Source organism: Lactuca sativa, chromosome 8 (genome assembly GCF_002870075.4).
Source record: "Lactuca sativa cultivar Salinas chromosome 8, Lsat_Salinas_v11, whole genome shotgun sequence".
NCBI lineage: Eukaryota > Viridiplantae > Streptophyta > Magnoliopsida > Asterales > Asteraceae > Lactuca > Lactuca sativa.
In genome coordinates, this window is record NC_056630.2 from 288,443,897 (window position 1) to 288,513,324 (window position 69,428).

Here is a 69,428-nt window from a genome sequence, read left to right on the forward strand (position 1 = left end):
TACGCTTATGTTTCTGTATTAACGATGACATCCCAAACGTTTTAAAATAAATAAAATACGTTTCTTCGAAAATGTTTTGATAACATATTTATCGTGTTTTTCTAGGAACAAATTCCGTAACATATTTATGAAAAGAAGTACTCTGATTTTTACAAAGCATAAACAAAACCGATCTTTTCTGGCCGTGAAAAATGGGGATGTCACAGAAAGTAAGTATTTCTAATGGATACATGATGATAGAAGAGATACTCACGATTTGGGGAGTCTTTGGGTGTTCACGGCCACCAAGAACAAGTGTGTGTTCTTAGTGTTTTTGGTGAAATGGATGAAGATTTGAAGATCTATGTCAAAAGAGTTGGATTTATGGATGAAATCAAAGGGTTTCACTTTAATGTGAAATATATTAACTCAAAATGAAGGAAATACTTACAACTTTGAAGAACAATGGAAGTGTTCTTGATGATAGTTGAGAGAGAATTCGAGTTTCACCCTTGAAGATGTGAGGAATGAGGAAGAAATGAAGGAATTTGATACTTAAGAGGAGGGGTTCACGGCCAGCTTGGAGTTTACGGCCGTAAACCCGAGTTTGCGGCCGTGAACTCCTTGTGATGGAGTTTCCGGCATGATTTCAACTCGACGAACTTAAGTTAACACATCCCTACGCACACACACACGCACCTTGAATGCACTAGGTTTAGAACACTCAAACATACCCTTAACAACACCAAAGAATAGCAACAACGATTCTGACTTTTGATTAAATTGATTGACTTTACAAGATAGAAATTTTGGTTTGTCACACGTCACGTACGCCCAACGTACGTGCTAGCCCTCCGCGATCATCCATGCATGGTACGCTAAGCGTACCCAGGAAGTACGCCCATCGTACTTAAGGGACTTGCAAATGCAATAATTAAAATTTTAAGGGCTTCCACGGCAATACCTGGTTTAGAGTATTACAAGCAACATGTTGGATTAATGTATCTAAGTTCATAACTAAATTGGTATATTCTTTTAATTAGAAGCAAAGTCGTTTTTGAATTGCCCTCATAAATAGAACTTGATTAGAATGACATTTGTAGAGAGATGATGATTTATTAGATTATTATATTGATTAATAAACCAAGTGGAAATTATGAGGAATTGATTTGTTAATATATTATATGATTAATATATTAATTGGAAATAGATAGTTGATTTGTTAATTTATTATTTTATTAATAAATTAATATGAGATCAATTGTTAAAATAATTGATTTATTAATTTATATGATTAATAAATTAATGAGAAATGAATTAGAGTTAATTAATTATTAATCAGAATTAATTATGGATTAATTGAAATTAATTAAATGTACAATGGGTGAATTGTAATTGTTTAATAGTTGAACAAAAGAGACAATTCTAGAACCATCCAATGGTGGACGGTTTTGGGAGATCTTCAAGGGTTTCCAGAAACCTCCTGGATGCAGATAAGGAAAAGATTTGAATTGGCATTAAATCCATTATTTAATTAATTCAAATATGGCTTTGTCTGCAATTTACCTACATAACATCTGATAATGCACAATTTCCACTTAGATTCGACCAACAACAACAAATGTTTCAAGAAATAAACTCACCGCCCTGGATACAACGAAAGGAAAGAAAGTGGCATCGACATCATCAACGCCAATTGAAAATCGTTGATCTCGTCAACGAAATTATCGTCAACCACACTGTAAATAGAGCAGATGTGGAAGAGAGAAAACGGTATCGGGATGAAAAGTTGTGTCTTGTACAAGAAAATGAACAATGGAAAGTTCAATTGCTGGAGTTGGAGATACAGGAGAGAGATATTCAATTTTTTCTCAACCTACATGATCATGACAAAAGGGTTCTATGAACGGGACTTGAACGGAAATGACAAACTGCAGCAAAATATGGTTGAGTGATTTAAAATTATCATGTATGTTTTTATTATCGTGTAGTTTTTATTATTATTGTTTAGTTTTTATCAGTGTTGCAAATATCGGCATTGGTGGTTGATTGATCGGAGATTAATCATTTAGCAGTCTACAACCGATTACGATTAGAGGTGTTCGGTGGAAATTGGTCAATATCGGTTAAACTTGAGTTTGGCGGTCATTGACGCTCATTGGCGGCCCTTGGCACTCCTAGGCACGAAAAAAAAATTTAAAAAAAATCAATATTTCAAATTTTTAAATATTACATCAAAATTTACAAAATTTCAAAATTTCAAATTCTCAAATATTCAAATATTCAAATATTATACATTATATTTCATATTTTCCAATTTTCAAAAATTTTATATTTTCAAATACTTATTTTCTTAAAATATATCAAGTTTTTAAAGAGATTTATTAATAATTTAGGTTCTCCGAATAATCACCACCTAGACCGATTAATCTCTTAACTTCAGTCGACCGCCAAGGTACCGTCGAACGTTTTTTACAGCCTTGTTTTTGTTATTGACTTTTTTTCCGTTTCCTTTTTTCTAATTATCATGTATTTTTTTTTTATTTAAAATAGCTTTTTTTAATTACAAAAATGTTATGTTTTATTAAAATTTGCATTTTTTTAATTTAATTAAATTAAAAATAATGATGTGACAAGTGGATTGAGTAAGTTGGAAAATATATTACGTGTTGTGAGTTGGAAATATGGAAAATAGATGAAAAATAAAAGTTGATGTGACGGTGAGTTAGGAGGGTTCTACTCCCTCTATCCTAACACCATGTTCCCGAGTTTAAATTAGCAGGGAGAGGGGGGAAAGAAATTAAAAAAATTGAAATAAGAAGAAGGTAAAAGAAACTTCTCTACCTAAGTTTCAACAAAAAGAAAAAAAAAATAAACTTCCTCTCCTAACTTGCCTTCCGACGTGGAAGGATTTGGATTTGGTAAAAAAGAAACAAAATGATTAATTTTTCTTTCACTTCTTTTATACAAAATACAATTTTTTTCTTTCATTTCTTTTCTTTTGTCTCATTATTTTCTTTTCATTTCTTTATTTTTCTTTGTTAAAACTCGGAAAGTAGGCCTTAAGAGAAGAGCAGATTACAAAGTCACCATAGAAGCTTGAACATGTCAATTGTGGCTTGAATCAAAGTTGATGTTTCTTTTCTTTCCATCAAGCCAAAAAATATCAAGGTTTCTAAATTCTTAACATTAAGAGAAAAAAAAAACAATTCTAGTTTGTGCACCTCTACTCACATTAGTTCCAACACATATCAAACCCAATAGGATCGGCTAATATTATATAAAAACGAATTCACTTCGATAAAACTTTAAATACTTTACTTCTAGTAAACAAAAGAGTAAATTAAGCGATTCATCTCTCGCTCAAGTGTCAAATTGCATGTTTATTTTTTATTTTTCAAAATTAACTCGGACGGTCCATTATATTGTTAAAAATTGCACGCTTGGTCCCTTAAATCATTAACCATTCATAAAATGTGTATTTTACCCTTATTCATTTATTTTTGATTTATTCTTAGATTGTTATTATTATTAATTATAATTTTAAAAAATCATTAAATAATTAGGCCCCACCTGCATATATTCCTCTTCTTCCTCTTTTCTTTTTCTTTGAAGAACCGTCTTCGCATATTCTCAGTTTCTCACTTTCATGTTCCTCTTCATCATTTCCAGTGTGATCGTCGTTGGTGCTCCACCACCACCACTCCATCGTCGGTGCTTGGCACCTACTAAAGACACCCTCTAGCACCGTTTTCCTCTTCCTCACCCACACCTGACAACAACCCAAAACCCTAACTAGCTAATGTCGTCATAATCTTTCCTCTCCGGCATCCTTCACCTCTATCACCATTGAGCATCGACGACACCACCTCTGGGCTCCTTCCCCTCTATTACCACTGAACGTCGCCTCAGATATGCACCATTGCTAAAACGCCACCTCAGATATACAAGTAATCGTCACTTCCAAGCCTCTGTTGACTAGGGTTTCGTCATATTTATGCCGCCATCTCCGTCGGCTGGAGTTTCGATCTGTGCCTCCACCTCGGCCCATGTCTTCAATAAGCCACAACCATTGTCCACCACCTCTACGCCTTTATCTTCACCTGCAAAAAAATTTCCATTGCCACCAGATATGTTGGGTTACCACCGGATCTATTGGGTTACCACCGGATATATTGGGTGGATGTAACACCTGTAGATCCGGGCTAGTCAATTTAGAGGCAATAGGGATCGAAAACGAATTTTCGACAAAAGATTATTTAGAATAAATAATATTAACCAAGTTTTAGAATATGTCTCAAGGTTTCCGTACATATAAAGAACGTCGAAATCTGAGTTATAACGAAAAAGTTATGGCCCGTCGAAGTTTTTCGGCAAAACCGGCACGGCACCGGGAAGCATAAAAAGTGAATTTACGATAGAAGAATTTTTAGCCTTATTAGTCTAAACCAAAGTCATAGAATATGTTAAACCGATAAAATCAATAAAAAGAACGCCCAAATCTGACTTCATATGAAGAAGTTATGATTTTTCTAAGATTCGGCTTAGCAGTGCACGACCCGAAACTCGAATTTTAGTTCGAGCGGTTTTTGGATTACGCGACCTAAATGAGAGTTGAATATCTCATTAATAGGAACTCAACAGTAAAAATACATACCAAAACAGAGTCCGTATGAAGGAGTTACGAATTCTTCGCGGTCATTTAACAGTCTAAACGCCTCCTACTGTTAAATTTGAGATCGGTAGAGAATTATCCGACGGAGTCTAAATAAAAGTTGTATACCTTGATTTTACCTATGCGTTGAAAAAAAGTACGTCGAAAACGGAGCCCGTATGCGAGAGTTATGATTTTTCTAAGTCTGAAGGCTGATACGCGATAGGGGGTGACGTGGCACCACCAGAATTGGACACCTGGCACCACCAGAAGGCTGCCACATGCCCCAACTCGGCGAGTAGGTCCTCCTACTCGGCGAGTCCATCAGGATTTCACACTATAAATAGAGGTGTCGGGTTCCATTCATTCTCACACCTTTCCAAACCATTCTTTCTCTCTCTAGACTCTCTCTCTCTCTCTCTCTAGCCCCCTAACCCCCCCTAAAAGCCTAGGTAAACCCCCTAACACCCGAAGGAAACCTCGAGGCTCTCGGAGTCCCGAGAAAAGAGCCTTTCAGCTCGGGAACGCTGCTCCAGCGAAGCCCGGTTTTCGAGAAACCCCGCTCTATGTGTGCTACACCTAACCTATCTTTAGTATAGTTTATGTTTTAATATACTAATGTTATTAGGACCTTAAAATAAGTATTTGGGCTATTATTATGAGTTATATTGAGTGTTATTTAACGTTTATATAATAATAATAATAATAATAATAGTTGTACTATTAATTAGTCGCGGTTAACGTCAGACTAAACCCTAGTCATATTGATACTAGGTTTTGTCGAGGAAATTGTTTTAAGAGTAACGAAGTGTTGTCCGAGTGCTGAGTCACCACCTAATCAAGTGAGTGCATAGTTACTTTCATCTTACACATAGATATGAAGTATCTTTAAATAAATTACGTGCTATGTGTGCATACTATCTGTATACTTGCTATCTATGTTGGATGAACGATTTTATACAAGTTTTACATGATTTAAACTGAATATGTATTTTATATCTACAAAATGTGTTGGGTAGAACATGGGTAGATGTAATAGTTTCTGTGTGACCAAATAATATAACAAGAGGCCTCGATATAGATGTTTTGATGATCCAGTCATCTAGCGGAGTATAGATGACGACCACGGACTTTTCTAGACAGTCCAGTGGAACGCTAGCAGGCTCGCAACCTGTAAGTGTTTATTTGAACTGTGTGTTTATTTGATCTGTGTGAAGTACTCCATCCCCCACATGGTTGCCTTATTTGACATGAATTGCTAAGGAATCCCCGAAGCATGTGTTGTCACCCCGATGAAAGTCCTTAGACTAGGTCCCTTGTGTTAGATGTCTTAGGAACGTAAAGTGAGGATAATGGGAACGGGTAATCGGGTTTGTTTGGTTTGATCAAATTAATAAACTTATTTATTATGGGATGAAAACCCTTTGTACTCACCAGGTTTCCCAACCTGACCCACTCAGTTTATTTATATCACAGGTGTTGATATGAAGTCACATTATACTGAGAGATTAAAGAGATGTAGATCACTAGTGTAAATAAATGTAAATTCTGTTTATGCTTATGTTTCTGTATTGACGATGACATCCTAAGTGTTTTGAAATGAATAAAATACGTTTCTTCGAAAATGTTTTGATAACGTATTTATCGTGGTTTTCTGGGAACAAATTCCGCAACATTTTTATTAAAAGAAGTACTCTGATTTTTTAACAAAGCATAAACAAAATCGGTCTTTTCTGGCCGTAAAAATTGGGGATGTCACAGTGGAGAATGCGAAGCCACCTCCGAAAACCACCACCTAGAATGTAGATTTGTGAACAGGTGGCGATGACGGCTTCATCTCCATCTCTCTTCTTGTTTTGTATCACAAGAGCTGGGAAGATGGTGGTGGTTTAAGGATAACTAGGAAGAAGAACAAGGGAAGAATGGTCATCGACGGTGTTTCTAAGAGAAAAAGAGGTGGTGGTCGACAGTGGTGCGCGGTGGTCCAATGGTAGCAGATAAACCAAAGAGATAAATTGAGGAAGGCTGTGAGTGGGGTTAGGGTAGAGTAGGGATGAGCAGTTTGTCCCAAATTCTGATCCCGTACCGGTACCGTACCGAAACCGTTACCGAACCGTACCGAATTTAAAAATACGGGACGGTACTTGGTACTCCAAATACATGAAATTCAGGAATCGATATCGCGGGTACCGGTACTAGTACCGAGTACCGGTACCGGTGACGTTAATTCGGTTCGGTACTCGGGATTAACTTTCGATCAAATTCGGTATTCGGAAAATCGGGAACAGGACGGGTCGGTACCGGTTCCGTCTCACGCTCATCCCTAGGGTAGAGGATAAATGTTTGTGGTGGGGGCCCGTTTTTTGTTTTTATTTACTTTTTTATTTTTGTTTTAAATTGTTAATAACAAACAAATCAAAAAATATGTAAAAAAGAAACAAAAAAAGATAAAATAGTCATTTTATGTTCGTCAGGAACTATCCGAGTGAGAAAAAAAAAAACATTATAGGGACTGTCCGAGTTAATTTTAGAAAATAAAGATTATACGTGCAATTTAGGACTTGAGGGACGAATTATGTAATTTACTCTAAACAAAATTTATAGATTCCTAATAAGTGAGTACTATTTAATATTAGGCTGTTAAATATTAGGCTGATTTTATACCCTCCAAAATGGCAAACGGAATCAAGTTAGAAACGCACCCTTCTTACCAACATAAACCTTTGCAAACTCATTAAAATCTGTCAAGAACGAGTTACGTAATTACCTTTCTACCCTCTAAGAAAACCATCTTTCCATTAATACCCATAAATTTGTATATAGTAAAGATTCACCTCTAAATGATCATATACTATGTGATCTATAAGAAGTAAGCATATCAATGATCACTAAACCACTACTGAATTCTATCGGGTGTCACCCAATTTGCATCATGATCCGTGGATCCAATACCAACTGAGTTGTAATAGTCTCTTTCTGCCTTGGCTACACGATCTTGAAACATCTTCCACTCATTCTTACACCTCTCTCTCACCTACCACCAAAAAAAAAAAAGTCAACACCAAAAAGTCAAACATGTTCCAAAAACATTGTCAACATGCATATGTGATAGAGCAAGATTCGTTGCATACCCCTTCCCATGGTGCTTTTCCGTTCTCTTCTTTTCCCTACAACCAGAAGAGAAGGGTAAAATTGTCATTTCAAGTTGAGAAAATTTTAATTTAGACAGAAGGGTAAAATTGACATTACTTTCCTTCATATTGTTCATTTAGTCCAAAAAAGAAACAGTCTTTGTTCATACAACAATTTGGAGGATGATGGTACTCCCCCTAGCCCTCTCACAAGCTAACAAGGGCAATTTCGGAAATTTGCTTCTTACCTGATTTCCAAGTGAAGGCACGCCTTGATGAGTAATCCATTGGGCATCTACAACTCCAATCCTTTCGTATGCAGGCTATTTCATTAGACAAAAAATATGAATAATGCATTAAGGTTTCTTGAAAGACATGCAATGATATGATGTAATCAATATTACCTCAATACATTTTCTGAGAGCAAAGTCAAGACCCCATCCATGAACCAAATCATTCTACATTCATAAATGAAATAATAAAATTAATAATTATTTTATATTGATAATGGAAATAACTGAAGTTAACAAGAAAAAAGTTTTTAATGATAGTTTATGCCATAATATACCTGAATTAAATGCCACACACAACGCCAAGCTTCTCTAGAAAATACAGGAGCCATGATCTCTACAAACCTGTATCCACAACTAGTAAGGTCAGAAATTTTCAAGGTAAAATTACTAATTTGCCCTTGTTACAAAGAGTTTGTACATACGCTGCACATGGAGGCAAATGTGGATCACTACACCAGCCCGGTTTTTCCTCAGTTTCTCTACAAAAAGGTTTTATTTTTAACATAAAATTCAATTCAAATTCATACAAAAAGGTTTCATTTATGTAAAATATGTATTGCAGTATATATATATATATGGTCAAAGCATTGACTTACTTATGAACTTCAAGATCTTCTCTTCTCTTAGTCATCTGCCATGTCAAACCCTTACTACTAGGATCCAAACCAGGCTGTGATATCTCCAATTTATGCTTCTTCACAAGTTTAATATATCTAAAAACATAAAGATTCAAACAACCCATTAAAGTCAAACGTTGACTAATCAAATTCAAGACAACAATTTTTCCATCAACACTACTCACTCTTCAGCATCAAAATTCTCAACTCCAAGATCTTCATCCCAAATAAATATGAAGTCATATGGAGCAACAATGTCAGGATGCAGAAATCTTTTCGCATACCACCTTCAAAGTCAACAAAAAAAGTCAACTATACTCCTAAATATAAGTTATATAACTACCAAAATAATCATATATTGAAGTAATATTTGTTAGTTGTTACCATTTTGTTTGCTTTGGAACACTTATGTGAATAGCTCGTTTTGACCACTCGAATTCATTCCATTCGGTTGTCCGGCCATCATAATGGAAGAGAAGGACAGTAAAGTTGTCTGAGAACTGTACAAGCAACCACCATTAGGGCGGCGGGAGGTGGTGGAGGTAAGGAAAAAACAGAGAGAGTTTGACCTTTTTGACCGCTTGGTCAATGTTATCTTTCTGATTATAACCAACTGTGAAAGTCACAAGATACTTTGGTTTGAATGTTAAATCCTGCAAATAAAGATCTCATTAGAGATTACCAAAAATTCAATGAGTTTTTGAAAAAGAAAAGATGAAAAAGACGAATCTAACCTCACTTGGTGTGCCATATAATCTTCGGGGAAAGAAGTCTGATTCAGAAGCAAGTATTGCTGGAGGTAATCTTTCTGCACCTCGGGGATTAGATGAAACATAAATCTGCATAAATAATTTATGAAATTTTTATAAAAACATGAATAATCAAATATAATAGCCAATGAAAAGAATGCATACCAATGAAGGATCATCAATTTTTCTAGCATCAGTTGACACGTTGTCCCTTGTAACTGAAATCACATTTAAGATTGTTTGTGTAGAACGCCCCGAATTTTTGTCTCCAAGATACGTATCAATTGGAGGTATGAGTTTAAGCTATCAATTTTAAATCATTAAAGAGTCAAACTTTTGATTTTGGTAATTGAAATTACTAACTTCCAAATGCGTATTTTACACGGATTCTTTCCAAGTCTAATCTAGAACATAGTTCAATTCAAATACAAGTTGACAATTTTGTGTATAAGTGAATAACTCTTAACCGTTTTTTAAATCAAATATAACTCGTTTGACCCTTAAAAGTCAAACAACGACTAATTTGGAGGTAGAAGTATCAAGTATATTTACCTTTGGTGGTGAAAAAGCAGGAAATGATACTCCAATAAAGAACCCGAAAACAATACCAACTATTATTGTTACAATTCCCCTCATACACTCATTTGGTTTTCTGAAAATTGCATCATTCACAAACAAGTTAAACATGATAAATTTCATCAAAGAGTTTCTAAATATCAACTTTTTTTGGAAAATGACACAAACCTATGACCCCTTCTTTTATATTCTTCAGATTTCATAGTGACAAAGCAAATTAAACTCCAGAATTAGCTTGCATTCTGCGGTTAAACCAAAGAAGCCACTCAATAAATGACAAAAAAAGACAGCTTACATCAGCAAAACAATATTTTTTCATATGCCACAAGTCCACAACAACAATCAAGAAACCGTTTTGGATGCTACAAGAGTGTTAATCCACAATAAGTTAACAACAAAAAGACAATTGTTTGTAGCTTTGAGGGTTTAATTAGATTTAGAAAAGAGTTAATAGTTTTTTACCCTTCAAGAAGTCATGAACTACCAAAAAAAAAAAAGTAGATGATCAAAGCAAATCATGAACCCGAATTCAGTAACTTGAAATTTTGTTCATCTTTTAACCCAAATACTTATTTCTATGAAGAAGAGAAAGAATGATCATTAAAGATCCTTAAAAGAAATTATGGAACAATCCAAATTGACGAATTTTAAACAATTTACATAACAAGAACAAAGAATCCAAGAAAAACCTAAATGTAATCTTGGACTCAATTCTTTAACTAAATTTCACACAAAAACAAACCAAATAAGATTGCATACAAGACGCAATATATGATTTTCTCCTTCGGTTTCTCCGTAGACGCAACCAACTTTGACAAATTGACGAATTTTAAACAATTTACATATCAAAATTGAAATTTACCCAACACCCAGAATAGCAAACATCACAAATAAAAATAAAAATAAAAAAACAAAATGATTAGAGTAAAATAATGTACCACAAACTATAAAAGGATTCAGAAACCCTAGTTCTTGGGTATGGAGAATCAGAAGAAAACACCTCAATTTGCTTACATTTATATCACAGTATTAATTCCTTCAAACATAAAAAAACCTTTCCTGCAGTATATATCACCTGTTTCATTCACTCATATGGCTAAAAACATACGTATACACACATAAGCAAGCGACTTTTGCATAAAATAGTACCTGAAAACTGCTTTTGCGAAAGAAAAAAACAAAACCCCAGAAATATTTCGAGGAAACCAAATGTGGGTTTAACAACTCTTATCTTGAAGATTTCGTGAATCAAAAGTTTGTATGAGAAACGTGATTGTGGGAAAAGAGTGCTCCTCGTGAAGTTCTTCAGCACAAAAATGTGGGATTCAATGATTGTTACTGAAGAACTTAGGCGCTTCCGTCGTGTTTGAGTTTTTGGAAAAATACTTATTGAGTTTTGAAGGATCCTCGCTAATGAATAATGATAAAGACAAATCAAATTGGTTTGAATTATCAAAGGTAAAATCATTAATATAAAATGCGTAAAAGGAATTTTCTTAATTAAATAGTTTATTTCCCCACCATTATTAGGATATAATTTAGACGACTAAGTTTTTTAATTTTTTTAATGATCTTTCTTTCTGATTATTCTTAAAAGGATACAGTGTCTTTTGTATTGGATTATCCTACGTACTCTTTTGAATAATATTTTAGTAATTCTATTAGTAGTTATTAGAGAACACGAAGAACGTTAATCGTGGTTAAGGAAGTTCCCTAATAATAAATAAATTAGTGTGACATGATATAAAATCATTTGTTATGTAGTTTATAGTTAGTTGATTTCGATGATAGTAAACATGAATTGTTTGAAATAATAATTAAGTATTTAAGTTATCTACTTCGTTTCGTTGGAAGTTGGAAGAGACTATTATCTCGTATCAATATTTGAAATATCCTAAATATATCGAAATTTTGACATTCTATTATTTGTTATTTATATTTGAATTTAGTTATATAAAAAAATTCAGAAGTTCCATAAGATTTTGAAGCATTAAAAAAAACACCTTATACCATTTTGATAAATACAAAAAAACAAATTTTTTTATAATTTTTAAAATAAAGTTATTGTTACTGTAGCTCAACTAACTTATCATTTCAAATCCTATTGACTTTTTTTTCCCTAAAGGTATAATCTTGACTTTTATGGTTTTAAAAGATCTCTTTTCCTAAAATGAAGGGATCTCGGTAAATCCATTCCTCAAACTTTCATATCATTTAATGAAATTGTCACAGTCACATATTAGTATGGGACACTAGATGACTATTTTTCTTCCTTTTCTTTATTTCTTATATCTTATCAAACTATACATTTTTATTTATCTCTCATAAACTCTCTCATTATCTATTCTCACAATCGATCATCGGGTTTTGTTAACAATGAAGTTCTACATGAAGGTTAATCTTCACTTCGAATGTAGTTTTACAATGTACCATATTATATCTGTTACAAGGTTGGTCATCACCCCCGCCTCATTAGCCACTGATTTCACTTGTTCATGACCAGAACAATTGACACAACAACAATCGCCACCGCACCCAAGAAAAATGGTATCACTTGAAACTTCCTTGGTAACCATGAACTTCATGATATAGATAGATGAATTAGGTCTTGGAAATGACAAAGTCTCGTCTACAACCCTCTTTCACATTTTGTATTTCAACATCTGTCCCCATCAGTTTTCCTTCCCAACCACAGTCACAGATAATGGAGTGGAGATCATTTACTGTAAGGCGTTTTCTCGAATTTATAAACTTTGGTGATAGTGGTGGAGCCTCCATTGTCGATTAATGCAATTCATGTTTTCAGTGGGTAATGTTTGGCTGAAAAAGGAAGAATAGTTTCAGAGTTATGTTTCTTTAATGTCCATATGAGTATGATTTTATACGAGGGAGGACCACTACTCACCTTGGGATCCAAGGTTCAATGAGTAGGCAGCCACGACAACTAATGGGTGGAAGAATAAGAAGCGCGTCATCAAGCTTCCTTCCTACCTGTCATGTCATGTCAGAGACAACCAATTAAAACGTGTAAAAATTTCAAGTTAACTAGTAAAAGTGTAGTTCATACTTCATACCTTATAATTTGCGTATTTGATCCCTAACTTATTTTTTTAATTCGGAAGATCCTTGTGTTTGTTTTTGTTAAGTGCATGGTTTCTATATTACCTAAAAAGACTATTTTGTCATTGATTTTTTAATTTATTTAAATAAACACACCCCCAACCCCACTCCCTCATCTTACCTTACCTATCTCACTATTTTTCTATATTTAAATAATAGTTTTTTTAGGTAAGACACTGACCAAATGTGTAACAAAAACAAACTGTAGAGACTTTCTGAGTTAAAAAGATAAATTAAAGACCAAACGCGCAAATTACCCCAAACTATAGGGACCACTCGTGTATTTTACTCTATGAAATATTTAATTTTAGCTTTATCTTAAAAAAATCTTTAGATTTCTGGGTATTAGAGCATCAAGATTGATAAGTTACTCTAAAAATAGCTAAAATATTATATTTCTATTAAATTAATTTAAACAAAATTATCATAAATTTTCCATTCATGGAGAATTTTTCAAAAATTCTTTTAAATTAAATAAACGATTATCAATTTTGTAATACATTTTTATAAAAATCTTTCATCTAATTTATGGCATACACTATATTTTTAAAAAATAAAACATTAATTAACAAAGACATTAATGAACTATATAAACAAATTACAATACGGAAATGAAAATGATAATTATATTAGGTTGTTGATGTTTTTGAGGTCCAAAGACATTTTATGGTAACATAATGCACAATGTTAGTATAGAATGTAGTATTTTCTTCGTCCTTGTTTTTCATTTGAATTGGTTGTAATTCTTACATGCTTTTTGTAAATAACATTTTAACAAGAACCTTTAATTAGACTCGACTTTTCCTTCAATTTTGGTAAAAATGTAACAATTCTTAGGACATTTCTTGTTGAGGTCAGTAAAGTCTATACACATGTGTAAAAACTCGTCAACGTTCTTGACCGTATTGGATTTGCAATCCCGACAACAAACAGTGATTTATTTAAGATAAACATCTTCAGAAGTTTGTTGACTTCAAAATTAATTATCTCACTTTGGTTTCCGACTTGACTTATTTTCTTTTGTTTGATCGTGCTATAAGGTCTTGTGGTATACATACCACGAATGGAATCGTGGTCTAGTTGGCCACGATAACGGATCGCGCACACCACCCCGACGTTCCGTGGTCGGGCGTGGTCGTGCTTCTTCGTGCTCCCGACGACGGATTCAAACGAACAATGTGATTGGTTGTTGGGTTTTTTGGCCGTTGAACGGCTATTTTGGTCGTTTCCTTTTTTTTTCAAACTCAATTCACTAAATATAAATAAACCTTCTATTATAGCAAAATTTACACCTCATTCTATTCTCTAAAACCACAAAACACATACACATGGATTTCACAATACATATGGAATTTTTAAAAAGTTTTGACTCGGATGATGACGTAGAATTCGTCAAGACATTCTTCAACGTTGTGCAATACATTCACGACGAAGAAAGTTCGAATGCAGCTCGTACAAGGGCGGTCGTCAATCTTGATCGCCAAGCCGCACACGACTTATTGGTACGTGATTATTTTGTCAATAATTGTCTTTATAATGACGACTCGTTCGAACGTCGTTTCCGTCTGAATAAGACTATATTTTTACGTATTAATAATGCTTTAGAATCTCGTTATGATTTTTTCAAACAAAAATCCGACGCTAGAGGAAGAATGAGTTTCAGTAGTATAAAAATGTGCGGCTGCTCTTAGGTATTTAGGATACGGTATAGCATTTGATGCATCTGACGAATACTTGAAAGTATCCGAGAGGACCACAGTTGAATGTGTAGATTGGTTTCTGCATGTGTTTATGAGGTTTTTCACGAAGAATATTTGCGCAAACCTACTCAACGTGATATTGAGAGATTATATTTGGCTCATGAAGAGAGGCATGGATTTCTGGGTATGCTTGGCAGTCTAGATTGTACGCATGTGGCTTGGGAAAAATTTCCAACTGCATGGCGTGGTCAGTTCACTCGAGGAGATATAGGTGAACCAACTATCATCCTAGAAGCTGTTGCATCTCAAGATTTGTGGATATGACATGCCTTTTTTTGGAGTAGCGGGGTCTAACAATGACCTTAATGTTCTTGACCAGTCTCCACTTTTCAACGATATTTGGACCGACAAAACACCTGATATGACGTTCACGGTGAACGGGCACACGTACAAATACAGTTACTACATTGGCGATGGGATATACCCGGATTATTCTACATTGATGAAGGCATACTCAGTTCCTCGAAGTGAAAAGGAAATTTTTTTTACAAAAAAACACGAATCGATGAGAAAGGATATCGAGAGGGCATTTGGAGTTCTTAAGCAGACATGGCATGTAGTGAAATATGCTACACGACTCTGGGATAAAGAAAGAATTAAACGAATGGTCCTAGCATGTATTATAATGCATAATATGATTATTAAAGATGAAGGTCGAGCGATTTGCACGTATGATCTGAACGACGTTATCGTTCCAATTTAGGAGTTCGTACCCGGAACGAATGCTTTTTTAGAGCGAGTTGTTAAAATTCATAACAGTGAAACGTGTTTCAATATTCGAGAAGATGTCGCGGAACATTTGTATCAACGTTGAACGACAATTAGGATTTTTATATGTATGTTTGTTTTTTTAATTAATGTAATGTTTTTTTTCTAGATTAAGTAAGTAATGTAGTTTGAAGTTGTTATTTTATTTTTATAATTAATGAAAAAATAGTTTAAAAAAATGAATGTTTTTTAATTATAAAAAATGTAATTTTATTGTATTTTTGAATTAAAAAAAGATAAAAATAATGATGTGGAGTGGTGTATTAGTGGTAGGTATCAAATGTTAGTGGTAATAGAATGTGGTGTTGATGTGGCACCCACCATATATATGGTATGTGGTGGGTATAACGGATCATCTAAGATATGTTGTTGAGATTATGTTTGATAATACCCCGTGAGATTCGCACAATATTAAATAGTTCCCGTGCACAAACATCTTAGATATGTTCGTAGGGATTTTTCCAACTTGTATCACGCATCGGGTGGAAAATTTTGTTAATCCAAATAGCAAGAAGGTCCTCGTATATAAATCATTTATAATTTATAATTTCTTCATGACACTACTCTTCCAACCGGGTTAATTTAAAGATGTGCATCATATAAATTATTTATGATTTCTCCCTCAACCTAATCTTCCAACCTGGTTCATTTATTGTTACTCGTGATTACGTCTTAGCGTCATAATCTACATTGTAGCTATTTTTATGGTGCACTAACCACTATGTAATTCCTTTCGGTATATCACAATATTTGAATTTATTTAAGAGTTTTGTTAATCCATTATTTGTCATATATATTTGATTTTTTTAAAGAAGAAAAACAAAACAGAAGCCTGATAAGATTTTGAAGCTTAAAAATACAAACATACATGCTTGTGGCCTGCTTACAAAACTTATAACATGTATTCCATTTTCGAAAAATACAAAAATAATATTCTTTAGTTTTATTTTAAAATATTTTTGATTTTTGGTTATTAGTAGTGTTTTAAAAACTGGTTTCAATCGGTCGGGTCACAAACAGGACGAGAATTGTTTAACAAAGACCGGTTGCATGCCAATTTCTAGACTGGATTGAACCGAACGTTTTTTCTTCAAAAAAATCGGGTTTAACGATGAGATAGAACTATTATAAAATTGTTTGAATCGATTTATTATACTTGGAAAGTTGATTTCATTTAGCTCGTTAACAAAATAACTCATTTCCAAAGCAAATTGAACAACTTGATCAATCAGTTTAATCGAAGTGTACACAACTCGAGAGCGACACTCACTACCAATCACCCATCACCACAACCTACAACCCATTACCACCACCCACATCACCATCACCACCAACCACCACTCGCCACCACCTACCCATCACCATGACCCGCTTCCACCACCTATCACCCACCACTACCACCCCTATCACCAATCACTAATACTCACCACCACCACCCACCACCCTGTCTCCACCACCTATCATCACCATTTGTCACCACCACCCATCACCACCACATACCTCCACCACCCACATTCACCACCTATCACCGCTACCATCCCACCTATCACCCACCAAAACCACTATCTATATCCATCACTCATCACCACCACTCGTCACCACTACCCCACCTATCACCCACCAAAACCACCACAACCACTTGCCACCATTATCCCTGTGACAACCGTCAAAATTCGAGTCGGTTCTAGATTTGATTAAACTTAGTTGCACATATAGGCACGACACATACTAGACTTTGTAACTAGGAGCTATGTTATAACCTACTAGAAACTTGGAAACAAGTAGAATTGAACGGTGGCGAATCTAGAACCAAAAATCATATGGTTCCTTATGTAATGAAATTAAAAAAAAAAAAAAAAAAAAAAAAAAGGTAAAAAAATTACTAATGGTATCGAGTCGGGCCGTATGCCTTTAAATAGTTAAACATAACTTCAATATTTATAATAAAGTTTTACGTTTAAACTCTACTAGGTTTTATACCTTGAAATATATTCATAATTATATCGTTATCGATATTTTCTAAAACACTTTTTTTCAATATACAAACTTAAATTATCATTCAAAAATTGAAATATATAAAATATGGGCACGAGTCGGTGACGCCTAGTGGAGGGGAGACGGTGGCCGGTGGCCTGGCCGAACGGTGGACAATGGAATCGATTGATCGATCAGGCAAGCGAGAACGTGATGAAACGTCAAACGTTAGGAGATGTCGATCGGTGATCACGTTTCGTGAGTTTTTAAAAAAAATAAAATAAATGAATTGGGTTATTGGCTAATGAATAAATTTTAAATGGATTGAAAGTGAGCTATTTTAAGTGGATTAGAATATATAAAATTTAAATTGATATATATATATATATATATATATATATATATATATATATATATATATATATATATATATATATATCTTACACTAAATATTAATATTAAAAAAATAGGTAGGTCCTAGGACCTACCAACCTTCAACTTAGCTACGCCCCTGGAATTGAAGGATATTGTACTTCGATTTCACATTGATACATAACATCTATAGTTACTTTAACTATAACACATATTCAAATTCGGGTCATTCCTTGACTTGAGCATCTTTTCATGAATCATATACACACATCATGCATTTGACCTAGTAGTAGAAATTAGGTCCGAGTCTCGTAGGAACTTAAGTCAAAGTTGAAAACTAGGACTAATATACATGATTCTTCAATTTCGCTTGAATCTCAAAACCACTACATAGAATGCCAATGAAGTGATAAAAATAAATTACAAACATTATTTCTAAATTGAATAAGAGTTAGGAAACACGAAAATAATTTAAAGTCTCAAAGATTCAATTTATTTTGATATTCAAAGTTTATTAAACTCCAAAACCCTAAAAGCCATAAAGATCATATTTATAAACTTTAACCTTAAAAATTCTATAAAAATAGTTATGAAACTTATAATATTATCTTATAATAATTAAAATTTTGAAAATGCATTCAAGGAAAATAAAATTGAAGTCATTAACAGTTACCCTTAATTTATAAGTCAAAAAACAAGGTTTCATGAACAAAAAAAACTTGGTTAAGATGTATATTTTATAAAAAGTATGATATTTTTATAAAAAAAATTGAATTTTTTATAAAATTAAAAGAGAGGGAGGGCATTATACCCTCAAAAGTCGGCCACCCTCTCTCACCCTTCAATATTTGCCTTCCCAAAACACTTACTTCACCCTCACACTCCATTTCTCCACCCTTCACTTTCTCTCAGACATTCCATCACTTCATCTTCTCTCTATTCTTCCTCTCTCTCAAACTCACGAATTTTATTCCAGAAAATGAGTCCAAGAACACATCTTAAACTCTAAATCTTCATCATTTGAAGTAATATTAAAGGTAATCACAAATTTTCTTTCATTCCACTTCACTTTTCCTTCAAGTTTTGCTATTTTTCTTGGATTTTCTCCATCTTCTACTCCATTCTAATGAAAGATCTTAAATACATAAACATACACACACACACACACTCTCACGATTTTGATGATGATGGTGGTAGGATTTCATCCAAAAACAACATGCATGTTGTAAATGGTGAAATCCAAGGACCGAAACCTAAGTCAAAATCAACATAATGCACTTTTCTACAAGTTTTGGTGGAAAATCACCACATGCACTCTAAGTTTTCTTTAAAAAATTATTTTTGAACATTTCAAACTCATGAATGGTCATCAAACCAACATGCATGTGAAGATCTTCAAGCTTACATGCTAGATGATCAAAGTTTTTTGTTAAAAGCTTTCAAATATGTTCATAAAGGATTTATTCCCAAATAAATATCTAAAACTCTTTCTTTGATAATCCGATTTTTCCCTGAATCCAAACAACAAAATAAGATGGAACTTGTATGGGTGAGTATGTAAGGATCTTCATTTATAGGGTATTTATTTATTTGTTGTACAAATCGACATTGTAAGGGTCTTAGATGGACCTTGTATGGGTCTTTATTTACTTGTTGTACAAATCGAGTTTCTAAACCACAAAAGAATCTCCTGAAATGGTGAGCATGCCCATTTCGTTGACATGTAATTGAGTTTGTACCACTCGAATGACATTCATTTATTTGTTGTATAAATCTAGCTTCTAAACCACAATAACATCTCTTGAATCGGTCAATTGATTGACATTGTAACAAAATTGTAAATGTAATAACATAATTGAAAAAAAAATCGGTATCAAAATGATAATTTTGTGATTACATAGTGACTTTCTTGCAATTTGAAACTCAGCGTCAAAAATCAAAATTTTGGTAAGCTTAGTGACTTTATTGCAATTCGGAAAAAGTAATTATCAGGAAAACATGGAGAACCAGTCATTTGGTTGATATTGCAAAAAAATTGTAAATATAGTGACATAGATGTGAAAAAAAATAACTCGGTGTCAAAATCAAAATTTTGTGGTAATATAGTGACTTTTCTGGCAATTTGCATATATATATATATATATATATATATATATATATATATATATATATATATATATATATATATATATATATATATATATATTAAACATATTGTCTATTTCTTGAAAATTAAGAGGTACAATACTTATTACCTCATGTAAAATAATATTAAGCTTATAATCACATGTTATAAGTATACACGGTATTACCTTATCTCTTCAATGTTGCCCTAATCTTCTCTACGCACAACACTACACACAACAGCCACCGAAATCGAACCCCTCTTCTTTGCGTCTCCTTCCTGATCGCTTCAGAATCGACGACACCCTGGAAGTCCACCTTTTCTGTCACCGATGTCCGCTTCTACCTTCTGTCAATACGAGTAGTGTAACATCCCGAAATCCAGGTAAAGCAATTATATCTTTCCATTTTGTCAAGTTGTCAAAAGTGGTCCTTTGAAAGAGTTCTTGTAGCAAATGAGTACGATGGGCATACTGGGGAGTACTGTCACGGACCAAGTTTCTGGAAAATTCCGCGATCGTCTAGAGAACTCCGGAACGATCAAGTATATTCGAGAAGTCTCCGGAGAGATCAGGAATGCTCTACGAGACCCTGGAAGATGCTAGAATATTGTAGATGTCCGTGGAACAAAGGAGAACGATCTGGAATAATCAAGAGGACGCTAGACGAAGCTAGATCGACCCGGAAGACTTTGGAAGGATCTAGAACACGTTAGATCATATAAGAATGATTTGGATAATGTCAGGACGACTTAGAGATTTCTAGAGCATCGTATACAAGTCTACCATATTCTAGAGTCTTGTAAAATCTATGTATATAACAGGAAGAGTCTAGATTAGTCATGAATGATCGGGACCTAGAAACTTCCATTTGAGGAGGTGTAAGGTTCCTATAAATAGGGGGAGGACTCATTTGTCCAAACCATCAAGAAGTTGCCTTGTAAAGAAGTTGAGTTATATAATAGAAGCTTTATTGAAGTGTCCCTTGTCGTAACTCTTGCTTCCTAAGTTCGTTAGTACATCTAGATCGTCGAACTTAGCCTGACTTAGTCGGAGAAGCACTAAGTGGCACACGGTATTGACTAGTCTAAAAGAGTCATCCCGTGACACGTGGTATCAAAGCAAGGTTCGAGCAAGCAAGAGACCATTACGATGGAAGCAGCAAGTGAAGTATTCAACATTCCTCCTGTCGTCGAGGAGAAAGGAAGGAAGTCCAAGAAGAGGGATCAATCGGTAGATGCCTTGGCAAGCTTAGAAAACAAGCTTACAAGGACAGAGATTAACGTCTGTGAGATCCTTGAATGGAAGGATACCGTCGATCAATTCGTTGCTGAGATAAGTGACACGAGCGATGGATTGAAGGAGACCATCGGTGTCATCAAGGAAGAAGTCCTTGGACTTATCAACACCCTGCGAAGTGAGTTCCGTGAGAAGGTAGACGCATTACAAGCCGAAGTAAACCTGTGCAAGGCAACAATCACTAGAGGGACCATTGCAAGAACGTTTCCGCACACAGAAGCACCCAAACCATTGAAGTACGGAGGTAAACGCGAACCCAAAGAACTTAACGAATTCTTTTGGTCGATGGAATGCTACTTCAATGCTAGTCAAGTGAAGGACGACAAGACGAAGGTAGAAACAGCCATACTTTATCTATGCGAGAGTGCGGCTCTATGGTGGCGAAGGAAGCACGGTGATATTGAAAAAGGATTATATACCATAAACACATGGGAAGAATTCAATAGGCAACTCAAGAGACAATTCTGCCCACATAATGCTGAAGACATAGCGATGAAGAAACTTCGTGGGCTAAAGCATACGGGATCCATCCAAGACTATATAGTCGAGTTCACAAGCTTGATGCTAAAGTTACCCGACATGCAGGAGAAGGACAAACTTTTCTATTTCATGGATGGACTACAATCTTGGGCCTACAACGAGCTCAAGAGGAGAAATGTCAAAGACATTGACGAAGCTATTGCCGTGGCAGAAGATCTAATGGAATTTCGAAAAGAAAGCACGGTTAAGAAGAATAGTGGGGGAGAACAAACTATGACGGGACCGAAACCAAAACTAAACACACCCCAACCTTTAAATACGAAAGGAAAAGAAATTGAAGGAAGAAACCGAAGAGAAGAGGGACAGGAGATCAAGTGCTACTTGTGTGATGGTCCTCACTTGATCCAAGACTGTCCGAAGAAAAAAACTTTCTATGCGATGGTTTTGCAAGAAGAAGAAGACGAAGCACAAATAAGCTCAATGCGTTTTCTGAACTCAATATCGAAAGATGAGATAAAATCTTCTAAGAAGGAAGAAAATAAAGGAGGGAGTCTCATGTTCGTCGAAGTTACAGTGAATGCAAGGAACACTAAGGCGCTAGTAGATTCTGGAGCAACACATAGTTTCATTGCAGAGGAAGAAGCAAGGAAGTTGGGTATTCATTATACAAAGGAGTTAGGTCGGTTGAAGGTTGTCAACTCTCAATCTAATCCGATCCTCGGAGTTTCTCGTGGAATACCCATGAAGATTGCAGAATGGGAAGGGACCATCGACTTGATAGTGGTTCTGATGGATGACTATCGCATGGTACTAGGAATGGATTTCCTGGATATGGTATGTCCTTGGTCGTTTGAAAGAGACAACACCCTGTGTATAACCAAGGGATCAACTATCCATATAATTCCCTTTGAAAGAAGAAAGACAAAAGCTCGATCCCTTTCAACTATGAAGATGTGTTATGACCAGAGCACTATAATCAAGAAGAATATGAAGCCAAAAGGGGAAGTTCGAATAAGCGAGGCACGTTTGAAGGAACAAGGATCCATATCCCATATGACGAGTTACTCAAGGTTTTACGAGGCTGAGAGAAGAAATAGGATTCAAAGTACATCAAGAAATAAAAGCACGCCTTACTCGAAGAGATACTTTGGAGAAAACAAAAAGACACGAAGTAGCACCGTCACAACATCGAGACATATGTATAGAAGACTTGACGAGGACGTCAAGGGTTTAAGTGGGGGAGGGTGTCACGGACCAAGTTTCTGGAAAATTCCGCGATCGTCTAGAGAACTCCGGAACGATCAAGTATATTCGAGAAGTCTCCGGAGAGATCAGGAATGCTCTACGAGACCCTGGAAGATGCTAGAATATTGTAGATGTCCGTGGAACAAAGGAGAACGATCTGGAATAATCAAGAGGACGCTAGACGAAGCTAGATCGACCCGGAAGACTTTGGAAGGATCTAGAACACGCTAGATCATATAAGAATGATTTGGATAATGTCAGGACGACTTAGAGATTTCTAGAGCATCGTATACAAGTCTACCATATTCTAGAGTCTTGTAAAATCTATGTATATAACAGGAAGAGTCTAGATTAGTCATGAATGATCGGGACCTAGAAACTTCCATTTGAGGAGGTGTAAGGTTCCTATAAATAGGGGGAGGACTCATTTGTCCAAACCATCAAGAAGTTGCCTTGTAAAGAAGTTGATTTATATAATAGAAGCTTTATTGAAGTGTCCCTTGTCGTAACTCTTGCTTCCTAAGTTCGTTAGTACATCTAGATCGTCGAAGTTAGCCTGACTTAGTCGGAGAAGCACTAAGTGGCACACGGTATTGACTAGTCTAAAAGATTCATCCCGTGACAGTACGCTGCGCGTACTCATGCGCTTAATTTGGACGCGGACTCGCCTGGGTACGCTGGGCGTAATGGGTCCAGACGCAAACCCTAATATTGGACTTGTGCACTATATAATGGATTGTAAGGCTCATTTATCAGCATCCATATCATTGAGTGAAACCCTAAGAGAGCCTCTCAATCGTCCTTAGCTTGAGAGTGAGTGTTTTGGAGCTAAAAGTGCCTTGGTGTGTTAGTGAAGAAGAAGGAGAGGAGCTTGTGGAGGCTAGAGCTTGAAGTACAAGTTTGGATCTGAGATCTACAGAGGAAGGAGCTGCATTTGGAGGTATAAAGTTCAAAACTTTCCTCCTTATTTAATTAGATGATTGCATGGACCATTTTAGGGTTAAAAGTCCCAAAGGTGGAGACTTTATGAGTGTAATGTGCTCCATGGACCTAGATCTGTCCCATTTCAGTGGTATTTGTGTTATAAATCCATAAAGTTTCCATCTTGGTCGTGGATATGAGGTCATGCTTGAGTATTAAGCTTTCTAGTGGTAGGAAGTGGAGTATTATGGGTGTTAGTGACTTGTCCAGCCATGCAAATGTAACGCTCTAAAAATTTCAACCAATTTAAACTTTTCAAAAACAACTCGGTTCATAAAGTTATTACAAAAAGGTTTTCAATACAATCCTTATCAGAGTCTTCCTAGAACCACAACATAAAACATAATCATGAGGAGCGGTACGATCACGCCTTTGCCTTGCCACGGTCTCCTGAAGAACCTGAAAAACATTAAACCACAACTGTAAGCCCGAAAGCTTAGTGAGATACCCCCAAAATACCAACCACATATACCATACACGCACATCATGACATATCATAACAGAACACAGAACAGCCATGCACTTCGGGTCTACTGTGAGACTGGTTCGCTGCACCGACCAACAGTCCACCTGGTCCACCCTCCGAGTCTAGCCATATACATCGAGTCTACAGTGTGATTGGTCTGCCCGCACCAGGCCTTCAATCCACCTGGTCCACTCTCTGAGTCTACAGTATGACTGGTCCGCCCGCTCCGGGCCTTCAGTCGGTCTGGTCCACTCTCCAAGCCTCGGCACGTATGGTCCGCCCTCTTGGGGCCTACAACCTATCCGGATCACTCGCTGGGCCTTTGGGATAACCGGTCCGCCCTGGGTATGTTAGCCTACAGCACAAAGCAGGACCCGCCTCAACCCAAACCCCAGTCCAACAACCATGTGCACATAAACATTTAATCATATAACAATTCACATTCAATCAAGTTGATATAGCAGATCACATAACATATCATCATCCTAACCAGGATACCGACCTAACCGGTCACTAGCATAGCATCATCCTATATACCAGGATATCGACCTTAACCAGGTCTCTAACATATATCACCCTAACTACCAGGATGCAAACATATCAAAGCAATAACATAACAACGATACCCGGATCACAATTTGATAAAGGGCCGACCTTGGTGCCTTTGACCCTGTTGATATAGTGAGGATAACTCACCTCGCAACTGCCGAGTGAAAAGATAAGACCAAGATGCTCCGACCACTGACACGATCTCCACCACTAGTCGATACCAACACTGAACTCAAACAAAAGCCAACAATTACCAAAATTCCCCCGGGAAGTCAACTGGTCAGCCCTTGGTCAAAGTCAAAGTCAAAGTCAACCTCCTGACTGAGTCTACTCGCCGAGTCAACCTGATGACTCGCCGAGTCCCCATGCTCAGAACTTCCCCAATCCGTGACTCAACTCACCGAGTCACCCCGAGACTCGCCGAGTCCCACAACTCTGAGTCCCCTCGCACTCAACTCACCGAGTCCTCCCTTAACTCACCGATTCATGGCTCAACCAGAAGAAAGTTAGGACCTCACGACCAGACTCGCCAAGTCCAAGAACAGACTCACCGAGTCCAAGGCTATCTTCAACCTACTCGCCGAGTTCCTGCCCATCTTCAAGCAACTTGCCGAGTACACCTTTGTGACTCGCCGAGTGCCTCTTGATCTTAACCCATACAGAAGCCTTCCAAACCATGCAGTTGATCCAAACCATAGATCTACCCTTCTACAACCCATCCATCACATAAAGTGGCGAAATTTACGTGAATCCAAAGAGATCTAGGCATTTTACACTCTAGGGCTAGGGTTTGGGACAAGATGGCTTCACCCAATACTCAAGAACAGGGACTTTAATGCACTCTAGACCTTCTCCATTCCAGATCTGAGGTAGCAACCTCATATCCAACCTCCAAACTCAAAATACCACAAGATAATCTTTCCAAATACTCCAAAATGATGAATCTAGATGAATAACAGCCCAAGCAACGAAATAATACCTCGAAAGGAAGCTCCAACAGAAGAGAAATCCGAATCTTAGCAAAGCCCCTTGCTCCAAGCCTCTTAACTCTCCAAGATCTCCTCCAAAATCTCTTCTCCAAGGTTTAAATGCTCTCAAATCCCTCACAAACGCGCCTTACGGTTTTCTGGACTTCAAGAGAGGGTAAAGAGGCTGGGGAGAGGGTATAATGTCCTTTTTATAGGGCTCATCCTCCGAAATTAGGGTTTTCTCCACTCAGCACCTACTCGCCGAGTCCAGCCTCCGACTCGCTTAGTTAGCCACTTAACACGCGACTAGAGTCGCGACCCTACTCGCCGATTCCACCCATGGACTCGCCGGGTTGCCCTTCCACAATTACACTTTGAACCCTGAACTTGCACTCCTGAACTCGGGATGTTACAGAAAAGGCTTAAAGTCACCGACTTTATGGATTAAGAGGGTTATAAATGGCCAGATCTAGAAGTTGGACATGGGTCTTAACTGATTAAGACCCCAAAATGATTAGAGTCTGAAACTGGGAGTTACGTTGGGCGTAATCCCAGTACGCGCGGCGCAAGGGGTCGCGCACCCCGTTTTCTGTGAAGACACCGGGTACGCCCAACGTACATGTGTGGTACGCGCAGCGTAACCCGGGGAGTTGACTTTTGTTGACTTTTAGGGTTTGGTCAACTTTAGGGTCTTTGAGCCATGAGAGGGGTAAAATGGTCTTTTACCCTTATGAGAGTACTAAGAGAGGGAATAGCCTAGCCTTAAGGGATGTATTGATTTAGAGTGTTTAATTCATATGATTAGGCGGAGGCTAGATCGGATTTTACAGAGTTCGAGATTTTACCGAGTTACCCGAGGTGAGTCTTCTCACTATACTTTACCTAGAGTGGTAATTAGAGTTATGTGACAGAGTATTTTGTATGCTTTTGCATGATGTGATTTCTATGTGATTTATGCCATGTATGTGCCAGAGTTTTCAGAGTTAGGACCGGAAGGTCCACAGAGTTAGGGCCAGAGGGCCCACAGAGTTATGGGATTGGAGGGTCCCACTAAGACACATTGACCAGAGGGTCAAACAGAGTTATAGCCTCGAGTGGCTAATATGTGTTGTGTGTGGTATTTTGGGGAACTCACTAAGCATTTATGCTTACAGTGTTGTGTTATGTGTTTCAGGTACCAGTGGGGATCACGGGAAGTCACCGGCTTGATCAGTACACACATGAGGAGTTTTTATATTATGATCTTGGGATGTGATGTTATGATGTGACTATGTGATACAGTGATGTTTTATACCAATTATGAATGAAAAGGTGTTTTTAAAATGCAAAATTTTATTTGAAAATTTGGGTGTTACAAGTAGCCCTAACCCTATCCCGCTGCCACATTCAACCAACATCTGGTCGTCGTCACTACAACCTATTAGCGGGTCACTGTCCACCATTCTGTTAAAAAATAACTTTTTCCTAATTTTTTGTACAGAAATTGAAGACTCGAGTGGTGAAGAAAAACCTAAATCTTGTGTGGGGTGAAGATTTAACTCTCTCGATTGTAGAGCCTCTTCCCGTTAAACTCGTAGGCTATTCTTCAATCTCTTGATTCTCTTCCCCTAAATTGATTTCAGATTTTGAAACAATATTGTTGATACAGGAAGTATACGATAGGGAACTATTTTCAGCCGATGATAGAATGGGGGATGCAGAATTCGACTTTACTCCATGCTTGGAAGTTGTGAGGATGCATTTGAATTCTAATATCTTAAACAACACGATCATCACAACTGTGAAACCAACGAGGACCAATTGCTTGGCTGAAGAAAGCTACATAACATGGACAGATGGAAGAGTTGTCCAAAACATGGTTCTTAGATTGCGAAATGTTGAAAGTGGTGAAATTGAAAATAAATTTAGTTGGATTGACGTTCCTGGTGGTGGTAATAAACGTATGTAATTACTAATTAGCCCTTACTCCATTGATATATGCTTATGTAGTTATTTCACTGGTTTCTAGAGATCTATGTTGTAGTTGTAGATTCAATCTGTACAATGCAGGTAATGATCAAACCATTATAAATTGTCATTTTGTCTTTTATTAATAATATTTATGTAATTTTTTTTATTAAATACACTTTCATTTATCTTCTGGTGTAATTGTGTTGCAGGTGACTTCAATTGTTACAGAGCAATACTTCTTACTCCTCCTCTGACAATGGGGTTTTTGATGGAATTTAAGTTCATGTTGTCGTTTTGATAAAACTTTATGTGATATTTATTCTCTTTCCTCTAAACAATTCATACTTTATCTTTGCTGATTTTAAGGAGTGTTGTATGAATCAGAGGCATTAGTTCCTTTTGTCGGGTGCCACTTTTTTCCTACATTACATTGATGCTAAATATTTAGTGCAATCTATCTTCCTGCAGGGAGATGAACTATTAACTATCAATGGTGTTGAAAGTTAAGGTAGATTTACTTATAATTAAATTTCTCTTTGGTTTTGTTAATCAAATTTGGTGTATTCAGTATCTATTGTCACGATCGTTCCATTCAACATCATCTTTTATTGGAAGTTAATACAGAAACTATCCGCAACAATCGTATTCATAGCTGCCACAAACATTCATAATTATCCTGTTCAGGAGGCTTATCCTACTTATCCTCAACATTCTCATGCACCTGCAGCTCCCCCTGCACCTGCACCATCACCATCACCTATGGTAAACCCCATAAACCATAGAAGAAGCTTAACCAGATGTATTCAAGGTTTGCAGATAATTACACTTCATTGGAACAGGTAGAATTTCATGAATTTTTCTTATACAGTTTGCAAAATGTGATTTATCCTATCATATGGTCACTAGATATGTCGATCTTATATAATTTGGATAATTGATTTTGTCTTTAGTATTTTGATGACTTATGGTATGCTAATGATTCTTGGAGAGATTTTTTTTTCGAAAATATGTTATACTTTTGTAATATTATGCATTGTATTGTAGTCTGTGCAAGTTGTTGCTAAATTTTGGTGTGTGTGTGTGTGTGCGATAGTGGAAATTATCACATTCATACGGATTGTTATCTTGTATGTTTAGTTGAAAGCTTCCACAATTACTAAAATGACACTTCCGAATTTTTTGCACAAGTGACTGAAGGTCTTCCTCGTGTGGGGCTCGAATCTTCTAACCTAATTATTCGTATCGAATTCACTAAGAGCAATGAATGTACCGATAACATTACGTTATTACCCTTTTTGTTCTTTTTCCTTCTTTGTGATGTGATACCGTATAAGAAGCACACTAAGTCTAACTAACCAGTTACTTACAAATAGGTTCAAGGTCTTTTAATAGAAAAAGTCTACATCATATTGGAGATTATTTTAATCCCTATGAACAAGCAATAACCATTATTGGGAAACATTTGCTGCCTTTGATGAAGATAACTTGATTCCCTGTTATGGTTTTTGAGACGGTATAGTAATTTCATTATTTACAATTCATAATCTAATAAAAATATATCTTCATAAAAATCTTACAACTTTTGTTATTAAATGGCGGCATTAACATACAATCAAGATGTTTTATGCTTTTATCCTGAAGAAGGGTTTGTAATGGATTTGAGGAAGTCTTGAGTAGATACAGGGGACTTGTCACTCATTTAAAGCTTGCAGGTTTGAGATCTTATACTCTATAATTTGTTTTTTTATATCTTGAATGCTACATAAAATTTACCATTTTGCCCTTTTAACCTTTATGTTTGTATTTCTTGTTTTTACAAGAATCAGTATGTGATATCTTTGATTTCATCTCATATTTTTATATAATGCTTTCAAATTTTCATTACCAAAAGTTTATCAAGATTATATTATTGTTAGATTAATAAACCAGACGTTGATTTTGGTGTTTTGTTAATCATAATCTTTGAAGTGACCTGCCTTTGTGGAGTTTGTAGTTATGTTTACTAGATTTGGGGGGACACTAATGGTAGCTATGTTTATCAATCCGACTTTCATCCATAAGTTTTGAAGACAATATCTACATTTAATGCTATAAAAGAACAATTCGAAGGTCAACTTTTTGGTCGTTTTGTTGAGAAAAACATCAAATAATGCACTTTTTGGAGTATGTTATAGTTTGTAGAGTAAATTACTGAAATCGTCCCTGTGGTTTGGTCAAAATTGCACGTTTGGTCCCTAACTTTTTTTTTGCACTCAAATCGTCCCTGTGGTTTGATTTTGTTGCGTTTTTCGTCCCTGTGGTTTGATTTTGTTGCATTTTTCATCCCTTACATACATAAAGTTAGGGACCAAACATGCAACTTTTACCAAACCACAAGGACAATCCGAGTGCAAAAAAAAAAGTTAGGGACCAAACATGCAATTTTGATCAAACCACATGGACGATTTCAGTAATTTACTCTAGTTTGTATTTACTTAATAAATGCGGTTATGATTTTTCATTTATTTTATTTGAGGAATTAAATATAAGTTACATGAATCTTGAAGTAGGAAAACGACCATTTTGCACCCTAAAGTCAAATTAAAATACCTTTTGAATGGTTGAAATGTTGGTTCTATATGACACGAAATTAATTTTTATTACTTTATTTTATGCTTGCTTATTTATGGTTCCAATATGGATATAAGTAGAAAATAAAACAACATTAGTCAAATTAAGACCATAGGAACCAAAATGATGATCTATATGTCATTAGTTTAACTTTTGGTAGAAATTTTAAAAAGTAATTTTCAAATTTTGCTAGCCTTTTCACTTTTTCCTTTTTGGAGACCCATCATGAGAGTTGGTTTATAAAGTTTAGTTAAAGTATGTATTGCTTATTTAACTCTTCAGTTAACTTGTCATATATGTTGTTTGTTTCAGATGTTTGGCTATGTCTACAACAAAAATTTGGGATGTGAGAAGTGCACACGTTCTTGCACTTGGAGTAATTGTGGGAGCTAATAGAATTATATAATCTTGGTGATTCAAAGTTGAATATGGTTGGGGTACCTGACAAAATAGCATGGTTATAGGTCAGGTAACAAGCTATATTGTTCTGTATAATTTGAAATTGGATTATGGGATTATGATAGGTACTGTTTCTATTTATTCTAAATTTCTAATTCTCCAAAAACATCCTACACATTTTCTATTTCTAATTTTACCATGGTTTTTGTTATTAAATCTTTCCATCACTGTAGAAAGCATTGGAAATGCTACAAGGAAGACATTTCCCTTACATATCATCACTACCCTCACAAGTATGAGAATAAGCTAGAATGGGGAATTAACTTGGCATTTGAACATTAAAAGTATTGTTTTTTCTACTTTTAAACCGATAAGTGTATATTTCTAACTCAATAATTTTTTTTATTAAATCTTGTGTAGTCTGGATTTGGGTATCAATAGCAACTTATACTATGAATGAGGTCTGGTGCCCTAATGTCAAATTTCTTTATTCACATTGTTCAGAAACTATCCCCTTAACAAGTTTATTTCTAACTTGATATGTTCTTTTTATAAAATTGCAATGACATTTTAATTTAATTTATGACCATTTATTATTACAATAATATTCATTCCACGTGGGATGATGTAACCTTGGTCTGAACATTCTGGGTGCTTTCATATGATATGGGTGGTTCCTTAGTTTTGCTTTATCTCCAGTTTTGGTCTTAAAAACGAACCGGATTTCATTATTGGTCCTTAATTTCATCTTCCATAACAATTTTCGTCTTTGAATTAGTAAAGTTAATAGATGCTCATTTATTTAATATTGGCCGGTTTTCCGTTAAACAAAATCTGAGAGAAAAAATGTACATCATGGACCAAATATGTAGTTTCCTTCCAATTTTAGGATCAAAATTACAAAAATCAGCTATAGTCTCACATGACCCTAAAAACAACTTTTTAGAACAACTTTTTATTTTCAAAAATAGATTTGGGCAAAGTCCATAAAACCATTATAGTTTTTTTAACCACCAAAAGTTTTTTCTTTTTGTTTTAACCACTGAAAGTTTGTTGTTTAGAAAAGTTGTTTACGATTTGTAATTTATGTTGATTGTCATGTTTTGAAAAAAGAAAGAAATGATATTAAATGTGTCAAAAAAATATGACATAATAGAATCTGTGAAGCTTGTAGGATTTGGATTACAAATACATCCAAAACGACATTTTTTTGCTCTTGTCATTTTGTTTAGTCAAGTTGATCATTATTCTTTTTTATATCTATTAAAAGCATTGTTTATGTACACATGCAACTTAATGTCATTAAACCTTTATAAGGAACATCATATTAATTGAATGGAAGCAGAGTCTTACATGACAGTTTCTCACATGATGGTTAGGTGGATTTATCAAAAGGATGATGAATGATTTGTAGGAATCTAGGAAATTTTGATTTTCTGAACTATTGGTGTAACTTACTTGCATTGCAACCGTAAGGGGTTTATTTAAGAGCCCGTGCAAGACTCAAATCGGTTAAATTGTAGTTGTTACCATAGGATGAGCTACACTTTGTTAACATAGCATCTAAAAGTGCTGATTTTTTTTTTAGTTTGGATATCAAATTATTTAAAAGATTTGGAAGTTCTTGCACTCACTAACGGAAAGTTTCCTCCTTGGTCATGTTGTTATATGGATATTGCAAAACCATGATTATTTTGTAAACTCATGTTAAAGCTCATTATTATCTTGTATATGCTAACTTTTTCTTTAATTCACTGAAAACAGGACTGATGTTGCGGTTGGAAGAATTGCTCAGGGAACACATGGATATTATTGTCGTATTTCCTTTGCTTAGAATTTGGAACACACCAGGCAAAAATGGTTTTAATTCCTATTTTTGAACCAGACACTTTATACTCATCTCCATTATGATGAATATGTGAATTTAGAGAGGATCCATTATGTGATTTAACTTGTAATTCTGATTTCCCCATATCTTGCACTGTATCTCCTTATATATTGGCCTGACTCCATTGTACCTCTCTTTTATCTCATAAATTTCTTATGTTAACCACATACCCCAAACCACACAGCGGCGCTCCATTAGCCATGTTGATGTCGTCACTCAACTTTGACATTGTCTAATGCTATTATGAATCTATCGAGTACAATTTTTTTTCACATTTTCTATCATCTATTTTTTTCATGGAGGAAATTCAGCGACACAGTGGAACTACATTGCTATTTGTCGTAGTTAACCTTCTAATGTTATTGTACTTGAACTTACTGCAAAAATAACTGCAATGAATGTATGTTGGTATAGTGAACAAAAAATAAGTTTGTATGTTTTTGTATAATTGAAAAAAATGAACAATATAAGTACAAAAAATAATGAAGTTCATAGTACAATGCTATAATTGGAACAAATGAAAGTCGATGTTATACAAGAAAGGAAAATCGATCTATTGTTTTAGATGAAATTTCAAATGCGGACTCAACTTCTGTCGTATTGTATGACTATGCACCTAGCAAGAAATTATTCGTTGAAATGAACTATTCGACGTATGAAGGAAACTAATCATCACATTAAAACTATCTTCCGAAAGAAACTCTTTGTCGTCCGGCGCTTAGTGCGGGTAAACGGCTAGTATATATATATATATATATATATATATATATATATATATATATATTACAATTGTTTCTATATTCGTCTTCATTGCTCATTTGCGATTACTAAATTTTGAAGGGAGGCTTATTTTTTTTTAATTTTGGTGCGGGTCTCAAATCGACTTGGACGCCCTATTAAGGGCACCCAACTAATCATGGCACGAAAAATTATAACAATTTATCAACCCAAAAAAAATGGGAGGAGGGGGAGGGGGCATAGCCCCTCCTAACCCAGCGGTATCAGGTGGTGCTCTTCCTTTTTGAGGTCGAGTGTTCAAGTCCCTTCGTGAATATAGATGGAATTAGATGTTAGTTTAGAAATAGATTAGTACATTTATATTTGACGGTTCAAAAAAAAAAGAATAACCAACTAAACACATCAACTAATCACCAGTTTTCTAGAAATTTTCTAGGAAATTGTCCATGGAAAAGACGTGTTTTTTTAATAGTATACTTTGTTATGTATTGATACTTTTATGTCGCAATTAGTATCCGATGACACGAACATATACATAATGCAGCTAGATTCCAACACGTAAAAGATAATCTCTTCCAATATTTTGCTTGCTTGTGTCCGTTGACCAAAAAAAGGGAAGAGACAATATTACTATATTAGGGTATTAGTTACGACTTACAAATGTCAAGATGCCATTATTTAAAAATTTTATACTTCAAATTATGTATTTTCTAAAACTTTTCCATAGCAAATCTTTTTAATAACAAGATCCATTTAGCTAATTAGTTACAATTAATTAATTGACTGTTAAATAAAATTATTTTATTTCGTTAATAAACAAACTCTTTTTTTATTATTATTAATAAATAATATTTATTTATTTTAGTGTATTATCATATAACTTCATATGGAGTGATGATTTATCACTTACTGACGTGTTTTCGAGCTTTATAAAATTGAATCAAACAAAAATTGCATGGTCTTTGACAAGTTTACTGGAGAGGGAAGGGACTTATTGAAATTGAATATGCCGAAGACAACCTAGAAGAGGCCGTGAAGTTGCTGCTATGGTGAAGATTTCGACAGTTTTGTATGATATGAGCTGGCTACAACTACTCATACACAGAAATGGAAACGGGAGTAGGGAGTAGGGATGTCAACGGGACCAATCAGGAGCGTAAATAGTTGTCCCCGCCCCCGCCCAGGTCCCCTGTTTGCATAGGCCCCAGTCCCGCCCCCGGTTACCTCCATCGTCCCCGGCAGGGACGAAGCTTATGTAGGGCCAGGAGGGGCTATGCCCCCCCCTCCCCATCCTCCCGTTTTTTTTTTCAAAACAAACCCGTAACTATTAGAATTTTTATATATTAAGCCTAAAACTATAAATTTTGACTTTAGCCCCCCCCCCCCCCCCCCCCCCCCTCTCCCAAATCAACACTTCAAGCTCCGTCACTGGCCCCTGACCCCGTTCTCGTTCCCTTGGTTTATAGGCTTAAAATTCAATTTTTTTGCTAAAAAACTGCATTGTTTTAGGTTAAAAAAATACTATTTTAATAACTTCAAAAGCTTAAAATATAATGTTTTAGAAACTAAAAAATTAAAAATCTAACATTACGAATCCAACATTACAAATCGACAATTCCAACAATCTTAAAAATATAAAATACTTACATGTCCAAAAATATATGATCAATTCACTACATCTTCAATATCCATTAATTGGAAACGGGAAAGTAAAACATAACCTAAACCTAAAATTAGAAAATCTATTTTGTATATGTATTTTATATTAAATATATATTTTTTACATAAATGTACAACCGAGGCCCCACAGAAATACGGGACGGAAATACCAACTCCCGACATCGGTCCTGAAAATAAACGGGGTTTAATTCTGCCCACGTTCCCGGTTTTTTAAAAAATTTAGTCTCGTACGGTATTGGGGTCCCACAAGAGTTTTTGACATCCCTAGAGGGGAGGTATCAGTTTATTTTAGGAACAATCTTTCAGTTGTTTTTTGGCTAATAAAGTGCTGAATAATACTAATTTGAAGATCTTCAAATGGATTAATTGGGAGCCCTTGAAAACAAATTGTTTTGTTTGGAGTATCTTTTTAAACCGAGTTCTAATGGCATAAAATCTCTCGGGCATTACTATATCTTCATCTCTATCCCTTTTTATAATTTGGTGGAGGAAGAAGTTGATCACGTTTTTTTTTTCAATTGCCATTTTTCTAGTTGCATTTAAAGATGGTTTGGTTCTTGGACTAGTTTTCTTTTGTTGCATGTGGTCATTAGATATGAGGTCATAAATGCTTTAGGTGATTCGATGCATGGGAAGAAGAGACGTAAACTACGCTTAGGTGTTGTTTGTTTTTCTGAAATCAAAATGTCTGCAGTTTGCGGACCACATCTACAAGTATCTGCGGCAGAAGAGGTTGACCAAATGTTTGTAGTGTGCAATTAGAAGATTGTTTGTCTTTAACGTCTACAGTTGCTGAAATAAAATGATTTTCAAATTTAATTTCATGTCATAAACATTAAAAATGTATTTTTAGCAAATAAATAAACTGCACAATGGCCTATTTTTTTTAGATTAAAATGAGGTGTGAAGACCTTTGAAGACAGTGGCCAATGTCTGCGCCAAAAAGACCTTGTGCAGACGGTATTTGATCTGCGCGCTTCCAAAAAACAAACACTCTGCGATGACATATGTCTGAGCGTTATCTGCGCTGCGCAGATAAAAGTAGTTGCGCATATCTGCACCAAAAAAAAACAGTCCCTTAGGTAGTGTTTGTTTTTTGTCTGCAAATCTGCGCGACCTCTTCTATCTGCGCCACGCAAACCACGCGCAGACATTAGCCTTCGCAGACTGTTTGTTTTTTTAAAGACTGTAGACCTAAAAATGTCTGTGCTCCCTCTTCTTGGCGCAGATGTGGATCAGAGTCTTATAACATCTTTAGACATCTTCTGCCCTAAAAAACATATATATCTTTATTTTTTTCAAGTTTTTTTTTTAATTTATATTTTTTCTAACTTTATTAATGATAAACAATTTGAAAAAAAAAATTAAAAACTTCAAAAAAAAAAAAAAACGTTCGACGATACAAACATGATATTTTTGATAAATTTATAAATAAAGATTTATTACAATAATAGTCGTTGAAGTTGTTTATATAAATATTAAAAAATCATAATATATTCTTATATTTTTTTTGTCAAATTTTGTAAAACATTATTTAATACAGTATCGTCAATTTCTCGAAAAAATATTTATGGTACGTTTTTAATGGATTTAATTGAAAAAGTCGAAGTTTATTTCCATCTATTTATGTATCAAATTCTTTGATCACTAATTATAATGTTTAGTTATAATTTTGCAACCAAAGTTGTTGGTTTTTATCAAATATATACATTAATTCATATCCTTTTTATTTTTATTTTTTATAAAATAATAATAAAAGTTGATCTAGATTTGTTAATTATTTATAACAAAGTCATAAAAATATTAAAAAATCACTTTGCAGTTTAAAAAAATCAGTTCATTTATATTTCAGTTTATTTTACTAGCATGCAGATGTTAAAAAAACAAACAGTCTTTTTTTTTTCAGACTGCAGACGTTTGGTCTACCTCTTCTACTGCAGAGGTGTACAGATGTGGTCCGCAGACTGCAGACATTTTGCCTCAGAAAAAACAGACAACACCTTAGCCTTGGTTTACTCTGTTATTTGGTGTATTTGGAAAAGCTCAAAACTTATTGGTGTTCAATAAAAATAGATGCTCTTCCTTAAAAACGACGGGGTTAATACCTTAAAAACCATTATTTATACATATCCGTTTTGATTTAACCCTAATATTTTTATTTGTTACTTATTTGCCATTAATTGTGTTGACTGGTTATGAAAAGTCAATGGTAGCCGGTGTCGTCGGTTTAACAGGTTACCCTAACCTTTTACATACCCAAAATCCACTTTTTCCCCAAAACCTCTCCTTCACTCTTGCAAAAGGCGTTCTTCCTCACACATCACGTCTTCTTCTTTTCCATGGCTTCGTCTTCAACATCTTCTATCAACAAACCGATTTATCGCACCAAGTGTGATTGTGGTGATCAACTGCAATACTCAGTTTCAAGAACTGATAAAAACCCAGGAAGAAAGTTCAAGGCATGCCCTAACTATAAGGTAAAATTGAGGGATTTTGTTTTCCCATTCTGTTATCTTTCAAAAGTTAGTAAATGAAGCTTTTGTTGGCAGGGTACCAAAAAAGGGTGTAAATATTTCAAGTGGCTTGACACGGAAGAGATGGAGTTTTATGCTAATGAAAGGGAGCCCTATAACGAAATTGTTGCCAGTGGTGTTCTGCAGGTGATCAAGTTGTTGAAGTTTGTGTTGGTGATGTTGGTGGTTATTGGAGTAATTTTGTTAATTGGCATTGTATTTTAAGAACCAGTTGGTTAGGGCAGTTGTAATTTTTTTGTATTTGGTAGGGTTAAGGTTGTTGTAGGTTTGTTATTTTGGTTAGGGCAGGTGATTAATGTAGTTATGGTAATGTTTGATGGAGAAGTGTATTGATAGTAATCCAATCTTATTTATGTCCCTGTGATTTGGTAATTGCATTATAGTGGTTCATTACAATGTAGTTATGGTAATGTACTAAATCTTGTGTAAGCAAGTGAAATGTAGTAGAACTTGGTAAAACTTGGTAATAACTGAATGTACTAAAACTTATGTAAGGAAGTAAAGGACATTAACTGGAATGACAATTAACATGTGATTGTAAGCAAGTGAAATGACAAGCAAAGTGAAATGACATTAACTTCAAATACTTGCATTCATAATAACATAAAAGGGGGTATTACAATCAGAACCAAACAACCAATTGCCCAACAATCTTTTAATGGCCATTAACTACCAATGTTCAAAAAGGCCTAATTAAATACTACTAGATGCTGATATACAAATGGATGGTTGTTACCAAAAGCTAATGAAATGTTAACAAAAAGGGCAAGCAAAATACATAGTGCCCATGATACCCCCTCCTAAATAGTCCTACTCCAAATTAACTGGTTTCTTAATACTAGAACCCCTTCCATCCTTATCATAAACTGCTTTCTTCAGCTTGATCTTCACAATTCTCTCAGAAATCTTCCTTTTCCTAGGCCTCCCAACAACTTGTGTATCTTCAATGAAGTCAATATTCCCATCATCTTCACCAACCCAAGCATTAGCATCTAAACCTTGTATAGCAATTTCTCCTTGCACTGGTGGCACAATCTCATTAGCATCTACACCCTGTAAGACATGATCTAGTTAAATACCCTATGTTAATCACATATTACTTTTAAGAAATTTAAAGTAAAGGTTGGCATATCATTTCCAAGTTTTCTTCAAGCAAGTTATCTTCAATCTCATTAACATCCTCTTCTAAGTCTGCTTCCAAGTGATCTTCAATCTCATTAGCATCTACACCCTGTAAGACATGATCTAGTTAATTACCTTATGTAAATCACATATTAACTATAAGAAATTTAAAGTAAAGGTTGACATACCATTTCCAAGTTATCTTCAAGCCGGTTATCTTCAAGCAAGTGATCTTCAATCTCATTAGCATCTACCCTTTCCATAGCCTGTTCAATCTCATGAGGTTCATAACCACATTTTTGCAACAACAATACATCAATTTCATCAGAAATAGCATCTGCATCATTCATAATTTTAGGTGCAGTTTCCTGTACAGTTCCATTTTCTTCTTGCATAGTTGCATCATTTGCAGTTTCAACCCCTCCTTGGCCTTCCTGGTTTGAGGATCCTTCTCCAGCCTTCTTTGTCTTCTTCTTTCTTTTCACTACAAGCTTAATTGCCTTTTGTTTTGAAGTTCCCTCTCCATCCTTGTTTGTTATACCATTTCCACCCCTCCTTGGCCTTCCTGGTTTTCTCGGTGGCACATACTCCTTCATCACTCGCTCATTCTTACAGGATTTCAAGTTATGTTCGAATTGTAAACATTTGCTACACCTAACAGTCCTACAAACTCTAGCTCTAACAGTTGGGAACTTGGAATCATTGACCTCAGACACATGCCTTCTTCTCTTGGTTTTTGGCCTACCAGGCATTCTCCTTGTCAATGAAGGTAATGGATTTATATAGTCAGTGGGTGCCCACAGGTTGCTTCCATTCACTGGTGATATATTTGTGGTATATGCAGCCACAAATTTCTCTTTTTGGAACCAAATGCTTAGAAAATCAGTTGGATTCATGTGAGTGTAGTTTATTGCTGCTTGACCATGCACACATGGTATTCCAGATATCTCCCATAGTCTACATGTGCAATAGTGTTGTTCCAAATCCACTTTGTAAGCTGTATACCCATACCTTGTCTCAAATACAGACCCCCCAGTTGCTATAACTTTCCAGTTCCTATAAATACAAATTAAAAATAACAATTTCATGTTAACTATACAACACAATTTAATGGTAAGTAGTAACAAGTTTATGTAAGAATTTACCTCATCTCTTTTCCAAACTCCTTCATTTTCTCTATGATAGCTGGACACGATTCAGTTCTCCAAGTAGAAGCTTTATCAGCCAAATAATAAAACCTAGCCATGACATAGATTCTGATTTCCTCTAACATTGTGAGAAGTGGTTTTTTCCTAATATTTATGATCATGGAGTTAAAGGACTCAGAAACGCCATTTTCCACTGCCTCACATGCATACCCTTGTCCAAAAAATGCCCTACACCATGATTGTGGATTGTTAGACATCAACCAATCATATCCATTTGAAGTGATTTTCTTAATTTTTTCCATGTTAGACACAAAATCCCCTTCATGTGAACTAGTTGCAGCAGCCCAGAACAAGTTCTTCAACTCTAAACCTGTATGCCTCTTCCTGAAGTTGGCATAAATGTGTCGTGCACACTGCATGTGTTCAACATGTGGAAGGATAGCTTTCACAGATTCTAGAAGTCCCTGAAATAAGTAAATTCAACATTAATATGGGTTAGACAATATAAATGAATACATAAAAAAATTTGTAGTATTTATGTTTACCTTGTGTTGATCTGAAATAACAACTAGACCCTTTCCATCCGCAACACCCAAGTCATCAACCAACAGCTGTAAAAACCAAGTCCAATTTTCTTTGTTCTCTACATTTACTACAGCCCATGCAATTGGATACACGTGGTTGTTAGCATCTCTTCCAATAGCAGTCAAAATCTCCCCTTTGATTTGTCCCTTTAGGAAACATCCATCTAAGCCAATCACACGTCTGCACCCTGTATTCCATCCATCTTTCAATGCCTTAAAACATACATAAAAACGTTCAAAATAATTCACCCCATCTGGATTTACCGACACTCCTACTTTGCATGTACTTCCAGGGTTAGATCTAAGGATTTCGTTGGCATAATCCCATACCTTAGCATAGTGTTCCTCCAGTTTACCTTCTATCATCTCCCTTGCCCTTACCCTTGCTCTATGACATTGCCCCTTTGACACTTTCACTGAATATTTTGTAAGGACATCCTCCATCATCTCAGGCAGTGTCATTTTGGGCTTCCTAATTATGTCCTTAATGTAGTGTTTTGCTAACCAATTACAACTAACCAAATGTCCAAAATTATAATTCCTTGCACAAAGATGTGTTTCAACCATAGATTTTATCTGAAAAGTACGTTCATTATACTTCCACGAAGCATGGATCCTAAAAGGACATGGTTTTTTTGCATTTTTTTCCCACACCTAACAATTACCCTGCTTTTATCACTTTTCATGAACCAAAGTTGGTATCCATTAGCTACAGCATAGTTAGTGAGTGCAAACCTCAACTGAGTAGGAGACTCATATAACTCACCAACTGTAGGCTTCATTTGGTTCCACTTGACGGTAGGATCGTGCACCCTGAACTCGACACCCACTTCCAAGCCATTTTCATCTTCAAGGTGTTCATGCTCAAGCTCTTCCTGGTGAATGTCTTCAACATCAGCTTCATCGTCTCCTTCAAACTGATTATTCTTTAACATTTTATCATCACATAAAATGTTAAGAAAAGGGTCGTCACACAAGTTAGATGTAGGATTGAAGTTATCTGGTTCAACATCCAACAATCCTAAGTCAAGACGATCATCATCAAACTCTTCTTCATCACGTACGTATCTCAACTTTGTCTTCTTTGTCGCCTTTGATTCTTTACTTTTCATTCTCCGTGATGATTCTGTCATCGAACCCTTGAAAACCTTCAGAAACCCTCTTGCAAAACCCTCTTTTGACGATGATGGTATCTGATAAGGGATACCCCTTTGTTAGTTAAACATGAGGGAAAAGGTGGTGGCTACTATGCACGTTCCCAAGAATTAGTAATCGAGTGAAAAGATGCAACCAGCAAGGATTTGATTACCGGTTGTTAACCGGGTAAGGTGTAATAAATGGAACGTCATCTCATTAACGGTGGCAAATAAGTAACAAATAAAAATATTAGGGTTAAATCAAAACGGATATGTATAAATAATGGTTTTTAAGGTATTAACTCAAAACGACGGATGAAATTCAACTTGTGATGAATTAAGTTTCGTTATAATTATACTTTTTTTATATTGGTTTAAGTTGTATGTTTCTCCTTTAAATGCTTGTAATTTGGAATTTTCACTGGCTTCTTGCTAATTTTTAATGCATTCACCCTTCAAAAAAAAAAAAAACAATACAATAAAATCTGTTTGTATCATACATATTTTTATCCAACAATAAATTACCTATGATTATATTATCACATTTTCTTTTTTCTTTATTATATCCTTAATTCCTTATATGTCCAAATTATTTTTTAACAGCATGATTATGATTAAATTATCAATAACATGATAAATAATTGTTTGCCATGTAACTAAAAATTCATAAACAATAACAACTTTCTATATAATTTGCCTATGCGGTAGATGAGTAGTTCACTCCAAAACAAGCAGCTTTAGACTTTTAAACCTGGTCAATGGTTTAGACTTTCTTTTTTTAAATTCAAACGGCTCGGCCGATCTTTGACCATACTTACACCTCTGACCGGCTCCACTCTTAAATTCCCCTGTACCACAAGGACTTGGTAAATGACAAAATTGTCCTTATTTTATCCTTTATATTGCGCTTTTGACATTTCCCATTCATCAACCAAAGACCCTATTTTCATAATTGAACAATAAACATTACTTTCATTTTCTTGTCATAATTGGCTAGAGTACAAAGTCTTTATCCTACTATTCAAAGCATTGATGCACCTAGGGTAAAAGAGAGGATGGGCACCACCAGCCAATTTTGAAAATTTGAACTAGATTTTATTTTATAAATATATAAGAAACAAATAAAATATTCAAATAATTTTGTCATTATAAAAAATAAGACAATAGTTATTACCCATTTGTTGCACTTAATCTAATAAAAAAAATCATAAATTATGCCATTACAGTTTCACATAGCAAAAAAACAAGATTTTCTATCCGTCCGAAAATTATTATTCACAGACAAAAAAACACATTGATTAAGAAAAACATTAATTATCAGTAACTTTATTAAATAAAATGACAGTCTTATTCTTTTGTTACATTTAATTTCATGATAGGTTAATTAATAATGAATGATATATTAGTAAAATGGATATGTATTTTAAGAAGTAAATTATTATTTTGAGAGAAGCCAAAAAATAAAAAACAGGGACTATTATTATGTGATGAATGAATATCATTTTTAACATTCCACTAAACCATTTAACTTAACAAATATATATATATATATATATATATATATATATATATATATATATATATATATATATATATATATATATATATATATATATATATATATATATATTACTTAAAATTTACATGTATTTGACTATTTTATGGACCTTGATTTAAATGTTTGTCATTTTCACAAGTATTACACGTAAAACGGTGAAATCAAATAAGCAAAAATAATCCTTGAAAGTCATCAAGACAACTACACAAGGTCATTTATGTCCTTTTGTAAACCATATGTTTGGCAAATACCATTTTTTGTCTTATTTTATACTATTTAGAATATAAACTATAAAACAAAAAACAAAGACGATACCAAAATTGTCAAAAATGTAATATTATAAATTAATAAAGTATAAGGGGCCTTATGGTCATTTCATTTTAAATAAAACAACAAAAGCTTAAAGTCGTATTTACGAGGGTAGGTGGTATCCACCTTGAAGTAGCCGTTAGGCCCGTTACAACTCATCCTTCTCTTCTTCTCTGCTTTAACCTCCCACTCCCGCCCTCGGAGTTAACATGTTTATCGTCGGAGATTCTACCTCCGACCACCAGTGAGCAAATCAACGATGCCTCCGAGCATTGTAAGGTTGTGCAATATGAACGACGGACATGTCAACGTCAAGTCGCTGGAGCCTTTTTCCGTCTTGACTTCTCTGAAAAAGCGAAAACGTCCGCCGATGATTGAGATCCCTAATGTACTTCAGGTGATTGAATCCGCTGCTGAAAAATTCAGGCCGAAGAGTTGTGAATCCAGATCTGACGTGTTTTCGTCTAGTGGATTCGGCGTCGGTGTTTGCTCCGTCAAAGGCAGGAAATTATTTATGGAAGATACTCATACGATTGTTTCTTCTTCGAACACTGACAAGGTACATCGAAATTCCTAACGATTTTAGATTTTTGTTGGTGAAAGTATTCATGTAAATTAGTTCGTGTATCGATTTGCTGCTGGGATTTTTATGTACCTAAAAGAGTAGTTAGAGAATCGAGATCGATTTTTGATGTTCGATTAATTGTTTTTGTTGTTGTGAAACTAGGGTTTCTTCGGGGTTTATGATGGACATGGAGGCAGGAAGGCTGCGGATTTTGTAGCGCAGAACCTACACTCCAATATATTCGAGATGTTAGAAAAATCCTCCGGGAATACAACAACAGAAGAAGTTATTAAAGCTGCATTCATGAAAACAGATGATGAATTCCTGAAACAGGTTCGTGTTTTCATTTTATATTGGTGAACCTTGGATTAATCGTGTTTTGAGTTATGAACAGTAGTACCCTAATTTGTTGCGAACAAACCATAGATATTTCAAAATGCCTGAAAAACACTGCTCTCGTAGGATGATTACTTGTTCTCAAATCAAACATCCTCGTTTCAAAAGTTAACAAGTCTCCATTTTCCGAGGTGGAATGGTGAATTCTATTCCAGTTCACATTACATCAATGGTGTTCTTCAACCATCGAACTTATCTTTCTTCACAAACTAACCATTTTAGTGAAAATTCCAAAAGATCACTCTAGTCCATGACTTTCGATAGCTTTCTTGCCCACGTGTCACAAGAATTCTACTACAAAGTGGCGTGCACAAACATGGCATTGTTTATCGTGACAAGAATGTCAAACATTTGCTTAACAACAATTTGACTAATTCTTACATATTCTACTATTCAACAAGTTTCTTAAGAGTTGCTTACATACATGTTTACTCATTCAACTATTCAAGATCTAGACTTAGTCATATCATGCTAATGACATAGTCCCATTCCCGCTATAATTGACCTTCTCTTTAAAAGAATAACATTCCTAACAAAAATATCAATACTAAACTGTATTTTAAAACTATAAACATTTTTTTTCCCATTTTTTATGTAGGGATTAGAGAGTGGTTCTTGCTGTGTAACAGCCTTTATTGAAGGAAAAGAGCTTGTGGTTTCAAACTTAGGTGATTGTCGTGCTGTTCTTTCAAGAAAAGGAAAGGCTGAGGCTTTAACTAAAGATCATAGAGCATCACATGAGGATGAACGAAAAAGAATACAAGATAAGGTACACAATTGAATTAATTAGTATTTTTATTAAATAAAAAAGATAATGTAATTGAGAGTTAAATTAAAATTGAAAGTATGTTGCTATTTGATTCAGGGTGGATATGTGGAGCTTCATCGTGGGACTTGGAGGGTTCATGGTGTACTTGCAGTTTCAAGGAGCATAGGTGATGCTCATTTGAAAGATTGGGTATTGGGTGAACCTGAAACGACGATTTTACCCCTGACAGATGATTTGGAGTATCTAATCTTGGCTTCAGATGGACTGTGGGATGAGGTATACAACACATTTTACTTATATTATTTTATACATTTTAGACAAAATTACGCAAATGGTTATTGTGGTTGGCAAAAAATTACCACTACAAAGCCCTTATAAAGAAAAATAAGGGCATAATTGGTCATTTTATCAACACTTAACGCCTCTTTGGTAACGGAGTTAGTCATGAGGACCTCCAGTGCAAGATTTCAAAACCTCAGGGATTATTCATGTTCAAAATTCTTCATAAGGACTTGTTGTGTTATTCTTTGCCAACCACAAGGACCATTTATGTAATTTTGTATCTAGATACTTATTATGTATTTATTTAAAGGAAAAATGTTAGAATAATTGACTGCAATATTAGTAAAAGCCACCATTAATCAAAGATTTTTTTTTCTTTTGTGAAAAGCCTTTTGAGATTTTCAGAAAAGCTGAATTAGAATCTTTTACTTTCAAATGCAAAACATGAAATCAATCTTGTATTTGTTAACTTTCTATAAAAAGTTATCAAAGATATGTTAACTTTCCATAAGAATTTACATTAAAGTTGTTTAAGATTTGTTATCTTTTCGAGTAAAAGGAGTTTTTGCAGCTTTTACCATTTATTTAATTTATATTTTTAATATTAAATCATTAGAATCACACTATTAAAAATTAAGTTACAGGATTTAAATTAAATAAAAACTATAGTAACTAAAAAATAAAACAAGTTTCTTTATAAAGGAACACATTTGTGTTCATTATTTTATATAAAATCACAAAACAATATACTTTTGTTTATAAAAGATATACTTAATATCTATGAATGAAAATCTATGGTGGCGTATTTTACTAAAAATAATACATAATATTATTTTATATATTGATAAATATAAGTAACTGTCATAAATGAATAATAAGTTATTATTTTTGTCTCCACAAATAACTTATATCACCTTAAAAAAAAGTTACAGTATCTCAAATAAAGACAAAAATTACAAGAGAGTTTGCAAGAACCAAAATTGAAAACCAAAAATGTAAATTATATAAAAGAAGGGGTGTAAATTGTAATTATTAGGTAATTTAAAGTGCTTGAGTGAACCTTTTGAAAATAAATTGGGTTTTCAGGTCGGAAACCAAGAAGCTGTTGATATGGTGACACGTTGCATGAGGAATATTTCATCCAAACCCAAGAAAGTTTATCGAGTGAAGCAAATAAAACAGAGAATTAATAATAATATTATTAATAATAAATGGAAAGAAACTGAAAATGAAAACGAAAACGAAAATGAGGAACCCAGTTTGAAGGTTAGACGTATATCACATGTTGACCAAGTCAACGGCATGATGCCATTGCCATGTGGCCTTGTAGATTCCTGCAAGGAGCTTTTGAACCTTGCTGTAAGTAGAGGTAGTTTAGATGATATAACAGTTATGATACTTGACCTCAAAGCTTTCAACTAACTATGTAGTTATAGTATGTACATTGTGCATTAAGAGATGTACTTTGCGTTAGTTAGATTTGGTATTTTTTTTTCCTCTCTATTCGTTACCCGTATAATTATAAATTGTATTAGGATTTCAATATTTTGCTCTTCGGTGCTCAAGATTATAGCATTTTCTTGTTGCATATGTTTGTCAAATGTATCAAAAACAACCATTTATTGTGAATCTCAATGTTATTTACAAAATAGAAAGTGATCATCAAATCTCAATGTTAAAGAAAAAGGTGTTATTGTTGCCTAATAATTCCAATGTAAAACGACTTTGGAGCCATTGGGCTAAAATCTAGAACAATTTGATGATATGTTTGATGATCTATAATTATATGATGCTCTTCGTAAACAAAGAAGAGTTGAAGATACAGTTGGGATTGAAATGTATTTAAGAGGGTTTTGACATTAAAGTCGTGAAAACTACAAAACATATACAGTTTTGAGGCTAACTGTCGTGAAAAGAGTGTTATTGGAGAATTAGGGATATATGACCTAAAGATGTTAATTTATTCCATAGTTCAAATATTAGAGTATAAATGCACATGTATGTATACAAACCTAAACACATTCCAACCATCGCCAAGCAAGAAAAAAAATGTTGGCACATTTTTTAAAGGAGGTAATGGTTGGTAATGATAAGAGGGTGTATTGTAGGAAACATATATTAGCGATTGGTGTACAAGCATACACAGTATTGTATAATCATCATAAGCATTAAGAGATTAGAATGCTATGATCGAACTAAAAACCATGGATCTATTTATCACCAACATAAACCAATAATAATTCAACAAAGAAAGTAGAATTGTACATAGCCTTGACAACAAATTATCAGGGCAAATAACTATAAATGGTTGCTCCATACTTGTTATCAAGCATTAACAAAATGTCGCCTTAAATCATATATGTAAATAAAAATAAATAACAGTAGAAAATACATATAAAATATTAGTTATATACAAAATTGCAGCCTTAAATCATGTCTTACAAACGACGTGATTCACCAAAGCTCGTAAAAGCGTAAAGTTTAACATTGCCGACAAAGTCATGCCTTGTGTTATTTAGAAATTTGATTTATGCATAAAAAAATAACAATCGATAAACAACGAGCTAAATTCAACCTTTCTTCCTCCTAACTTTTTTGAAGTCGACACCTATATATATATATATATATATATATATATATATATATATATATATATATATATATATATATATATATATATATATATATATATATATATATATATATATATATGATGCCCGCGCGTTGCGCTGGGGATAATTATGTAGTTTAATATGGTTATATATGGTTTAATGTATTGTGAATAAGCCATACATAAAACTTGTATGCGATTAAATAGCATGTATATTTTTTGATTTATAGATTTTTTATCATAATAAATAATGAAAATTTTGTACTACTAGTTTAAAATTTTAAATGTAATTTTTATGTACACATTAATATCTAATGTAATTAGTTGATGATTGATTAGATATAGATTCTCATTTGTGATCGTCTATGTATGTTGAACCTCATAAAAATACATATTTAGCGACTTTTGTTAGTTTTACTATTGAATAGAAAATGGTGTCTTATTTTAAGTAAATATAAAAAATCTCGATCTCAATCTATTTTAAAATAGTGACATATTTTAAGTTAATATAAAAAATCATATTCTAGAACTAATGAAAAGAAAAAACGGAGCCAAAATTTTTAGCTATAATAAAGTTGATTTCAATTAAAAAGTGCTCAATCGAAGATAATATCATTCAATAAACATCATAAGATATTACATTATATTCAAATTACAGACATTATTTTTGTAAGAGTCATTCAAAATATATGAGATTATAGTGCCTAATACAACAATGTAATAATCAAATGACCCTAACATATTTTAAATGAAATATAATTCTAATATATTATCTATGCAACTAAATTTCTGCACAACATGTGAGATTCGTCTATTATATGGTATTCTTCTAAGTATTATATTATAGTATAAACATTATACTTGGAAAACCACTTTGAGTTATATTGTAGTGTATAACATTAAATTTGTGATGAGCTGTATTTGACACACATTTGTGTATTTATATCTATATTATATATTTAAAACAAATCTTAACATCCAACCTAAATATTCATCTTCAAGTTTTCTTTCTTCGCCACGTAAACAAACATTTGTTATAAAGCCAAAAATGGAATAAAAGACACACATAATTGTATGATCATGATATATTGTATTTTGATTGGGGTTTGTATAGAACATGCATGAGCATATATTATTAAGTTATCTCTTGTTTTTGGGTAATTCGAATAAGATAACTTCAAATCCAACGTATCAAACGGATTACCCATTTACTAAAGTCTAAAACCCAAAAACTCAAACATGTTCTAATACCATACATATGCATGAGGTTTTAGCAAATTATTGTGGGGGGTTTTAAATGCATGACAATCAAGGGAAAATGCAACTTTTATAAGTATGTAAGATATATATATATATATATATATATATATATATATATATATATATATATATATATATATATATGTATGTATGTATGTATATAAAGTCAAAAGAAAGATCAGATATCTCAGAGTACTTTGATGTCTTTTTATTAGTTTTTTTGGTAACTATGGTTTTTTTAGGTTTATGCATTTTCTATATAAGTCACAGGTGTGAATAATTGTTTTGAATTAATTTCTAAAGACGATTAATTATTTGGGTAAATAATTTACTACAGCAAATAAATAGTGTGTTTGTTGAAAACTCGATTCAATGTAGTCTTAAAGACTCTTGTACTCAACCCACATGGATACATACATACATATATATATATATATATATATATATATATATATATATATATATATATATATATATGGTTTAACAATAATTAAATATATGACTCAATTCATTTAATTCAGATTCATCCACAATAGTACAATGATATATAATACTTTAAATAGCAACCAAATTATAAGCCAACGAATAGTTTGTTTCAACAATTAGCTTTTTTTCCGGCGGACAATGATTAGTTTCAATTCAACAATTAGTTTGGTTTAGAAAACATATCATATTATAAATACAACACAATTTATCAGAAATTAGAGTTTAGAGATTAATGTTTAGTGTCGAAGGGGAGGGGGTTGCACAATAAATAAAAGTATGATATAGTTTTATTTTTAAAATATAATATGTTGTTTTTGGTTAAAACTAAAAATATGTGTTACTTCTGTTAACATAAATAATTACATTGGTGTTATCGGTTACAAATAAACATATGTTACTATTTGTTAAATGACGCAAAAATATGATTATGTTTTAGGTTAAATGTGACATTTTTTTTTTGAGTTAAAAAAAGTACCTTATATATATTTTTTGTATAAAAACAACCTTTATTGAAGGAAAGGAGCATAGGTGATGCTCATTTGAAAGAACGGGTATTGGGTGAACCTAAAACGATGAACCTGAAACGACAATTTTACCCTTGACGAATGAGTTGAGTATCTAATCTTGGCTTATGATGAACTCTGAGATGAGGTATTACTTATATTTTATAGACAAAGTTACACAAATACTTATTGTGGTTGGTAAAAAAAATAACACTACAATGTCCTTACTAAGAAAAATAAGGGCAAAACTATAACATCTTGATTTCTAGGTATTTTCAAATTTGACCCGTGATTTGAGTTTAGTTAGCAAATTTAGACACAAATGGCATTTTTGTAATTTTTGGGCAAGGCTCACATACATTGATCATACGTTTCGTATATTGGGCATATGTTTCATACGCTGGGCGTGCGTGGCCAGGGTGCAAACCCTAAATTTTAGGGTTTGGACCATATTTAAGCATTATTATAGCCATATACCCTTCCTTATCTTCAGCCTCCATCCCTCTCTCGAAACCCTAAAGTGTGTGAGTGTGTTTTGAAGCTTGGAGATCCATTTTAGTGCTCTTGGTGGTGAAGGAGGAACCTAGAATTTGTTGTGTTTCACTCAAGGCTTTGGATCTAGCAACTACTCTCTCTTGTGTATCTTCTGGAGGTATAAACCTCCAAACTTGATGAATATTTCATTAAGATGTAGTTTAGCTTAAAGTTGGCACCTTTTTGTCCTAATTCTTGATCATCATGAGCATGTCATACTCCATGATCTTTGATTTGTCGTTTCAGATGTTTTAGGGTGTGTTAAGTCATTAAAATGTGATCTTGGACATTAGCTTCTTTCCATGCATGATCTAGGTTGTCTTAATGGGTCAAGAAGCTAGGATTTTTGATGTTAAGGTCTTAATGGCCATGCAAAACCATAAACTTGTCAACTTCGTGGTTAAGAACACCTTTTAGGTATAGATCTAGATTTTGGATGTAAGTGCTTAAGTATTAAGCACTTAATGGGTTGAGTGGGTGGCAGACGCATATGCTGCACTACGTGGTCAACCCTTCGTCGTTTGGTCAAGCATGCAGTATGCCCTGCGTACGTGTTAAGTACACCTAGCATACTCACCCAGTTAACCCTGTTGACTCGGATGACTTTGACTTAGATTTTGACCAAAGTTGACCTAACGGTATTTTAGGTATTTTGATTTGTATTTTGAGTTTACTGATAGGGTTGATTTCGAAGCAGCGTATTGTTTTAGTTTCTCATCTGGCTGTAAGGTGAGTTTTCTCACTATATCTACATGTCAAAAGCACCAATTCCCACCCATTATAATGTTATGTAGAATGATAGTTGTTTTGTGACTTATATGTGTTTGCATGTTTGGGTTGAATTACACCTTGGGGTGGGGCCCACTATGACATGTTTGGGTTGAAATACACCCCAAGGCAGGGCCCGCTATGGCATGTCGAGTTGAAATATACCCTAGGGCAGGACCCACTATGGCATGTTCAAGTTGAAATATACCCTAGGGTAGGGCCCACTATGGTATGTTCGGGTTGAAATACACCCCATGGTGGGCCCCATATTTGTTTATTAGGTTGATATATACCCCATGGTGGGGCCCATATTTGTATGTTTGGTATGTGGTACTTTGGGAAACTCACTAAGCTCTGTGCTTACAGTTTATGTTTATGGTTCTAGTTACTTCCGATTCGAAAGGGAATGAACCAACATGATGGCACAACATCCTCCCTATATAATTTCCTCAATTTGAATAATCGTACTCTGATGTTTTGAATATTATGATTTGGTGTTGGATGTGAAACAATTGATGAATGATTTGACGGGCCTTAAAATAAAAAAATTTATTATTGTTTTTGGGCTATTACAAGTTGGTATCAGAGCCTTGGTTTGAGGGATTCGGGCATACTTTCGGGTGTATCAGAACTCAAACTGAGGAAATAATATTCTTTTTTAAAGAAAAATGAAATTGAACTTCTAAAAATATCTTTTACTAAGAAAAGGGGTAGGATGCTTGCAATCAGCCAAGCTCAAGTGGTTCCCAAGATTACCCATACCTATGTATTATAGAATATTACACAGATGGTCCCTGTGGTTTGGGGGTACTTTCACGCTTGGTCCCTCACTTAATTTTTTAACTCGGACCATCTAAACGTTTGACATTTGTTACCCGCCTGGTCCCTAACTTAACATTTTTTCCATTTCTTAGTTTGAATGCTCCATGTGCCTTGTACGTTGGGGGTATTTTTTTCCATTCATTAAGACACTTCTTAGCACCATTTAGAATGCAAAATTTCTACATGATCACAAGCTATTCGCATAGATAAGAAAACCCAAAATCAAGCATCCCAACAACCAGGGGAAGTTGGAGGATACGTGCAAACATGGAGGAAATTGATGTTCATTCCAGATACAATATGTTTTAAAACCAAGATTTTTGAATTTGTAATCTTTCCATTCTTTTCACATAAAAGGTTAATGTCAATCTTCTCATTTCAAAACAGATGGGCATCCGACTGTATTTTCCATAAGGTTAAACCATGATAGAAAATTTATTGATTTTACAGGAAGAAAGTATATCAGGGGAAAATTACATTATGTTGACTTACTTGATATTGACGCATTTTCGGTGCTTGGCATCGACGATATAATGGAAAAACTAGGGTATGTTGAACCTCACCTTGTATCGGAGAAGATGTACTATCATTTTCAAAGACCTTTATGTGATTTGGATTTTGGTCTTTTTGATTTGGGTTCTAATGATGATGTTCTCCATTTGGCTCGATATGTTGGTCAACATAAGCAGATAGATGTGTACAGGAAGCATGTAGAAACCAAATTGCATACATACTCAGTGTCCCCCAATCCATGTAAGGTGTGTATAATTGAAATTGATCAACATCCTAATTGATCTAAACGATTGTTTTTGAATTGGCATGATACTACTGAACCTTAAATTGAAACCCAAGTTGAACCTCAAATTGAACCCCAAGTTGTACTTGGGCAAGACAGTGTCACAAACCAAACCAATGCATTTGATCAAGACAGTTTTACAGCTAATGTGGACATGAAAAGTGAACATGACCGTTTTGGAGCCAATACGGACATGGAAAGTGAACATGATATCAGCAGTGATGATGTGGATTATTTTGTGGACAAAGATAATATGATACATGATGTAGATGTTGATATACATGATTTCCACATGAACATTGACCACGATGTTGAATGGGCTGGAGGTGCAGCTACAACAACCCCGCCGGAAGCCATACAAGAAGATGAAGAACTTTAAGTGCTTGATAATGATGTATACTTGACTTATTGTTCATCAGATGAAGGAAATAAGGGTCAACATAGGAAAACTATCAAAGTTGTACGAATGGCACATGCTAATGAGAATGCCTATGTTAGTGACCCATTATATATATATATATATATATATATATATATATATATATATATATATATATATATATATATATATAAGACTTTCAATACTTCAAAAGATTTCAAGGACTTGGTGAAACTACATGTAATAGAGATGAGAAGGGAATTGGAGTTGGATAAAAATAACAAAACTAGGTTGAGGATTATGTGCAGGGGAACCATATCAACTCTAAGTGGTATGGGAGTTAGTAGGGCCAGTTAAGAAATAGTCAATGAAGAGAATAAATGCCCATGGATTGTTTATATTAACAAATAGAAACGTGACATTAAGTGGAGTGTTCAAAAATACATAAAGGAACAATGGTGTCTTTAAACAAGGGCAGTCAAACAATGTGAATACAAGTTTCTAGCAATGGATATTCTACAATACGTCGAAACAAACCCCTATGTTCATGTTAGGGCTTTAAGGGAACAACTCCAACGTAAGTATAGGGTTGAAATTTCTAAGATGAAAGCATTTAGGGAGCAAGAAGAAACTTTAAAAATTGTAAGGGGCGATTATGCTACTCAATACACCTTATTACGCGATTACTTGTTGGAGGTACAAAATCGTAACCCAGATACCACTATCATCGTTGATGTCGAGACTGAACCCAATCCAGACGTTGAGACAATAATCTTCAGGCGTGTGTATGTCTGTCTTGGTGCTTTGAAGAAGAGATTTGTATCAAGAAACGAGACTTTCTAGGTCTTGATGGTGCCTTCATGAAAGGACCATATGCGGGTTAATTATTATCTGTTGTGGTAAATTATATATTCCTTATGTTTTGGTGCTTCCTATTTTTATATGTTGTGTAAATTTCTCTCACAGGCATTTGATGATAATAATGGTGTATATCCTTTGGCATATGTTGTGGTAGAAACAGAGACCTTAGATTCATGGACATGGTTTTTAAGTCATTTAGGGGATGATTTAGGTTTAACAACCATCTCAAATTTCACGTTTATGACTGATAGACAAAGGTACTTTCAATTTCACTTGATGAAAGGAAATAAAGTCTCAAGAGCCTATAAAACAGTTACATCTACCAAGTGTAACAATACAAGTCATAATGCAAGGACCTGCAAAGGGAAAAGACCAAATGATGGTAATGATGGTGGAAAGGCTAAAGGGAAAGAGAGGGACAAAACAAAAGGGAAGGACAAAGGCAAAACAAAGAGGCAATGGAAGGGAACAATCTGAATTGAAAGTTGGTTATCTTTTGGATTTCTTTTCATGTAATGTTAAGTACTTTTGATGTTTAGGTAATTTTTATGGTTATAGTGTGGTTGTAGTACACTGAACTTTTGGTAATTGTTATGGTTGTAGTACATTGATCTTTTGGTAATTGTTTTGGTACTTAAAATGGTTATGTAATTGATGATTAGGTACTTATCATGGTTGTAGGATGGATTTTAATGGTCATGTTATGTTATGTTATGTTACTTTTCACAGTTTTGTTTTAGTCATTTTGATGCTTCTGTTATGGTTGTGTTATGGGATGATAATAGCAACTTAGTATTAAATATGTATTACCCAAAACAATTATGCATCACAACAGAAAGTACACACCATAACACCATTTTAATTGATCCAAAACAGTTTCATTACAAAAAAAAGCATAGGTAGCGACGTACTCTACAACTTTCGTTTAGACTCTGTCGGCTAATTTTGAATTTATTTTTAAAGTTATATTTTAACAGACTTAGACAGTTAAAATCCATTAAAAGTTCATACATTTGTCATCCGACACCTGTTTTCGTTTGTCTTTATATCATTGAGCTCCTATTAACGAGATCTTTGATTCTCGTTTAGGTTGTTTGTAACACTCCAAACCAGGTATTACCATGGAAGCCCTTGAAATTTTAATTATTGCATAGCAAGTCCCTTAAGTTTGTTGGGCGTACCTCATGATTACGCTCAGCGTACCATGCATGGATGATCGTGAAGAGCCAGCACGTACGCGGGGCGTACGTGACGGATGCTAAAACCCTAATTTCCGGACTTGATACTTATTTAAACATTCTTAAGCCTCTTGAACCTAACCCTAGATAGCCTCCATAGCCTTAATTCGTCCTTCTACACCAGAGATAGCTTGTGAGATCAGTTTTGAGCTTAAAGAGGGTATTTGTGGCCATTTTAGTGCCCATTCAAGAAGAAGGAGTTGCTAAGAAAGCTTGGAGTGGCCTTGGACTTTAAGGATTTGCATCTAGTTCACCTTGAAGAGCTTATGGAGGTATAAAGCTTTGATCTTGCCATCTTATTCATTAGATCTAGTTAGGGTTGTGTTTGGTCCCTTTTTGTGTTCTCGAACCACCTCTTGAGAGTTTGAGCAACTCCAGCGCTTAGGGAGGATAGATCTGAAGTCCTCTAATTCATTCATAGCATAAAAATGAAGTCTTGATGGGTGTTTTGACCTCATGCATGGATTAAGACCCTTGGAAAGGTCTTAATGGGTTGTTGGGAGTATAGGGGACATGCAAAGGCATAAACTTGCAAACTTTATACCTTAAGACGTCTTAATGAGGTCAGATCTAAGGTAGGGACGTTAAAACATAGAGTATTAAGCACTTAATGGAAAAGGTGCTTAATCTGTTTGTACGCTGGGCGTAACCTAGAGTACGCAGCGTGTATAACTCAGGGACTAAGTACGCTGCGCGTACTAGTGTGGTACGCAAGGCGTACGCACAACAGATGGACTTATACTTGTTTTGGACTTGTAAGCTTTTGGGCCTTAATTAGTCATTGGGCCTGATCATGTTTTTGTTGGATTAGTGTCTAAGGCTGTAACTATATTTGGTAAGTAGTTGACCCGGTTGTGCATGGTCCTTTTGGGTTGCCTTCACCATAGCAACTTGACAGGATGATTTGTAAAGAAAGAAGTGATATTATTGTTAATATATTATGAGAATAATATATTAAAGGAATAATAATACTATTTAATTGATATAAGTCATATATTAATTAAGAATTAATTTGGTGACTTAAAGAGATTAATCGAATAGAGGGGCATAAACTGTCAAGTGTGTGATAGTTGTGTTTTGGGCTATGAATCCTTATGGATATAAGGTTGGACGATTTTTAGGGCTTGGATATATTAAAATTGTCCAAGCCTAATATCTAGGACGATCTTTGGATTGCTTAGGGCCTAAGTTATTCAATTAGGGTTAAGGGTGAAACCCTAATAGCTCATAGTATAAATAGATCCCTTGGGTGAGGGAAATCGGCATTCATGCAAGGCAAGAAACCCTAGGGCCGATTTCTTACCCTCCCTTCTCTCTCAAGATCATCCTCTTGCTAGTTGGTGTTTGTAAGCTATTAGAGGAGTGACAATTGTGACTCTAAGCTCCAAGAATAAGAAGTTTCAAGCAAGCAACTTAAGGTATTCTTCTAGATCTGTTTTATATGATATGATTCAATTGTTTACACTAGATATAGAATTGTAAGCCTTGGATACATTCCATGTTCAATTAGAGAAACCTAGATCCAAGCATTAGGGTTTGCATGTGCACATAGGAAAGTTCTTATGGCTCAAACCCATCAGTGGTATCAGAGCTTTGATTGATTTCTATTGAATTGATGCATTGGTTGATTGCTTGTTGCTTAAAAAAATTCGATTTTTGTGATTTTGTTCAATGAACTCGGTGAGTTCCATTGTGGACTCGGCGAGTAGCTCCAACTCGGCGAGTCTATAGTGGAACTCGGCGAGTTCAAGCGTCAGTTGGAGGTAGTTTCGGGATTTCTTGCTGTTTTACTTGAGGATACTTGCCTTAACTATTTTGGGTCATTAAAATCCGATTTTAATCATATATATGAGTATATTCTTGACCAAACAAAAGATAATTACCAATTAGTTGAATAATAATTTCCTTATATTATAATAATTGATTATTTAAATTGAATTGGTGAATTGTCTTGCAAGTAATATTGAATAAAATCAAATTGAGATAATCTAATTAGTTGACTTGTATTATTTGCTATTTGATCCTTATGTTTTGAAAAGTTTAAAACCTGTCCTCAAGTTTTTGAAATTTAAGTTTTGTGATTAAAAGTTTAATTTGAATAATTTAAATTTCAAACCCTAGAATTTTACAAGTTTAAAATTCAACCCTATACTATTATATTATTACAAGCTTAATATATATATATATATATATATATATATATATATATATATATATGTATGTATGTATGTATAATTTAAAATGCTAGTCTTACCGTTAGTAGGCCTCATTCACGAAGCCGGTCTATAAGGTGGGTATAAGGTTGCTGCCTATAAAATGACGCTTAATGGGTGTACACTCACACCCACCGCTTGCTTGACTGGTGGAGGGTCGTTAGCCGAACGGGTAGGATAGGGAAATCCTCTCCTCATTAATAAGTACAATGAATCTTTATAAAGTAACTAAACGTGTTTCACAAAATTCCCAATCTTAGTTACTTTAGGAAAGTGAATTAATGCAATCCCATGAAATTACACTTTGCATCCTTGTTAAGATGTTAGTGGAGCGTGTGTGGTTAACCGGCACATTAACTGGTTCTAAACAAAGGTGGCAAAGGGTGATTCGTTGTTTGTCATAGTTTGATGGAGTGTGTGTGGTTTACCGGCACATCGAATAGGTGACTGTAACAATGAAGGCACCATGTAGATTTGCATGGTTATTCACACCCGCTTTGTGATCCTCGGTATCCCAGTCACAAACTAGAGGAGCATATCGAGATTTAAACATGCCATTGAAAGGTTCAATGAATCTCAAAGAAATCTAGGAATTCTCAATACATTTAAAACTTAAGCTTATGTTTTTTCATGGTGAAGAATTAGTGAATCGTCATTCACTTTCCTCCAAATTATTTGCATATTGGATTACGACATCCCTTTTCTGATGTGTAAATAATGTTGTTGGGTCCTAGCCCTAATTTTTATTTTGGGTGTTAATTAGGGACTTAACTCTAATCAAACTTTGTTTCATTTCTATTTGTAGATGTCTAACGCAAACAACGCTGCTGCTAGCTCATTCACTCTAATGAGCCTTTGTCAAAAAGTGACTTTTGACGGATCAAACTTTAGCGAATGGATAAGATGCATTCGCACGATCGCGCATTACGAGGACAAAGAGTATGTTCTTGATGAGAAGCTCGAGAAGATTAATCCAGAAACTGCTACTCCCGAAGAAATGGCTGTCTTTGAGACCCATGAACGTGATGCAACGAAAGTCCATTGCATCATGATAGCCACGATGAACTCCGAATTCCAAAAGTCCTATGAGGACATGTATCCTTATGAGATGCATCTAGACTTGATGGAGAGATACCACCAAAGCGCGAGACAAGAGCGATATGAGATCATAATGAATATGATCACTGCTAAAATGGGAAGTGGAGAGTCTCTAACCGTGCACTTGCAAAAGATGCAAAGGTATGTTGATCGTCTTCGCAAGTTGAATGTCAACTTTGGGGAAGATTTGGCTATCGACATTGTTCTTCACTCCTTGCCCTCATGCTACAACCAATTTAGGATGACCTACCACATGAACAAGGAATAGGTCACCCTATGAAAACTCCAAGGGATCCTAAGGACTGCTGAGAGCAACCTCAAGGACAAGTCTGTTGCACCAACTCCCAATCCACCCGCTGCTCCTGTTTTGGCTACTGGGCAGGGAAGGGGCAAGAAGAGGAAGGCTTCTTCAAAGAACCACCGCAAGGGAAAGTCCCAAGATGGTTCCTCTTCTAGTGGGACCAAGGTTGATTCTGCTAAACCCAACCCAAACCCAAAGGAGGCAGAGTGGCACCATTGCCACAAAATAGGGCATTGGAAGAGAAGCTGCCTGGAATATCTGCAAGCCATCAAGGATGGGAAGATCAAGCCATCTTTCGCAGGTATTTACACAATTAAATCTAATGATTCATCTCATGCTATTTCTTGGGTTCTTGATACAGGATGTGGTTATCACATATGTTCTGATTTGCAGGGACTAGGAAGAAATAGGGATGTGGAGCTTGGAAGAATAAATCTAATCATGGGGAACAGAAGATCGTCGCTTATTACCAAGATTGGAGTGTATTCTTTAGTGCTTAGTAATGGATTGAATTTAGATTTAAATAATTGTTGCTACTTGCCAGAAATGGCAAGAAACATCATTTCTTTTCATGGTTTATTTAGACAAGGATTTAGATATTCGTTTAATAATGAGAATGGTTCGATTTATGCTTATCTAAATGGTGTTTTATATTTTGAAGCTATGCCTTGTAATGGAATTTATGAAACTGTTATGGTTATAGACAACCTAGGAAATGATGTGTTGTGTATGGATTCTTCCAATAGTATGGATAAAGCATCCTTGTGGCATTGTCGTCGTGGACATGTCAACAAGAAGCGCATCGCCCAACTCTAAAAGGATGGAGTGTTGGAGTCATTCGGCCTTAGGGAAGGTGACACGTGCGAATCTTGTTTACTTGGAAAGATAACCAAGTCACCCTTCACTGGCACTTGTGAGAGGGGTGAGGGTTTATTGTATCTCATACACACCGACGTGTGTGGGCCCTTTAGATCCACTACAAAGGATGGGAACCGCTTCTAGGTGACTTTCACTGATGACTATAGTAGATATGGGTATATTTACTTAATCAAGCACAAGTCAGAAACGTTTGAAAAGTTCAAAGAATTCAAACATGAAGTGGAGAATCAATTAGGCAGGAAAATCAAGATGATTTGATCTGATCGAGGAGGAGAGTACCTAAGTCTTGAATTCCACGACTATCTCAAGGAATGCGTAATAGTTTCGCAATTGACGCCACCTAGGACACCGCAGTTGAATGGTGTGGAAGAAAGGCGTAATCGAACCTTGTTAGACATGGTCCGTTCTATGATGAGTTGTGCTTCACTACCTATCTCATTCTGGGGGTATGCCTTAGAGACTTCTGCCCATATCCTTAACCGAGTCCCTACAAAGAAGGTTGCCAAAACACCTCACGAGATGTGGACAGGGAAAGCTCGCTCGTTGGCACATATCAAGGTTTGGGGCTGTGAAGTTTTCGTAAGACGAGAAACTCACAACAAGCTCGAACCTGGTAGTGAGCGATGTATTTTCATCGGCTACCCGCAGAAATCATTTGGATATCTCTTCTAGAGGCCGAGTGACAATGTTGTCTTCATTGCAAGGAGAGGAGTTTTCCGAGAGCGAGAACTCATAAGCCAAGAGAACAGTGGGAGACAAATCGATCTTGAAGAGATTCAAGAGTCGAGCGATGAAGGAACCTCTAACGCTGGTGCTCAACCCGAGGAGGAAACTCCGGTTGAACCGATTGACAAGTCCTTACCTCTTAGACGTTCCGAAAGAGTTAGAGTTCAACCCCAGTTTTATGGTTTTTAGTCCTCAGATTGCGGTCAAGAATATACTTAAGTACCTTCGGAGGACCTAGGAATGGTTTTTAGTCCTCGGAGGGAGTGATGACTTAAAGGTGCGAGGGTATAGTGACGCCAACTTCCAGACCGACAGGGACAACTATCGTTCGCAGTCGGGCTGGGTCTTTACCCTTAATGGAGGAGCAGTGACTTGGAAAAGTTCCAAACAAGAGACCGTAGCTGATTCAACGTGTGAATCAGAGTACATTGCAGCAAGCGAAGCGTCAAATGAGGCAATGTGGTTGAAGAACTTCATTGGTGACCTTGGAGTTATGCTTGCCATAAAGGAGCATATGGAAATCTTCTATGATAGTGAAGGAGCGGTTGCCTTGACCAAGGAACCAAGGGATCATGGTGGATCTCAGCATATCGACAGAAAATATCACTTTATTACACATCGAGTAGAAGAAGGACACCTCGTAGTAAAGAGGGTATCGTCAGAGGATAACCTAGCAGATCCTCTTACGAAGGGACTGAGTAGGGTTAAGCATTTGCAGCACACTAGGAGCATTGGGCTGAGAGACGATATTAGTTTAGATTAGATAGTTTGGAAACATGTAATACATAAATGTGATTGACATTTGATGATTAAATAAAAGGAGTATTATTTATAAGTAAAGCTACTGTCTTATGTTAGTTGTTTAACTATTGTTTCACTTTGCATGTTTTGACTTCCTGAATAATTGAGTTATTAAGAATAATCGAATTATTCGAATGGTCCACAATCGTTCATATGTTAGAAGTAGGTATGAATGAAGATTGTCATGAATTGGTGTGTAGATTGTCTAAAAGGTATTAGACATAGCAAATGTTTGTTGCAACGTTCATGAGTGCTTATGAATAAGTTTTGAGCATTGGAATAAACCCGCAATTGCTAGAATCACTTTATGGAACGTAACGCAAGTGATCGCAAGACGATAATATCATATGGTCTTAAAACCAAGATATATGGTTTATTGTTTATTAATTGGTTGTGCATTGACAATGCGAAACCGCATCAGTAAATTGATGTCAAAAACGCATTGTTGTGTATAATTGATTAGTAAATAGTAAATGCATATAAGTCGAAGTTTATCTGTTACTTTTATCCTACGAGGATAAAAGCGATATCAGGGCCCCTCGATGATTTGATTTGACTTAAGTGTCGGGCCCGGTCAGGACTGAATTGATGTGTTCAATTAAGTTCTATGTCAAATGAATATGAGATCGAGAAACCAACTGTTGGACAATAAGTTCCATGAGATTGTCCACACAATATCTAAACAGAGGACTGTACGATCCATTATCTAAAGGACAGGATACTAATAAGATCATAGTTTGACAGCGTCTTTGAGAGCTACGATTGCTAATCGGGTTGTGTTTGCATATATAGTTACTAGACTTATCCAAGTAGGAGACTGTTGGATTAGTGTCTAAGGCTGTAACTATATTTGGTAAGTACTTGACCCGGTTGTGCATGATCCTTTTGGGTTGCCTTCACCATAGCAACTTGACAGGATGATTTGTAAAGAGAGAAGATATATTATTGCTAATATATTATGAGAATAATATATTAAAGGAATAATAATACTATTTAATTGATATAAGTCATATATTAATTTAGAATTAATTTGGTGACTTAAAGAGATTAATCGAATAGAGGGGTATAAACTGTCAAGTGTGTGATAGTTGTGTTTTGGGCTATGAATCCTTATGGATATAAGGGTGGACGATTTTTAGGGCTTGGATATATTAAAATCGTCCAAGCCTAATATCTAGGAGGATCTTTGGATTGCTTAGGGCCTAAGTTATTCAATTAGGGTTAAGGGTGAAACCCTAATAGCTCATAGTATAAATAGATCCCTTGGGTGAGGGAAATTGACATTCATGCAAGGCAAGAAACCCTAGGGCCGATTTCTTACTCTCCCCTCTCTTTCTCTCTCAAGATCATCCTCTTGCTAGTTGGTGTTTGTAAGCCATTAGAGGAGTGGCAATTGTGACTCTAAGCTCCAAGAACAAGAAGTTTCAAGCAAGCAACTTAAGGTATTCTTCTAGATCTGTTTTATATGATATGATTCAATTGTTTACACTAGATCTAGAATTGTAAGCCTTGGATACATTGCATGTTCAATTAGAGAAACCTAGATCCAAGCATTAGGGTTTACATGTGCACATAGGAAAGTTCTTATGGCTCAAACCCATCAGTTTTGGGGTTAGTGGGCTAGTTTATCTATTTTGGGCCATGAATGCTATGGTTGGGTTTTATTCGGCCGTGAGGCCCATTAATGATTTTAGATATGGAATTTTGGCCCATTAACAAAAGAAGACGTTTTTGGCCATTATGAAAGGACTTGGGGGTTTGGGCTCTTCACTTAGATTGTGTTTGGTGCTAACCTTAAGTAATGTTATTATTGTTCAGCACGGGTGGTTAGGGACTGTTAGGAGAGCAGCTTTCGGAATCTTCAGACAGAGGCGAGTATCCTCACCATACCATTGGGTCGAAGGCACCAAGGTTGGCCCATTTTGTAATGTTTGGCATACTTGTTGATTGTAGAGATATGCGGTATGATAGTCAGTTATGTTAGTGCTTGCTATCTATATGTGTTACTTGCCGGGGAGACCATGGGAGGATCCCATGGCACTTGGATGTATGACCATGTGGGAGAGCCCATGGATTTCCAACTAAAGACCATGGAGGGAGCCCATGGCACTTAGGTGTAAGCCCTTGGTAGAAGCCCACAACATCCTTGTATGTTTGTATGCATGGCTTATGTGGTATATGTAGCTTTTATAGCTGACATGATATGTGTTTATGTGGATTATGTGTATGGTATGTTTTGGGGAACTCACTAAGCATTATCTTACAATTTGTTGCTATGTTTTAGGTACAACTGAGCCTAAGGGCAATGACAAGGCTTGATGGCACGACGTGTACTCTCAGGCATTTGTTTTGATGGGACACTCTGATGTTTTGAATAAAATGTTAATGTTATGAATTTTGAAAACAATAATTAATGTTACTTCACACTTTATGAAAATGTTTGGTTAATTAAAAATGAAAAAAAAAAGGTTTGAAATTTGGGTCATTACATTGTTTCGACTAAAAATCGGTCGATCTAAAATTCGAATTCCGGGCTGCGTATTGTTATGCTAACTCTTAGAAAAATCATAACTTCCTCAAACGAAGTCATATTTGGATGTTCTTTTTATGCACGGTCTCAGTTTAACATATTCTACAACTTTAGTTTAGATCGCTAAGGCTAAAAAGTATTCTATCGCAAACTCACTTTTTACGATTCCCGGTGTCGTGTCGGTTTAGTCGCAAAACTTTGACAGACCATAACTTCTTCGTTATAAGTCTGATTTCATCATTCCTTATATTCCGGAAGTCATTGTTACGACTACTTCAACTTTCTTCATAAATATTGAGCCTACCTATTATCTTATTTTTTATGCTTATTTTTATTATTATTTTATTACATCATTATAAATAAGTATGATACACACAAAATCACATAAATCACGTAATATTCAAGTAATTCCTCTTCATTACTTCAAAATAGGTTACAGTTGTTGACCCTAACTATTACATCATTATGATAGTGCTTAGCCAGAAACACAGGCGTTACAGCCATAACTTTCTCAATACAACTTTGAATCCGACCATCCTTATATCCATGAAAAGGTATCGAGAAACTCTACGCTTTTATCAAATCATACTTGTCATAAAGATCCCCGAACGGAAATACAATTTCCATAAAATCCCGCTGCCATTTTACCAAAATACCCATTAGCTCCAATATCCATGTAGCACTCGAGATTTATGAGGTATTAAATTTGTATTTATTTAAGGAAAATAATTTTATGAGTTTGGATTTGGGCCTTCATTACAAGGCTGATGACGGACGAACGCGGTGCGTAACCCCCATGTACGCCCAACGTAATCGAGGATACAAGACGCGGGCTTAATCGCGTACGCCCAGCGTACCAAATGGTATGCGCAACGTACGCGCGCAGTGTCTTAAACCCTAATTTTTGGGACTTATCCATATATAAAGGATGTTATGACCTTGGACCATCCTCCCTAACTCCCTTAAGCAGTCATCTCGAAAACCCTAGCCTACTTTTGTGTGTTCTTAGCCATTGGAGAGCATTTGGTGTAGTTTTGGGGGGCATTGGAAGAAAAAGGAACTTGAAGAAGGAGTAAGGATCCACCAAGAGCTTGTAGATCTAAAAGAGTAGCACAATTTCTGACTTAGTGAGGTATCAAGTTCCAACCTTGGCCATTATCTTCTTAGATTTGTTGTTGGGAGTGTTTAAAGTTACTTTTGGACTCCATTGTTGAGAGTTCTTGCATCTTAACGACTTCAGACCATAATACTTGTCCTTTTGGGCTCCTAGAGGCACTAGGAGTCATAAAAATTGGATCTTGATGGTTAAGAAACAACCATGCAAGGGTTATTAAGTTTTGGGGCTAGTTAAATGGACCAAAGTCATGTTTTGACTGCAGCCTTGCATGCATGCACATAAAGTTCATGACTTTATGGTTTAAGATGTCTTAAAAGACTTGGATCTACAGTTTGGACGAAAAGGCTTACCGGATTAAGTCAAAAATTAAGCTTTTAGGGAATTGGCCAGTACGTTGGGCGTACTCCCCGTTACACGCCGCGTATTGGGTCAAATCCCCGATCTCTAGTCAAGGTAGCGTACGTTGGGCGTACATGCCCATTACTCCATGTATACGTCTGCAATTCGAGAACTAATGGACTTTTGGGCCTAAAGGAAATGGGCCTGGACTTTTGGGCCTCATGGCCCACTGTGAAGAATGATTTCGGACTTGAGGACTTAGGACTCGAGTATTGGGCCTTCTTGGGCCAAGTTGGACCCTTGAGAATTATTATGTTGGACTTGGATATTTTGGGCCCATTTAGGGAATAAAGCCTAATTCGGTAAATGGTCAGTTAGTGGGTCCTTAGGGAATCCTTAAAGGAGCCACAGGAGAGTTAGGCTTAATAAGTTAGATTTGGGACTTCGGTATGTCCAATTGGGTCAAAGGGGTAAAATGGTTATTTTACCCTAAGATTAGTTATCAGCTTCTGATTAAGTGTCTTTATGGAAATTATAGCCAGAGTAGCAGTAGACAGAGATTTCTCACCCAGTTTATCAGTAGTCACTTGTACGAGGTGAGTTACCTTCCAGTAGCAGCGGGTCTACGGCTACAATGTCGGCCCACCAGTAGGAGTTGTATGTTAGATGATTGTCTTTGTTATATTCATCTAGGTTTGCTACTACCTGATATGTTTATGTGCTAGTATGTTATGATGTTATGTGATAGTAGCAGTAGGGGAGATAGTTCCCAAGATTACCGGTCGATAGGGCCGAAAATGGATTATGATTATGTGATATATGTTATGTGGTAGTAGTAGAGGGGTGAAATAGTCCCCGATGCCGGTCGAAAGGATCGAAGGGGAGGCTAGCACCCAAATATGCTAGGCAATATCCGGTCGAAAGGACCGAAGGGGAGGCCAACACCTAGATATGCTAGGCAATGTCCGGTCGAAAGGACCGAAGGGGTAGGTCGGGCACCCAGATATGCCTGGAAGTATTTATGTTTTATGTTTGTATGGTATGTGGTAAGATGGGGGAACTCACTAAGCTTCGTGCTTACAATTTTCAGTTTTGTTTCAGGTACCTCTTCAGCGAAGGGGAAGGAGCCGGCGCGGTAGCTGCACATCACACACACATCAGATTTTCGCATTATTGATTCATGGGATTGTACTATGATTTTACTACTATTGGTGTTTTGATTTGGAACATGCTTTGAATGATTTATGGTTCGTTGTGATATTAACAAGATTTTCAGTAACTGTTTTATAAAGCAATTAATTAAAAATGAAATTTTGGACTCGAAATTTGGGACATTACAATCCAAATCTGAATGCCCGAAATATCTCCATTTAATTACCCACGCCCAAATCGGTAACAATTCAGAAACTGGGCGTTACAATTTAGGTGGGGGCGCATCTATTTCCGCCCCCATTTGGTCCCGTTGACATCCATATGCAAGGTTGATGGAGATGGTTCCAAGATGTAGATGATGATGAGTAAAATGAAAATCAATCTTAAGGGAAATAGACTGAAACAACCCAAAAATACGACCCAAAAATTTCAATTTTTATTATAACAAAAACCATGAAACTGAGTATCGCATAATAAAACCATACGTTGCGTGTTTCGAAAACCATAATAAAATACTGTGAGAAGAACTGTATCACAACTGTATCCAAACATATCAAGAAAACTGAATCAACTCCCAGGACAAAAACTGAAGCTGTCGTGTGTGCGATGCCATCATCCCGACCTCTTCCCTTTGCTTGCGGAAGTACCTGAAACCAAAACTGAAACTGTAAGCACGAAGCTTAGTGAGCTCCCCCAAACTACCACATACCATACAACACAAATAAAGCACATATTGGGCCTTGCCCACTGACTGGGACCCCGTCCCCTGCATCGGACCGAAGTCCGGACTAACTATCTGGGACCCCGTCCTCTGTATCGGACCGAAGTCCGAAAACTGACTGGGACCCCATCCCCTACATCGGACCGAAGTCCGAAACTGACTGGGACCCCGTCCCTTACATCGGACCGAAGTCCGAAACTGACTGAGACCCCGTCCCCTGCATCGGACCGAAGTCCGGACTAGCTGAACACAACATAGCATAACATATCAACTAGCATAAACACATAAATTCTGTCTGAGCCACAGAGGCGTCAAACATACTAACTACTGCATTGGACCGAAGTCCAGAAACAACTGCTGGCTGAACGGGCCGGCGTTGTGGCCTTAGACCCATTCCTACTGGAAGGAAACTCACCTCGTGAACTGGATGTTGTGTGTATGGCTCTGGAAGCTAACTGCTGCAGCTCCGGTATCTCCCCGGCTACAAATCCATACACACACTCAATCAGACGCTAATCACTGCATTGGGTAAATGACTCTTTTACCCCTGGTCAAAGTCAACTCTCCCAGTCAAAGTCAACCTACAGTTGACCTGACTCGCCGAGTTGGGCCGCCAACTCGCCGAGTCCCTAGTCTCACTTCTTAACCTTACTCGTGGCTACTCGTCGAGCATGGCATTGACTCGACGAGTACCCTCTTGATTCAAAAGCTCAGGCAATCTGCATCCGACTCATCGAGTCATATGAACAACTCGACGAGTTGTTCTTCGATCTAAGAAGATTGTCTTGGACTCGCCGAGTTGTATGAACAACTCGTCGAGTCCCTCCATTACTGAGTCTAACCTCCGACTCACTGAGTCCATCCTACTGCTCACTGGCCTCCACTCGGAATCACTCAAAGGGTAAAGATCGGGGACTCGCGACCTAACTCGCTGAGTCCGAAGAACGACTCGCCGAGTCACATGCATGCAGATCCTAAAAACTCGATTCTGATCAAAACCACCGCATACAATTTATAGATCTGAGTTTCTAAGGCTGATTTACCACGTAAAGTTTCTAACTTTACGTGTACATATGCATGAAAAGGGATATAAAGGCTAAAAAGGCACTTAGAAGAGTAGATCTAGGGCTATCATGCAAAATGGCTCTATAAAGGTGATAGATCTACGATTTTGGAACTGAAGCATGGCTAGATCCGAAGGCTAATCAATCTAATGTGATCTCTCTACTAAGAACAAGCTAAGAAATGGCTAAAAGAGGCTAAATATGCTTGTGAAAGAGAAATAAATCATAGAAACAGAAGGGAATCGGCTGATACCTCAATAAACTCTGAAATGGGTGGAAGACCTTGGATCTTCTTCTTCTCCTTTGGATCTAGCCTCCTTCTTCTCTTCAAAACTTCAAGATTCACACAAGAAATGCTCAATTACTCAAGGGAATGATTAGGGTTTGCTAAATGATGCTCTGAGGGTGAAGGGAACGAGTTTGGGGCTCATAAGGTGGTTTAAATAGGGTGCAAACC

The 69,428-nt window shown here is 35.6% G+C and overlaps 4 protein-coding genes across 5 annotated transcripts; 3 read left to right on the forward strand and 1 right to left on the reverse strand.

Annotated features, from left to right (window-relative positions):
- Nucleotides 1–7,412: 7,412 nt before the first annotated feature.
- On the reverse strand, nt 7,413–11,429 carry LOC111916949 (uncharacterized). 2 transcript variants are annotated; one of them, XM_023912595.3, is made up of 16 exons: nt 11,149–11,429; nt 10,938–11,058; nt 10,168–10,241; nt 9,976–10,075; nt 9,589–9,726; nt 9,409–9,513; nt 9,244–9,327; nt 9,059–9,174; nt 8,860–8,961; nt 8,654–8,770; nt 8,480–8,536; nt 8,333–8,399; nt 8,169–8,222; nt 8,013–8,087; nt 7,765–7,800; nt 7,413–7,667 (listed from the first exon to the last, which is right to left on the reverse strand). In XM_023912595.3, the coding sequence occupies exons 3-16, from the start codon at nt 10,200–10,202 to the stop codon at nt 7,530–7,532; spliced, it is 1,224 nt and encodes a 407-aa protein (XP_023768363.1). In that variant the 5' UTR covers nt 10,203–10,241; nt 10,938–11,058; nt 11,149–11,429; the 3' UTR covers nt 7,413–7,529. The 2 variants fall into 2 exon arrangements, with proteins under 2 accessions (XP_023768363.1, XP_023768362.1); XM_023912594.3 differs by lacking the exon at nt 10,938–11,058.
- A 3,715-nt stretch (nt 11,430–15,144) lies between these two features.
- On the forward strand, nt 15,145–15,582 carry LOC128127999 (uncharacterized). Its single transcript, XM_052766755.1, has one exon. The coding sequence runs from the start codon at nt 15,145–15,147 to the stop codon at nt 15,580–15,582; it is 438 nt and encodes a 145-aa protein (XP_052622715.1).
- Nucleotides 15,583–37,708: 22,126 nt separating this feature from the next.
- Nucleotides 37,709–38,107, forward strand: LOC128128000 (uncharacterized). Its single transcript, XM_052766756.1, has 2 exons — nt 37,709–37,846; nt 37,919–38,107. The coding sequence occupies exons 1-2, from the start codon at nt 37,709–37,711 to the stop codon at nt 38,105–38,107; spliced, it is 327 nt and encodes a 108-aa protein (XP_052622716.1).
- A 5,780-nt stretch (nt 38,108–43,887) lies between these two features.
- LOC111916951 (probable protein phosphatase 2C 14) lies at nt 43,888–47,360 on the forward strand. The gene is made up of 5 exons (XM_023912597.3): nt 43,888–44,319; nt 44,488–44,658; nt 45,320–45,490; nt 45,587–45,766; nt 46,859–47,360. Exons 1-5 carry the CDS (start codon nt 44,020–44,022, stop codon nt 47,192–47,194), a joined length of 1,158 nt encoding a protein of 385 aa, XP_023768365.1. The 5' UTR covers nt 43,888–44,019; the 3' UTR covers nt 47,195–47,360.
- Nucleotides 47,361–69,428: the final 22,068 nt, after the last annotated feature.

Bases quoted from the DNA above. Each gene is read 5' to 3' on its own strand.
- LOC111916949 (XM_023912594.3), bottom strand. From the start codon at position 10,202: ATGAAATCTGAAGAATATAAAAGAAGGGGTCATAG. The intron at 9,514-9,588 runs GTATGCATTCTT...TTATTTATGCAG, and splicing joins AAATTGATGATCCTTCATTG to ATTTATGTTTCATCTAATCC. The intron at 8,400-8,479 runs GTATGTACAAAC...TTGTGGATACAG, and splicing joins CATTTGCCTCCATGTGCAGC to GTTTGTAGAGATCATGGCTC.
- LOC128127999 (XM_052766755.1), top strand. From the start codon at position 15,145: ATGCCTTTTTTTGGAGTAGCGGGGTCTAACAATGACCTTAATGTTCTT.
- LOC128128000 (XM_052766756.1), top strand. From the start codon at position 37,709: ATGGCTTCGTCTTCAACATCTTCTATCAACAAACCGATTTATCGCACC. The intron at 37,847-37,918 runs GTAAAATTGAGG...TTTTGTTGGCAG, and splicing joins AGGCATGCCCTAACTATAAG to GGTACCAAAAAAGGGTGTAA.
- LOC111916951 (XM_023912597.3), top strand. From the start codon at position 44,020: ATGCCTCCGAGCATTGTAAGGTTGTGCAATATGAACGACGGACATGTC. The intron at 44,320-44,487 runs GTACATCGAAAT...TTGTGAAACTAG, and splicing joins CTTCTTCGAACACTGACAAG to GGTTTCTTCGGGGTTTATGA. The intron at 45,767-46,858 runs GTATACAACACA...TTGGGTTTTCAG, and splicing joins CAGATGGACTGTGGGATGAG to GTCGGAAACCAAGAAGCTGT.